The 52,338-nt window shown below is 38.8% G+C and overlaps 1 protein-coding gene across 6 annotated transcripts; it reads left to right on the forward strand.

Moving 5' to 3' along the window:
- The first annotated feature begins 12,702 nt into the window (after positions 1-12,702).
- On the forward strand, positions 12,703-51,971 carry PLEKHA1 (pleckstrin homology domain containing A1). 6 transcript variants are annotated; one of them, XM_072870374.1, is made up of 13 exons: positions 12,703-12,936; positions 28,440-28,600; positions 31,186-31,242; positions 32,732-32,777; positions 34,858-34,955; positions 37,591-37,722; positions 39,399-39,542; positions 40,551-40,619; positions 43,813-43,877; positions 44,731-44,794; positions 46,024-46,141; positions 47,237-47,311; positions 49,463-51,971. In XM_072870374.1, the coding sequence occupies exons 2-13, from the start codon at positions 28,460-28,462 to the stop codon at positions 49,690-49,692; spliced, it is 1,239 nt and encodes a 412-aa protein (XP_072726475.1). In that variant the 5' UTR covers positions 12,703-12,936; positions 28,440-28,459; the 3' UTR covers positions 49,693-51,971. The 6 variants fall into 6 exon arrangements, with proteins under 6 accessions (XP_072726475.1, XP_072726479.1, XP_072726477.1 ...); XM_072870378.1 differs by having other exon boundaries at positions 46,024-46,113; XM_072870376.1 differs by having other exon boundaries at positions 46,024-46,113; positions 47,271-47,341.
- Positions 51,972-52,338: the final 367 nt, after the last annotated feature.

Below are 52,338 nucleotides of genomic sequence, written 5' to 3' on the forward strand. Positions count from 1 at the left end.
CTACAAATCCCAAAGGTAATGACATCCCTGCCCATATAACAAAAATTGGCAGGGGGTAGGGAGGAGAGACGTGTGTCGGGATGCTAGCAGAGAGGATGCATGGTCTTTGGCTGCGGTCCCACGTGCTCGGCAGCTGCCCACAGCCCCGGCCCACCCCAGGGGACGGCCAGGAGGACATGGGAAGGAGCTCAGAGCCTTGCAGCATGGGGATAAGGGCCAGACACAAATCTGTAAGGTTATTACTTGGCTGTGCAGAGAACAGCTTGTTTCTTCACAAAATTTCCGCTCCAGGCTTTGACCTTGTGGTTTCTGTGTATTTCCCAAATTTTTTTCCTGCCGTGGCACCAGGTAACCCCAGAGCTGCCCCAGGAGATGAGCTGCAGGTTGAACCTGCTGCAGGATGCACATGGGGATGAGCCAGGAGCCGCACCAAGCGCTCAAGGGACTCGTTAATACGCAGCCCCAGCCCCAGCTTGTGGCCATTTCACAGATTTCTGCTCTAGCTGCGGTAAAGCCAAGCGACCGCATCACTTCTCCGACTGGTGTTGGACTAATTTTGGCCTGACGATGGAGGTGAAAAATGAGTTGCCTCTTCTCTGCACAGCTGCACTCTGAACTCGTTATGATTTCATCTGTATTTCTAGAAACCTAGACGTTTCCAGAAATATCTGACTATGTAATCTCTTCATGGCTCTTCAGCATCCCCACCAGTTCCTACCACTCAACCTGTTTGTTAAAATTAGCAAAACATTACATAAAGGCTAAGACAGTTTTCATCCGTTGCAATTTTGTCATTTTGTTGTTGTGTTAAGTGAGTTCAGCTAAAGGGTGTTTTAACGAACACAAACTAAACTAACCTTCCAAGAAAGGTCCGTGGGCAAGGGTGGGAAGTTGCAAGAACCATGAGGTAGCTGCTAGGAGAATGCAGACAGATGTCGGAGACATTTCTCTATTTGTAAACAAACAGCCCGACACCCAAATAGGGCCAGTCTGGTGGAAAATATCAAAGTCATGACCTCCATCAAATGAAAGAAAACAGATTACACAGCAGCGGTACTTGCTGTTTTCTGTATCTTTGGGTACGTCATGCTGGTTTTACAAGGCTATCCAGGGGAGCTGAACTGAAGTGACCACTTTAGATTCCAATGTGATTTTTTTATTTCATCATCACCATCTGAAAGAGGACAACCCAGTCTCCATTTGTTTTTGTTTTCTTCCTGGTAATCTCCTCTGGTTTTATGTCTGCTCCACAATTTCCTTTTTTTTTTTACTTCTCCCTGTTCGCTTCCTTTCCTCTCCTATTTTTCCATTTCCATTTACTTTTCCTCTGTTCAGTTCTCCAACTCCCTTAGAGTTCTACATTTTCACTCCTTAAAACTAAGTCCTTAATCCACCAATGTTATTTGCACACACATTTGTTCAAGCAGTTGAACTTAATATGCCGCTTCTCATTCACCAAATCATATTCCCCAGCTGCAAACAGGGCCATAACCTGTTGCAAACATTAAAAAAAATAGATATTTTAAGCTAGCTTTTCATGTGGCTGAATTAACTTATTAGACATGATAACTCAACCAGTTTCGATTGCCAAGCCTTACCTTTAGTTCTGCTGAGGAACAGTCCCATTACGCTACAGCCCCACTTATATCAGTCAGGCGTAGACTATAAGTGGGTTTGGCCACAGCATTGAGGAAATAAACATTTGTGATAACATATTTCTAATTTTTATTTTGGATGCCTCGTTCCCTTCCAAGTGATGGCATTCGGAGGTGAACTTCAGGAGTGGGATATTTTCAAATTTTGCAAATAGAAATCCTTTTTGCACATCTGGCCTTCTGTGCATCTGGATTTATCGTGGCGATTTAACAAAGTCGGTATATTTGTGAACAAGTGTGCAGCCAGGGCATCTCTATTTACCTACTCTACACACCTAAAAGCGGTGACTTGGAATTGTATCATAGCTCTTTCACAGAGTCTCACCGTGGGTCCTTCCCATGGCGACCTTCCTGGGTCCCTGACTGCTGCACCGCTGCTCAGACAGCAGTGGAGAGATGCTCCAGTGGGAAAGTCTTCATCGCCAGCACCTGGGGACATTCAATCCCCTTTCTCCAGCTGCCCCCAGACACCTACCTCTGGGATAACACCACCGACTTGTACCCAGAGGCCTCAGAGCCTTCCCTGCTGGCAATCCATCCCCTACCCTCCTTGTAGTGACTCATTGCTGTCCATAGGGAAAAACTGAATCACCACCTCAGCAACTTCTGCTGACCCCATTTATGGCCTGCAGCACAAACACAGGCGGCAGACCAAAGCGGAGGTGGAAAGCCAAGCTTTTCGTTAAGCAAGCGCATCGTAGGACCCTGGAAAGGAAGATCTGCTTGCATGCTGCTCGCTCCAGCATGCCTGTGCATGCTTGTGCTGCATTCCCGAGGGAAGCTGGGTTTCTGCGGTGACGGGAGCCAGAGCCGGGACAGGAGCCGTGTGGGAAGCCGGCCGCTACGTTCCTTTCTTTGATAAAGTGGTGGTTGAGTCCACCTATGAAAGAACCGCTTTTGCGGTCTTTGTTTTAGCAAGGCTGCTCTGGAAGCATAAATTCAGTTCCTTGCTTTGTAATCTGGGATGATTTTAAATCTCTCTCCTTTTTGAAGTTAGTCAGAATAATTGAAGTTGTGCTGGCAAACAGGGGAGGTGATAAGCAGCAAAAGCCAAATTTCAGGCTACAGGCAGTCTGCATGTGCCTGGTATCTGCCTGATGAATAAAATGAAGCCAAAGGAGGACAAGCTAGTGGGGTTATAACAGCTAAGGAGAGGTAAACCCAAATTATTCCTTTGTAGGAAAAAAAAGAGGGGAAAAAAGGAAAAAAAGCCCATTTTGCCTCTTTGGGCTAGAAACCATGCAGATAAGGTGGCCTTGCTTTGCAGAGGAACAGAGCCTCTGACACCCTGCTGCATCTATAGGGATGGTATGGGAGCTATACGCACAGCGTACTCGGCACCCCAAGCTGAGGCCAGCCTGGCCAGAGACACCCCCGTTACAGACAGACACCCCTGTTACAGACACCCCCATTACAGACACCCCTGTTACAGACACCCCCGTTACAGACAGACAACCCTGTTACAGACACCCCTGTTGCAGACAGACACCCCCATTACAGACACCCCTGTTGCAGACAGACACCCCTGTTACAGACACCCCTGTTGCAGACAGACACCCCCATTACAGACACCCCCGTTACAGACAGACACCCCTGTTACAGACACCCCCATTACAGACAGACACCCCTGTTGCAGACAGACACCCCCGTTACAGACAGCACCTCCCGGGCGGAGGGGAGCTCGGCAGAGGATGCGGCTGCGCTTGTCCCTCAAGCTCAGACCTTGCTACGAAGACAAAGCCTTGGGGGAATTCAGAGGGTGGTTTTTTTTGTTTACTTAGCTCATGGGAGTTTAATGTTTAATCGTTGCAGGGGAGTGAGTAGGTTAGTCATATAATTGTTTGCCATGATTTCTGCCTTTCTTCCTTTTGTCCTTTGTTCTTCCTTATCATGGCTTTTGCATTTTGTGGACTAAATTGGCTTCCTATCACAGCCCGCTGGTCCTTGATTTCTCAGTAAAATGTGGTTTTATAGCATTCACAAGAGTCTCTTCATTTAAACAACTCGAATTAAGGGCGTAGGAGCCAGGGGTGGTTGGAGCCTAGACAGCTCCCTAACCTCAAAGGAGGAGGATGCTTCCCCAGGTCCAGGCTGGTGCCGATCGCTGTGAGTACCGCCGCTCCTGCAGATCAAAGACCCAGCTCCGCACCGTGCTCCCAGCCTTCACTCAGGAGAAGCAACGCTGAAATTCCTCAGTCTCCAGCGGCGACGGTTGTTGATTTCTCAAATGAAAGAGGCGCAAAAGGAATAAATGACAGCATAACTCCAAACAAGGGAACTGTTTGCCGTTAGGCGAATAGGACACTTTTTTATCCAGTAGCCTTGAACTGTAAAACAATTTAAGGACTCGGAGGTTGGTAGATAAGCGTGCCATTGCTTGCACCTACCTAAGGCAACCCCGCGGGGCTGTGCCCTAAGGGGCAGGTTTGTGCCCCAGTGCAGCTCGGGGCTGCCTCCCAGCATGGGTGCACCTCTGCCCTCTCCCAGCATGTGCCTCAAAAACCAGCTGCTCTATTTTGCCCATCCTTTTTTCCTTTAGAAATGTCAGATCTGGCCATGGTCTGCCACTGCGAACCACACTGCTATGCTTTTAACGGCCAGAGCCAAATGTATTTAATGATTTTGGTTACGCTTGCTGGTTAACAATTAATTCAAAACAGGACCATAAGATAATTCTGTTGGGTTCTTATTGCTTTTAACAAAACTGAAAGATGCTTTTAACAAAACTATAACTGAATTAATATATGTAAATAGAAAGATATGCATCTTAATTGCCACCAAATATTTATCTTTTTTTCCTCTGCATCAGCTCTACCTTACTCCTTCCTAACCTTAATTTATCCTTGTGTTAGTAGTTCATAAGACGTTATTTAACATCTACAGAGGTATTTTCATAGTACTGAGGTCATTCCCAGTCAGACACAGGGCCCATGCCATTACAGTTGCTTTTAAATGTTTCTAAGGTGTGATGAGCCTACCAAATGATCCAAAGAATGTCCGTTCTCTTTTCCCCAAGACAAAACAAGATTGACAGAACCAGCCATCGTTTCATCATTAATATCAGAATTCCACTCAGTCATAAAGAAAAGATTGACATATTTCATAGCCCAGCTGTCTACAGAATAATAATAAAAAATCCTAAACTGTCACAGAGCAGCTCAATACACCTTCTGAAAATGTTGCCTTTCCAGATACCAGGGGAAACAAAAATCCAATCCACTTACCACAGAAATAGGTTCTCTACCTTTGAAATATAAAGCCACCTGGCTAACTTAGATAAATTACGACTGGATGAGTGCAGTAGCTTGACAGCAAAGGTAGCATTCGGCATGAGAACTGCTGTCAACATCTGTCTACTTTAGGATCACAGATTGCAGGGAAGGGAGACGCCAGCGTTGTCACCGGCTGAGCAGAGGCGCGGATGACCTGGCAATGCTGCTGTTTACACAACCCCTTGAAGCTATTGCCACAACCTGTGGAGCTGGTTTTAGCAAGAGTGGAAAATCTGTGGAGAGAAAGGAAATGCTGAAAAGCCAGACAAGCTAGAGCAATACCTGGAGCAGTGCTAGGTGCATTGCCAGTTAACTAATTTTCAGCAGCGGTTCAATTTCACCCATGTTCAGCCCTGGGTGTACTCATTGATGGCAACAGGGCTTAGAAAAAGGGCTCCAGACAAAAACTGCTATCTCCTAAAGCATCCTTGGGGCCCAAGAAGGAGAGGCCGTGATTGCCTCAGTCCCCCGTGGCGGGTACTCGCTGTGCCCCAGGCACAGGGGCTGCTATCTCCGTGCAAAACCCCGTCCTCCTCCTCAGCTTGGCTGGAGCTGGCTCTGGCTCCGGCTCTCTCCCCCATCAGCAGTTATCAGTTCAGGGTGGCTTCTGCATAGGTACTGTTGGCAACAGGGGATTTTATAGACGATGTCATAACTGCATCCATTACCATAAGAACACACTAAAAAAGCCTTACTCTTGCACTGACTTCAACAAAAGTGTAAATCCTAGAGAGAATGGAATAAGGAGGCAAGCATTTTAAGTTGGTAAGAGCTGAGTTGGGCAGCTTTTGATGACAAGATATTCACAATCAGCTTATATCAGTAATCCATTGCGCAATGTGCACAATGTGCAAAGACTTTGGCTTCCTATATTAAAAATTAGAGCAGTTGGAAGTTACAAACACTGAAATTTGGTCAAGTTTGGGACCAAATTTCTAGCTGCTTTAATCCCAATGCTCAGTTTTAATCTTTCCTCCAACGTAAATAAAAAGTGACGTTACTGAAGGCAGCAGAGTTTGCAGGATGACACAAAGGGAGGTATAAAAAGCAAATCATACTGGGAGATACTGGGAGCTCCTCAGAAGCAATGAGGTAGGAAAAATGCAGATTGTCCTAGAATGATGACAGGCATCTTCTGCTCAGAAACCAACCTGAGACATTACAAAAGAATTTTCCTGAAGGAGATGTAAAAGAGCACTCAAGGAACAACCTAGGAAGGGGACACCAATGGGCTAAAAAGCTGGAATTTGGAAATGTCACCAGAACCTCAGGATTTCACACATTTTCTAAACCTGAACATTCAAAGATTTTTGCGTTCTTTCTAGATACTCTGAAATGGTAATCAATGTTTCTATTTTCCTTTTTAAATGTAGGCACAGAGTTGTAATTTTTGTTATCTATTTGAAGTTGTGTAATGTAATACGGTAGATTTTATAGAGATATCCTTATCTTTTAATAAATCTTTAATAATTGCTTCTTGCATTTTATTTTATGAGCTTAAAAGTTACAACGTTAGTTGTTAACCAGGGTCCCCATACACTTCAATTCTTGTACATTTTTTAATGCCCACCAGTATCAGTTGCTTCCCAGCCCTGCAAATTGTTCCCTGCCTATACAGAAATCAAGACAGCTCTTTGCTTTTACAAAGTAAAACAAGTTTCAAGCATATATCCTTAAGGCTTACAAAACTGGCCCGTCGGTCTTGGGCCAGAAAGGGCTGTTTCCTCTGCGCTGAAGGCAATGCTGAATTTTGCTCCTGCAGTGCCTTGACCTGCCTTGGCACAAGAAGCCAGACCAGCCTTTCTCTTGACACTCGCTGCTTCCTGAGCAGGGATAACGTTTATTTGGGTGCGTGCAGAGATGACCCATGTGCCCAGTCCAGCCCCAGGGATGTCAGAGTGTGTTTCACAGAATCACAGAATCGTATAGGTTGGAAAAGACCTTTAAGATCATCGAGTCCAACCGTAAACCTAACACTACCAAGTCCACCACTACACCATGTCCCTAAGCACCTCGTCCAAACGTCTTTTAAATACCTCCAGGGATGGTGACTCCACCACTTCACTGGGCAGCCTGTTCCAATGCTTGATAACATTTTCCCTCCTGTCTCTCCTTTCCCTCCTGCCTGTCTCTCCATTTCCCTCCTGCCTGTTTCCCCTCTAGCTGCCCCGAGAGCGGGACCAAGCCCTGCTGGAGAGGTGCTCCTTGGGCTGCAGCTGCCTGGAGTGGCACAGCTCCATGTTCCCCACTGGCACAGACTGGGTCAGGATTAGGCTGTGTGGGCGCACAACTGCATTGCAGCTGAATGAGCCACAGCGTGTTCTCTGGAGCTCACGCCAGCTTTCAGCTTTAACACCGCCTCCGTGCCAGCTGCAGAGTGCCAGGTGATACCTGATCTGGCACGACATCTGCCAGGGCAAAAGTAAGCTGGCAAAAATGTTGACCCCATCTGAAATTATCAAATGAGCTTGTGCTGGTGCTGGGCTCTGTGTCATGGGGCTGAGGAACTTCTGACCTTGTACCGGGGGCTCCTGTAGTTACTCCTCTGATGTTAAATAGTACGTTTTTAGATGCTGCTGCTTAGATCTCCACCTGCAGAGCTGTTCTTCCTACTAAAAACCTTGGTCTAAGGCTCTGCCACTTATGTGGGCATCCCAGTGGGGGCTGCTCCATGCTGGAGGACCGACGAGAGGGGATGAGGGCTGGTGGCACCAGCAGTGGGACTCTCGCCGCCTGGCACACCGCCTCAACCTGCTGCCTGGCACAACCGCATGGAGAAACCCAGAGTGCCATCACTAAGGGATTCCCCAGCACGGGAGATATTAGCTACAGCTAAGTCAGAAAGGTGTGCCAGGGGCAGGGCATCGCAAAGGACTTTGGGATGCTGCTATAACTGAATGAAAGCTTTCATACTTCCACCCATCATGGACTGCGACTTAGACTGTCACTCCGAGACTCTGAGTTGTTACAGCGAAGTATAATGTTATGGTTCCAGGCAAAAATACAAATGGGAGCAGCTTCAACCATCTGTTTTGCTCCGCACTTTACTACCTAATATAAATGTAAATGATCTCTGGAATATAGTGCATAGTGAAAAATTAAATAAATAAAGTAGCTTATCTCATTACCTCCATCTCACATTCTGCGTGCTCCAACTTTTTCTAGTACTAAATCACGTTTACACTATTGTATACCTTCATATGTAGACCTTAAACCCTTCACAAGAGAAGGTGTACATTGCCAACCAGCATCTGCTGAAAGATATCTGCTGAAAGAAAGGCACAGGGAGGCTGCGAGCAGCCCAGCATCACATCTGTGACACTGCCAGAAAGCAAACTCTTGAGTCTTAACCTTCTATTGTCATCCCAAGACCATTAGAGGATTGTGTGCTGGCTTTCTCTAGGGTATGCCACTGCTGAGCCCAACGCCAGTAAGAAGCAAAGCACCGTCCTGAGCTGAGCAAGTGACTGCAACAACCATGCAAGCTGAAAGCCCTCCAGGCAGTTTGCACGTATTTCAGTGCAGAATACGCCCTTGTCTGAAGAAGATTACACTCTTGTCTTTCAAGCTTTGGAATGAAAGAGATAGTCCCCAACTGAAAAAAACATTTCAAACTTTTTATTACAGAGACACTATATTTTAAAGATAATTCACTTTTTTTTTCTTTTTAAGTGGAAGGGCTCTGGGCTAAAATAGAATAAGGAGGGAAAAAGGGCTTTTTGTTTTTCAGTAATAAACTTTGTATCTAAAAATGATGGAAGAAAATTAGAAATGCACTGTTTGATAGAAACTGAAGAATCATCATCTACATTTTAGTATAATACTATGCACATAGGAATGAGGAAAACAACTGCAACATAAGAATATTAAACTCCTAGTGCTAATGAGCTCAGAGTGTTTAAATATGACTTTCAGGGAAATAGAGTACTTAACTCAAAAGGCTGAGAAATTACTTCATCACTGTGTATCAGTACTTAAACACAGCAGTTACATCAGGGTGCTTTTCTACCTCAGTATCAAATTAATAACAAGATGCAACGACTGGAAGCTGAAGCTGAAAGAATTCAACCTCCATGTGAGATTAAATTTCCAAGCTCTGTCAACATAATTTTACCAGAAGAGATGAAGTTTGGCTCTCACTTAGAGGCTTTAAAATGCATATTGTAAATACGCTTTAAAGCAGCTTCTGAATTAAACTCTCTGCTTATACGTGCAGGGATTTTAATGCTTCTGCTCCTTTCCTCCCCCTGGGAGGCATGGAGGGATGAGGCTTGTCTGTGTTGCCCTCAGGGTGCCCGTCACACACACAGTTTTGCTGTAAGGCAATGACCGTAGGGCAACCTCCTTCTTCAGTGCTTTAGCTAATTGCCTGCAACGATCCAGGGGACATTTTTCCTTCTCTACCTGTTAGCTAGTGATAGCTCGGGGATCAGTGTTGTTATCTTCTCAAGCTTCAGAAACTGTCCATAACTGGAGGTGAACAAGGGTGTACTCCCAAGGTGGAGAAGACAACCTTGCTTCTTAAGAGTCCATCTTGCTCATGTGTTTCAAGTCACAGCGACTGGCAACCCTGAGGTATGAATGGGGGTTCTTCCCCAGGTCATACCGACAGGAACCTTGGAGAACTTTTGTCTCTCTCTGCATTATGGTAAATAATTTAAGTAGGTAATAAATATTACCTAGTCAATCCCATGTCATTGCAGAAAACTCAGACATTCATCCTCTGGGATAAAGTTTAATGATGGAAAATCTTTCCTTGGTTGCCAACACCGAAGGTGTCAGCAGAGTAACAACCTTGCCTGATCATAGCCTCTAAGAAAAGTAGTCCCACTGAGTTCAGTAACATGCCTCTTAAAACCGTGCACAGGAGGCATACTGCATGTGGATGTAATTCACAATATTGAACCCATAAAAAAGAATATAGTGAAAGCATTTTGCTCTACACTTAGTAATTCACTGGCCAGGCTCTTTCCCGTTTTTCACTGTAACATAACTGTTAGTTTTAACAAAACCATTTTGTCTAAGGCAGAATTAATTTCTTTAGAGCCATGAAGTGAGGTTTTGTTCATAGTGCTTTATTTCTGTGCATGTATAAAGTTGCTGAACTTCCTCTGCTGGATAAAATTATCCATCATGAAAATACAATTAGAAAAGTTAAGAATTGGGATATTTTTGAATCGTTGAATATTTCTGCTTCATTGCGAGGACATGCAAGATGTGTATTTATATATATGGGGTATATATGTGATATGCATATTTATACCTGTATATACATAAATATATAGATACATAGTACTCCTTTTGGTATTAGTGTTATACACATATGTTCTACTGGGAGTTTCCATACCTTGTGAAATAAACACATGTTCGAAAAGGTGCATACTGCCGCAGGTCACCCACCAAATATTATTTATTACAGACTGTATTTTGAGTAACTGGAATCCCAGCAGGAAGTGATGTCCAAACTCTCTTACCCGTTTCAGTGATGAGAATCACAAGCAGCTCCTGAGTGAAGGATAGGAAAAGAAGAGGCCTGCCAATATTTTTTCCCAGGCATGAAGACGGTTGTGAGGCTACCTGCCACCTTTTGAGAACTATGAATAGAGACAACTGGAGAGGAAATAAGTGCCTGTCTCATAATTCTGCTGGAATATACTGGGCTCCGAGCCAATTTCTAAATTGAAGTCAGTGGCATTGCATGGGGCAGAAGCCAGTGCAGACTTTATTATTGAAATTTTTTAGCCATTGCAGGGTAGGTAAAAAATAGATTCTGTCCTTCGTAATCTCTGTACACTTACTTTGTATTGCAGAAGAATGGGAAAGTATCCGCGCGACCTAATCACTTCAGATCTGAAGTTTACCTCTTTGTCATGACAATTTCTTTCAGTTGTTACCTTTGCACACTCCACAGAAAGGAATACTGAAAATATTGAATTGCTTCAAAGTCAGTGAGCTCAGCTGAGCTTTAAGTAAGCCTGTGTATCAGTACAATATCATAACACTAGAACTATGACAGCTTCCTACTGAAAGTAACTTTTGCTTTAAATTGAGGCATTAGAGATGACTATATTTATGTTTCTATACACATAAGGTTGCCTTGGATGTCAAAGACTGATACCTAAATTGTTTAGCATGGAGATATACCCAGTTGGGCTCACCTGCGCCGCCTGTGTAATTCATGGGGGAAAAGCTGCATCGGTGGCAGATGACTTTTCCGTCTCACACTGATCAATAGCTAAACTCTTCATCTTTTGGTTCCCCACATGCATATTTCGTGAACATACTTTTGTGAATAGTGCAACCTGCAGAATTTGGCTATTTTAAAAAGTTTGTATCTCAGCTTAAGCAAAGTAAGTTCTTTATATACCTTATTATCTCCTCACTAAATTGCAAACATGGGAAGAATTAGACCATCTCAAAAGGAAGGTTGCAGTAGTCTTCCGTGATGGAAACTACGGTAATCTACAATATGAGGTTTGCTACCTGATTCCAATAAAATATATTCCCCCTTTCAAATGTAGCAATCTTTTTTTCCTTTCCTGAGTCCTGTTATCACACGCAAACCTTGTTTGGGAGGTTGGAGAAAGTGTTTGAAAGTTAAGGTGTATCAGACTGTAGACTGCCATGGTTTTCATACAGCCACCTTCTGCACATGCGTTATGAAACGGCTTTTGATTGCACGGCTTTTTGATTGCAAAAAAGGGCATATCGTTTTTGCAAAGGGCTCTTCCACACACAGTGCAATGGCAGGCCACATCCTGCAGTCGTTTAATGAGCTGCCACAGTCATGATAGTTCTGTCAGCACGAGAAATGTCAAATCAGGACCTAAGCGGGGGAGGGACACGGTGCTGGCTACTGTTAATTGTCTTACAATAACTCCAGTAAAACACTGTTAAGTGAAAATCATAAAAAAAAAAGTATGAATAATTGTGAATGGAGTCCAGATTGAAAAGCTTCTGGCTCGTGCAGCTGCAGAGTGTGTGACCTAGCCCGGGTTTGATAGGAAAAAGTTGCCATGGGAATGGTACGGCATTGTTTGCGGCTGACTTCAGCCTTATTGTTGTGCTCTGATTACAGCTTTTGTTTCACTGTGAAGTACGGTTGTTAAATGCCAGCTTGAAACAAAGATGTATTTCATGCAACTTCTGAGTTCAAATGATTTCTATTTTTAGAGATATCACAGCTTTAAGCTAGGGAAAAAAAAAATCTCTATTACTATTTCAGAAAACACTAAGCATTTTAGTATAAATATAGTATATGCTTAGAAGATAATTCCCATTAAAATCGGTTAAATATCATTACTGGTAGTGTTATTCACCACTAGAACCATAGGGACTTAAGGCTTCAAAAAGCTTTGAGGTAGCACCTGAACCAACAAGGCTTCTGTGAGAGCAGACGTGTAGGGGAAGAGTCTCCACACGTCCAAACTCTTAATTTCTGCGGGTCCCTCTCCATTAAATTTAATATTAAAATCAAAGCAATTGCACGTTCAAAAAACAAAGCTGCAGAAAATAAGCAGTGTCACGTGTATTCGTGTAATGGCTGATGGCTGATGCTTTCCCTTCTGCGTGGCGGTACGTTCATCTCCGGCTCCGCCTCAGCAGCAGGCCCTGCCGCCAGGGAACTACAACTCCCGTCAGGCGTTGCGCCGCAGGGGCGCGCCTCGCCGGAGCCACCCGCGCCGCACTACATATCCCAGAAGGCTCCGCGGCGCCGGGCCGCCCGGTGCCGCCCGGGAGGCGGGGCTGCGGCGCATGCGCGGGGCGGGGCGGGGGCCTCGGCGGTGTCGCCGCGGTCGGTGGCGGCGGGAGGCGGTGAAGTTTCTTCGGAGGGAGAAGGGGGCGGGAAGAGAAAGGGCCGCCCGCCGCGCTGAGCTGAGCTGAGCTGAGCCGAGCCGAGCCGAACCGAGCCGGCCGGGCCGGGCCGGGAGGGGAGCGCGGCAGGAGGCGGCGGGTCCCCGCGCGGCCCGGCTCTCCTCGCGGGGGCTCCCGGACTGCCCTGGACTCCAGTAAGTGCCTCGGCCCGGGGCGGGGGCGCTGAGGCGGGGCTGGGGGGCTGAGGCGGCTGAGGCTGAGGCGGCGGGGCTGCCTGGCCCGGCCCGGCGCTGGTGGGGAGCCGCCTGGTTGATGCTGTTCCTTCCGTGCTTGCCCGGTGTTTAACCGGGCAGGGCACTGTCCTGTTCCCTCGACGCCTCTGCCTTTGTGTAGCTCCTCGATCGTAAGCGCTTCGTGCCTGTCCCTTCCCTCCTCCTTCGCCTTTTTCTTCCTTTTCGTTTTCCCTCGAAGCCGCTGCCTTGGCGCGGGGGCTCTCCCCGTGTTTCACCTCGGGGGCAGTGTAGAGGAGGCCGTGGCATAATTGCCCTGGTAAAGCAGTCAAGGCTCTGTCACGTCCCCAGAGGTAAGAGGATGATCTCATTACCCGTAATATTTTTTTTCTTCTTCTCTCTTCTTCTCAACTTCGGTCTTTGAGCATGATGGGAAGGAGCGATCTTATCTGGGCAGAGCCCTGCAGTGATGGTGCCTGGGAGGGTGTGGGCTCCCGGAGCACCCTGCCTGCTCGGCTGCCAAGCCGGGCCTCTCTCGGTTGTGCTCGCCTTTGGTATTGAAATCTCAAGCTGCAGCTTCAAGGAGAGCTGAGTGCGAGTGGGACAGCTAACATTTAGTAGCTAGTTTGCTTTTAGCTTTCGAAGGCGCTAGTTCTGAAGAGGGCTGTTTTGGAAAGCTGTTGCCTGTGCTAGCAATGCAAGTCCGCGCCTCTGAGTTGTGTTCTAGCTTAGTTGTAACCTGGGCTGGTTATTTACTGAAGCAAAGTGTCTTTAAATGGATAACTTGACTGTAAATGAATGTTAAACTGTAACCAATATTGTCATACTTGCAGTTTTTAGCACATGTAAAATTCTAGATGTGTATTTTGACTGCTACTAGCTTAACACAGACTTAAATACTGTATGTGTTGTGCAGTTCCCTTAGGTGTAACTAATGCATAACCGTCATAAAAGGCATTATATTATTGCATAAAATGTTTGCAAATTAACATCAAGAGGACAACAGTTTCTCTTTGGGGAACAGGCTCCTGTTTTGAGGCCTTTTTTTTTAAAAAAGTCAAATTTTCACTAATCAAGGTACTATGTTGGTTTATAAACAAGCAAAAATAACAGTTTATCTTCAAGTGGGGAAACAGCTATTAATTTGTTAGGCTGAGCATTATGAATTAGGCATGAACAAAGTGGTGTTGCTTGTCTGACTAAAGCTGAGAGGGAGAAAACTTTTTAGATTCTTAAGAGCTAGATCTCTCCATGCTTCACCTTCTTACAAAAGCATAGTACTTCTAAAGAGACTACTAGACATCCCTGCACATAGTAAGCTGAATGGCATCAGCTTTTTTGTTGCCTTCTGACAAATTGCTTATTTTACTAAAAGAGGCCATAATGTCTGTAAAGATACATTGTCTGTTCTCTTCCCATTACCCAATCCCATGCATGACACTGGAAGACAGAGCCATATTTGATCATACAGTTTGGGCCTATGAGGTGCCAGGAATAGCTTCTCACTGTTGAATCCAGCAGGGTTTGGGTTGGTTTTTTTTTCTTTGATTTGTCCACTTCCTTTTTATACTTGGGCTGTGTTCATTATGATGCAGCACAAACACAGTCTTTACTGAGATGGAGCTGTGCGTGGCAACTTTGGCGGGTTACTCTATGGTGAGTTACTCTGTCTTAACAAATTTGCTGTACTGCACTTTTAAGGATGGGGGTTTTGATCTGAAAGTAAGTTATGAAGTATGATGAAGTCTTGTGTCAGTTTATTTCACAACTGAGTTACAGGTGCAACTTTAAAGCAAATTCGGTGGTCCTTGAGAAGGTCTGTACATCCAGTTACATATAGGAAGACTTCTTTAAGTTTTATAACTTGTTCTCTTGAGGCTCCACATTGGATAAATTCACAGGACACTCGCTGCATTCTAGTAAGTCTTAAACAGTGGGTTTGGAAGAGCAGACTTGCCTTTTAGGTCCCTGCAGTCTTGTCTCCTACTTCTGGTTGTTATTTTTACTTGAGAGAGTCACACAAGTAACAATACATAAAATGGTTAGGTATGTAAAGCAGAGAAGTGTAGAAGTGCTGTTTTCCTGTTTGTCACATGAGTAAGTGTTAAAAGTGGGCTGAAATCTGTCATGGTAGAGAGAGATTCTTAGCCTGGTTGATATTTGGAGGAGAGCCTTTTAATTCAGAGATAAATAAGCACTGATGCTGCAGAAAGTGATAATTCAAGAGATAATACATGGGGGTTTTGTGTATCCTAGATATCACTGAATACTAGACTGCTGGAAACGGCTTTGCATAAAAAGTAAAACTTCATGTGACTCTCTTGTGTTCTTTTTGCAGTTATTAAACATTGCGATTTCATTTTGTTAGTGTGGAAAATTTAATTTCGAGTTAGTAAATTGTAAAGATGAAATTTATTTTCTTAAGCTATTTCTGTGTTTTATAACTACAGTTGGCCTTATGCTCCATTGTATAGCTATGCATTTCGAGGGTGGAAATAAAGAAAAAGATGCACAGTGGGTCACTGACAGGTATATTGCAGTGTTTAAATGTTTCAGAGGAGCAGATGCTTTCATATAAATTAGCAAATAGACAGAAGAAGAACCAGTGTATGAATAAAGTAGGAAGCATCTTAATGCTTTTCTTCCTCCTCTTCTCCTCCTGTACTTACTCTTCCTCAGGAGTAGTAACTGAGTGACAGAGAGAAGACACACACACACGAGGAATAAGGAGGGCACGTATGTGAGGAAAAGACCTGAATGCAGGAAAAGGCCTTGGTTTTTTCCAGGTAGCTGTGGCTTATTTCATAAGGCAAGGAAGCTGTATCAGCAGGAATAATAAAGGCTGACTGTATGTCAGAGTGTTAGTGTAGAAGAGAGGAAGTGTGAAAGTCAGTTTTTATTGACTGTAACAGATTAGAAAGGACTTGAGGACATTACTGAAATATGAACAGATCTCTACTTGTAATACAGTCTCCAGTGTGGTGTTGGACATAGCCCAAACTGCCAGGCCTTCAAAATTCTTAATCTATTTTGGTAGATTTAGAATTCCGTCGATGTCTTTATCACTAAATGTTCCTGGTTATTTAAGCTGACAGCTATCATAGTGAATGTATTTCCTTCAAAATGCAGCAAACCAGCAGCATTGGGAAGTGAGTGCATGTTATATGTGAGAAATTTCCTTGCGTGCCGTGGTGTGCGCTTTCTTGTATCCAACTGTAGGTCGGTGTTTGTCTAAACAATAGCTTGTGATACAAGAGCCTGTATCTTTCTTGCAAGATGATTCCCCCCCCCCCCCCCCCCCATAATTATGAACAATAGAAACATTCTTAGAAAATACTTAATGAGGTTTGGAGCCAAATAAACCTTTGTACAGGTGTATAATTGCATGAATATACAGGATAGTAACTTACCTCAGTGCCAAAATACGGGAATTTAGGTAAGTGGCTTTAGCATAAAACATTTTTACAAAGTGGAGCAAGTGCTGTAGATGTCACCAGGAAACGAACGATAACAAGAAATACAACAGTCATACTATGTGTGTTCTTCTGTTTTTGAGCCTAAATGCAACAAGACATGGCTAGAAGTGTTGCTCTCAATGCTTATAAAATTACATAAGAAATATGAATATCAAAACTCTAGTAAGCTTATCTGACATAGAAATAATGTAGCAGCTTTTAAAAAATTACCTGCTGAAGAGGTCAGAGTAACAAGTATGGCTCAAGTTCAGGTTCTGAAGTTACACTTTAATGCAGAGAATGACTGAAATGAATTGGAATGGGAGATATGGCTGAGCTGTTTCAATTTTTTTTCTACTCTTGCACTGCTCTCTGTAATTAGGACTTTGAAAATTTGTAAGTCTAAGGTCATCTTGATACATGCTATAGACTAACTTCGAGAAACATTTAGATACATATTTGTATATGGCTCAATTTTATAAATAACACTTTCCTGTTAGTGCTAGGTAAAGCAGCAGGGTTTTGTTACTGTTGAGGAAGGAAGCTTGGTTCATTGTCTCAGCACTAAACAGCATTTTCTCCCTCCAGGGACTTGCAGAAGCATCTAGAATGTGTAGGTGTTTCTTTAATCTTGGAGAAGGAACTTATTAAGCTTTCTGTTGCAGAACTGTATAAGCCACTTATTTTTAACAGATGTTATCTGCACGAGTAGGGAGTTGCAGGTCTGGTAGACATTTGTGGCATTCAACAGTTTAAACAGTTTTCAGGTTTGAACATATGCCTTTGCCTTGAAAATCTGAATAGTTTCAGGTATTTTATGTAGAAGAAAGGTGGTTCAATGGTGAGGTTGCTGCTCTGGGACTTGGGAAACAGGTTCAGCTCTCTGTGTTGCCAAAAGCTTCCTGTGTGGCCTGGGACAAGCTGCTTCTCTGTCCCTCTGTTCTCATACTGAAAGTGCAGAGCAGTAGCAGGTCTCTGCATCGCAGGAGTGTTATAAGGGTAAGTCAGCCAGGTTTTGATGTGTTCAGGTGCGGTAGTAACATGGGGCATATAGCTCCCTTATGCTAGGGGGGAGAGGTCTAAGAGACTGCCCAAGTTTAAAGCTAGGGGTAAGCTCCAGGCAGAAGGAGTAAAATCAGAAAAACTGGGGGGGGGAAGTTTTGACTGGAAATCTCTTGGATCAGTTAGAGAGAAGGCAAGTCCTTAGAACTTTAAGGAGCACTGCATTGCTTTGTTTATTTGAGAAAGTATAAAAACAATGCTTGAAAAACTTCAATGAACGAGGCAAAGTTTTTTCTATTATGATTCTGCCACACAAGGAACAATAGCAAAGCTGTCTCTGTTTCTCTATCGACTGTTCTCTTCTTTGGAAAACGCTTTTAATTCTAGCTAATCATTACATCCAAATGTTTTAGCTATCAATTTTGTTCATTTGTTCTGCTGGCATGGTAGGCAGAATCTCTTAAATTAGCCTGATTTATTGTCTTTTCATGTGAAAGAGGATGAGAAAAGATGAGCTTCTCTACCTCCCCACTCCCCTGAGGGGGAAAAGAATTTGCAGCCACCTCTAAACAGCAGTGTCTTTACTAACTGTATAGAACTAAAAGTATTTTGGATTTAAAATCCTTCTGGTGGGAAATATAAGATGGTATTGTCATTGCTATAAACTATAGACTAGACAGCAGTTATCAAGCTTTGCAAACGTGTTTTCATTGTTGAGAGTCAACACTCCCAGGAACAGACTCTCTATACAAACAGGTGATAAATTCATTAGTTTAATATGTAATTATTTTGATGTGTATGCTCTCTGTGAGTGCTTTAGTACCCACCACATTTACATCCCATGTCCAGGAAAATATGTTTGAACTTGTTCAGACTAGTTGCTTAATTAAGTGTTCTTCTGTTAAGAGCTAAAACAGTTACATGTTGGGTTTGTTGTAAGAGTGAGCAGTCCTCTTAAAACTGCACTTCAAAAGATGTTGTTAAATATATTGGTTAACTCTTTAGGGAGGTTTATAATAACAAATGGAAATTTCGGCTGTACTAACAATTCATCTGGCAAGTTATTTCTGTAGCTAGTAGACTCAGTGCCTGTACATGCACTAGTGCTGGAAAGTTAGGTAGCAGTGCTTAAAGGATGTTGCTTCAGAAGTGTTCCTGCTTATTCAGGACTTGAGGCTTTGGTTGTATTTTTTTTCTCATTAACCTTTTTTTTTCCTTAAATCAAGTTCACTGTAGGTGGTGTCATTTATTTATACTGTCATCCTAATTTGTGCTGGTGCCCTGATTTTTTGGGTGGAGAAGCAGGATTTCTTTGGGAGGTCCATTTGTTCCCTTCTTGGGGGAAGGCTGCAGTACAGTGTTGAAAACCAGTCTGTTGCATACTCATGGTAAGTTCAGGATTTCCAGGCATGTTGTTGCACATACACAGGACTTGTGATTCTTCTGGAGTATTTCCGTCTCACTGCGTATAGGTCAGACAGCAATACTGCAAAGTGCCAGGAGCCTGATGACTTCCTGGTAGTATTGGGATTACTCTGTAGGTGGAGCATTGTTATTTTCCGTATGCATCGTAATTTATGCTTTGAGAAAGACCAGTGTCAGTGCAGAACAACAGCTGTGCAGTAAACTGGTATTTGTGTCATTGCACAAATGAGAAAAAAGGTAAAGAAGAAGGTCAGCAACCAGGCATGGGCTGCGCCCGATGTGAGGACAATCCTTGGGCTCGCGGCTTGCTTCCAAGGAGGAAGGCTGCTGGAAATTAATTGTGTGAGATAAGTTTTATAGGGAAGTATGTGCTTCAAATGAAGTGTTAGTGTGCTGTTACTATGCTCCAAAACCTATCATAGAGGATAAACCTTTGTCTAATAGAAAATATTAGATATTTTCTCTCTGTGTCAGGTGAGACTTCTGTTAAATATACCAGAATGGGATTTCATGTTCTTAATTTAAGAAGTGTAAAAAAGCGGGGGGGGGAGGGGGGAAGTAATGACCTCAAAACCGTGCCATTTGATGGGGTCTTAATTTTTTCCTCCCACCATGGTAAACAGGAGCTGGCATGTGTTCTGTAAATGAGTATTGGCTTACTTACATGAGATAGACAAAGCCTTATGCTTCCTAAAGAACTTTCACTAAACTTGCGCTTATGGAAGAGCTCTGAGATTAGTCCTAATCGCTGTGAATCCTTGTGTAGTACTAACATGACTGATAAGTGAGCTAGATTCTGGAGGAGACATCTAGTCCTTGCTGTAGTGGGAATTTTGGCCTGCATAGTGGCTTGTGCAATGAACTGAACATAGTCTGTACTGTGAAGTCCCACGGTATTAAAATAAGTGAGGTGAAATCTTAATGGCAACAATTTTTCCTTCCCAAAGTATTAATGTAGATGAACCATTGCATTTTTTTATTCTGCATTGAATTTGCTAAATCAGTTCTATAAAATCAAATTTGATAATCAGTGACTTGCTTTGTGTGCTTTGGTTTCATTAAATCTTTTTACATTTTTAAAAAAGGTCAAGCCAAATATTAATCTGATAGTCTTCATTATTTGATATTTTAAATGAACTGAAAAATCAGTTGTTTACAGTCCTTGTTAGACTCCACAGTTGGATACGAGCATTAAAAAATATGCTTGCTTGCTTTGTTCTGAGCTCACTGTAGACAGAATTGTTAAATGTTGTGTTCAGATCGCCTGTAATATGCTGTGCTACTAGTAGACATGTAATGTGAAGTCACAGTTTGCAGGTATTCAGCTATTCAGAGCTGGCTTTAGAGTCTCTTAAATGTACAGTTTAATGGAATTAGTCTGAATGTGATATTCTTGCATTTAAATTTGGAACTTGCCTTTGGATCTGTATGTAAAAGGTAATCTTTTACTACTGCAGCGCTCTTTAAGTTTCCCTCTGTTTGGCTTCTACCCAATGTTTTCAGCACAATATTTTGGTGCTACTAAGGCAGATAATTTTTTTTTTTTCAAGTAGTACTTTCAAAATTAATTTAACACCCTCTCATGTATATGCTGCTCTTTCTTTAACAATGTAAGAGTACTCTGTGAAAACTGAAGAAGATATTTTCAACTTGTTAATTTCCTAACCAGCTGGCCTTTTGACTTTTTGCATACTTCACAGGAAGAAGGTGTGTGTGTGTTTGTGCTGGTGAGTTTGTACCCAGGATTCAGGGTGAAAATCAGCAACACTGGCTCAAAAATGGCAAACTTTTTTTAAACCAGCCTCACCTTTTCGTATTGAACTTCCTCAGGTCAAATGAGCATCCTCAGGATTTGTAGTTTGGTGGACATAGTCTTAGTGCTTCAAAGTCATTGGGATGCTTTTGAGACTCTTGCCCTTTCATATTTGAAGTCAAGTCTGGGTTGAATTTGAAATAGCTGGCAGTGTGTTGAATCCAAGTTCTTGGAGTGGTTGGCGTAGATAAAATAGTTACTAGTAATTGAAATGAAACATTTTTTTTTTACTAATGAGTAACCAGTAATAATAAGTAATCCTGATAGGTAATGTGCTTATTCCCTGCTTAATTTTTAATTTGGTTTAGTTGTCATGAATGGAATAATTTCTATAGCCTAATGCATGTAAGCATTTTCAAGAACAAGGACCTAATTTGTAATATTTGGAGTTTTACATATAGCACTTAAAATTTTGAAAAGGCTCATAATAACATTAAAAATAATTGTAAATAATAATCAACTCTGAACCTGCATTATTAAGCATTCTAACTAGTCTGTAACTGAAATTAATAAGCTTTTTAAAATTTGTTTTAAAAACAAATTAGGAGTGTATGAGAAGTCAAAGTGAATTAGTGTAACTATATTTTGTTTTCCTCTGTACTCATCACTCTGGTTATATCTCATTTTGAGTAACTTTGTATTAGCTAGACTTAATATGAAGTGATGAAAACTACTTCTGACTGTTGTAAAAACTTTGCATTATTGAACATATTCTTTCACTGTCTTTTAAATTTCTTATTTTACTTTATGTCTTTCTAGGCTAGTCACCACTCATAAGTTAATAGATAAATTTCAAGAGTGTCTTTTATAATGGCCTCATTGCACAGGATGCTTCCTTTTATTTGCGTTATCTCAGAGGGGCAATTAAAATACTTGTTTGAGCTAGGCAAAAACCATTAATAGGTGAGGTTTTTTGTTTTGGCTGTCTTAAGAGATCACTGATAGAGAGGAATTTTGCGTCCTGTGCGGTGCATTTCCTCATTTCATCATATCCCAAAGCCTTTGGCTGCTATTGCAAATACCTTAAAATGGAGGAAAGGGGTTACATTAAGAGCATGAAACACCACTTGCAGAAATTCCTGTGAAAGTTTTTGAGGACGTACCAGTCTCTTCCATCGTGGAACTTGTAGATCAGTATTTGAAATAAGTCAGCGGATGATGGATTCGGGTAACTTCAGAACATTGTCCGTAGAACTCTAATCTTCCCCTAAAACATGCTGAAATTTTTACCTAGACAAAGGTAACATTACTGCAGCTTAGCCTAAAGATGGAAAGCTTGTGCATGGATTGATGTTGTTGTCCATGCTGAATGATTGCGGCTTTCTGGCGAGCAGTGTGTCTGGAGCTGGGAGGCAGACCGAAATGGCTGTGAAGAACCTTAACTGCCAGTGTAGTAGGGAGGGAGGCGATGGTCTGTGTTAATTGCACGCATCTTTTGTGGTTAACTTCATCTCAGTTGTTTCTTGCTTCAGTTTGAGCCAACTGTTTCTCATTGGCATATTATTATACCAAGGCTCTTGGAGTGCTGCAGGTTTTACTGGATTCAGTCTGTACTGAAAGAAGGTACATTATATGCTTTGATGGATTTCTGTTGTAAAATGTGTATTTTAATAAATGTTGGTTATACATGGATGTTGAAAGCACCCAGGATTAATGCTGTAGCATTTACGTAGTAGATAGTATAGAATAAAATTGTAGTCATTTGACTTAAAATCATAGAATAGTTTGGACTTGCTGAGGTACACTGCAAAAGAAGGGAATAGTTGGCTTACCCTATTTAACAAGTCTTCCTGGAAAACAGCAGATCAGATGCGTTTTGAAGACAGAGTGATGACTGAGTAAGACTTAAGTGTAAGATAAGATTGCTGTTTTTGTTAGATGATTCATCAGTGCAAATGATGATTCTTCTATATTGTGGCCTGGTTGGAAGTTGGATTAGGTATTGAGGGAGGGATATATTGTTTGATATGCCTCATAGTTTGATCAGGGGTAGAGAGGTCAATGCTACTGGTACTTATTTCAGGTTTTTAATTTTGAAGATTAACTTCTCTGCTTAGGAATTCTCTTCCAGGTGAATACTGGCCTTTTGCAACTGTTTTTTTCCTTCTTCTTGACCACTTTAGAGAAGGAATCTACATTTAGGGGTCAGCATATCCTGGAGACTTCCAGTTCTTATTTGTAGATGTTAGAATGTTGCTAATAGTTTCATACTTCTAGCAAATCAAAGTTGTGTCTTCTCTGTTTAACAGAAGCATACAATGTCTGTTGTGCCCTCCAGAACAAAAATGAATCAGTGAAGGATCTTTGGAAACAGAAAAGCTCAGCATGTCATTTTAAAACAGTCAATCCTAAATTATCTTTGGTTGTTGTCAGTTGTACCCAAGTCACCTCTCTAGCTCCTGGATTAGAGTTTTTCTGTTATGTTTTGGGTGCTTAGAAAATTGTGGCTTTAAGGGATTTGTCAAAAATGAGCAGAGACATTTTTGTCTCTCGGCTTAAATTATCTGTATGGTGTTCTGCCTCTACTGGAAGGTTTTCAAGGGGTTGAAAATAAAGAAATTTGAACAACTGTCCTGGAAGATTTATGTGACTTGTTTTCAGAGAGTGTTCTGAGCTGGTTGTCTCAGCATTGGGTTTTTTTTTTTTTTTCCCTACTCCTCTTTGTTGTCCTGGATGTATGCAAGAAGGAAAGCTTTCATTGCTGTGTTCTTGAAGGTATAAGCAGGACAGTCTGAACTCATCCCTTACCCTTGGGAGTCAGTAAATGGAGTAAATGGCCAGTAAAAGAGATGACCAACTGGAGAATAGCTGATTTACAGCAAGAAGCTAATAGTAATTGCCTAGGCAAAAGCCAAGAGCACTCAATAATTAAGCTGTCCCTGGAACTGCAGGAAAGACTGGAGATTGCTGGGGATACTGCTAAACTTCCATTTGCAGCGATGGAGCTAGTTTAAATAGTAGAGCTTAAAAAGGGGGGTGAGAAGGAGGGATGGGCATGATTCATGGCATCATTTTATATTTATCAAGTGTAGTTTTATGAATGTTGGTGGTCATTTCATCGAGATGAGTAAGTAGTAATGTATGTTTCTTAATCTTCTTAGCTAATAGAAAAAGAACCCTGAAGTCATCTGCTGTGGTAAGTTAAATGCGAAGTTCAAAATGCCCATATGCTAATAGAGCAGGAAGTAGAAGTGTTACTCTAAATTAAAGAAATAAAAATAATAATAAAATTATACACAAAGCTTGGGGAAAACACAACTAAAATAAAGCTAAAAGGTATTAAGGAGCAGTGCTCATCTTGCTGTATTTCTTAAGCTTTCATGTGGATAGTGCAGAGCCTATTGCATGGACATTTATTCATACAAAGTTCCACTTTCTCTAGTAAGCCAGCGGTCAGTGGTCTATGCCTGCTTGTGGAAATCAGTTAGCTGTCAAAGGAGAGATTGGGCCATAGAAATGTTACCTTGCATGTAGTCTTGTATAGACTTTGTACTTGAAGATATGGAGGCTGCAACCAAATTGTAAAGGAGGTGAACTCAAGAGCAGGTGCTACTAAAAATAGAAATTAATGTAGGAGAGCTTAAGCAGTCTGTTATAAATGGTGAAAACGAGATGGTTGTGTGCCTCTGCAGGTTCTAGTCGTGCAGTCATGCATTTAGAGTTACGGACTGGGAGAAGGTGATCTGTGATTTTTATTTATAGCGGTGCCCAGAAGGCCAGGCAGCCTTCAGTTTGTGATATAAATGTTGAGGAATGTTGGTATATGGTATACCCCAGAGGAAAAGAGCGGTGAGAAGGGAAATCTGAGAGAAGCTGGGCTGATGAGGTATGTACCTACTTAAATTAGTACACTGCCACTGGAAAGAGGGATGTAAGACTTCAAAAATAAGTGAGACGTCCTGTTTGGATTATGACAGAACCCTCCAAGAAGGAATTTTAAGGAGCTGAGAATTTTCTGAATTCTTACATATGAGTGTCAATATACACCCCAAAAAGGGTTTTCAAAAATATTTTAGATTATGGTGAGAACCAAGAGGAAATGGGCCACAGGGATATTTTTTCTGAAGTAGCACTATGTCATTGACCCATGTCTCCTCCCTCCCCTGCCCAACCCCACTCCGGGGAGGGAAGGCAAAATAAAATTAAGTTGTATGTAATCTGTTACAGGTTTGCCTTCAGCTTTTCTCTCTAAGGACTCATAATCTTTTTATAATGTTTGATTCTAAAAGTGGGCAGAAGAGTTGTTACGCTGTTCTGTGCTGCAGATTCTGCTGCAGAAACTAACTAAGTTTGCATGTAATAAGAGCTGTAAAATGTACACAGACTTGGAGATTTGTTTTATAATCTCCTGAAATAATAATTTAATGAAAAATAAATCATATCTATGTAAGACAGGATCCGTATTCTGAAGACACTTTTAAGTTGAATTTCTGGTGAATTGTTAGGCTGGTGGTCTTCCAGATTTCCTACAATGAAAGATTAATGTTGGAGTTCTGCAATACCTTTTATGAATCTTTAGAAGTAATGTGGTAATTTCATCTTTGTTGCTTTTTTGGTCAGTCTAGAGTTGCCAGGAAGGGTGTTGTAGTGGTGGTTTTGTCATGTGTGTTCAGTTGCTTTAGTAACTGGAAGAAAGGCACAAATTGATTTTTTTTTTCTTATGTGTGCTACAAATTGTGGTTCGTTAATGAATGCTGAATAGAATCGGTATTAATTTACAGTGGAATCTTGCCAAGGTGTAATATGAAGGAAGCAGGCTTTTAAAACTGGAAAACAATTGCATGATTTCATGTTTGATTTTGATTTTGTAATAAAGTTAGAGGGGTTTTTTTAATCTCATATTCTTTAAGAGCATCAGTCTGGTAGATGCCAGTCATCCCGTGAGGAATTTTGAACTAATCTGAAGAAAACAGCAGTTACACAACGTACGTTTTTGAATGAATGATAGTTATGTATTTTCATCAGAGGACAAAGGAACTGCAAATAGTATTTTGTCAGCTAGAAATTAGCTAGTAGTGATTTGAAATAGAAAATCTGTATGACTTCACATTTTTTTTCCTGTGAAAACTGGTTTATTGAAAAATAAGAGAAAGCTTCTGAATTGTGTCTTTTGCCCTGGAAAAAAAAATTAAAGTATTGGAGTAGTTCAACTTTAGCTAATTGTATGCTCATAATGGAGCATTACGAGTATCTTCCTTTCATTTTTCATAAAGGTTTTTTGAAAGATAGATGCTTTAACATTCGGTTGGTTTAATTTCAAGGATTCTTAATCAATTTGTATCTTGTTTCAAAAACAAGTTTTCCTTGTTTCATTTTCTTCACATCTGCGGAGAACGCAGCTTAAGCCTGCTCAAACAGGAAACCAGCCACCAATATTTGCTTTTTTTAGGCACAAGGCTTTTCTGGGCTTCATAAACTGTTGATATTAGGCCGAAATTGTGTCCCGGAAGTGCTGTATATTTTGTTGAGGGACCACCTGGCACAATTGAGGACAATACTAGTAAATGACAAATTTTTAAACTCATTTAAATGAAAACAATGTGTGATGCCAAGTTCTGCCTGCTTAGAGGTATAATTTAGAGGATAGCTGCCCTTAAGCTTGCCCCTAGCTACAGATGTGTTTATAGTGAGATGTTACTTCAGTGTGAAGTGATCCCAAGAGCCAGCATGTGAATTGCTGATTAATATTTGTTACGATTATGACATTGTCTTAAGAGAGCTCAATGTTTGTTTTTGCTCTTAGTTATAGTTATAACTCAGTTACAGAACTTGTCTTAGATCTGTGATATTTAAATTGAGGAACATACCAATAAAATTCAGATTACCTTCGTAAATTTTGTTACTTTATTGAAGAACAAACCTATGCCTTCGAAGATTTAAATCATCATTGCATACCTTAAATATGGAGACTCTTTTACCTTTTGGAGGTGGAAAGAAAAACAAACCAGTCAAGTGCTTAATGGGAGGTGTATACACATTTAACGTCCTTGTAGCTATATAGAAAAATCTTGCATCTCAAATGAAAATGTGTTAACTTTGTTATACACAAAAATGCATTTAACTTTAGAATTAATAGCTTGTATTAAAAAAACCAAACTACTAACATTTTTAGTAGTTCATCATCACTATGACATTGCAGTCTCTTCAACTTCTGCAAATGCTGCTGAATTGAGATTATTAGATCTGGTCCCTGATGCCAAACTTAATGTATCAGAGTTGAGTTCACACCAAAGGATTAGTTTCATGTTGGGCACAAAAAAGGTTAGTTATTTTACAGATTCAGTTAAATGACTTAAAACTTTACTAGAAATTCTTCTAGTATGGTATCAAAATTATGATAATAGATTTTTAAAAAATTGTTTCTTGAAGTGGTTGAAGCAAAATTTGACTAGTATTCCAATTAGCCATATAAAAGGACAGCTGTAAATACAAGCATATATCTACGTGTTTGTATATCTGATCCCCAAAAATAAATATATGCTTTTCTGTATATTCAATTCCCCAAAACACTTTAAAATGTGTTTAACTGTATATCATGTTTTACTGTGGTGTATCAATAGCTAGCTACAGGTAGTTATCAGGTGTCTGCCTCTGTGTGTATAAAACTATATTTAAATCAAATAACTTTAAGCAAGGAAATAGTAAAGGAAGACAATTTCAAGAAATATTAAAAAGAAACTTCCATTTTACACAGTGAAAGCTGGAAGATGTTATGAAAAGTGTGAAGTGCTTAAACCTTGTATGTCTCATGCTAACAAATATTTTTGGATATGTACTATTTCTGAGTTCTGTAACAAAATGTAAAGAAGACTGAATTGTTTCTTTCCTGCTTTGGGAAAGATTGGCATCGACCTGATTTTTATCATATTTAAACGTCAGTTTATTGCCATTTTTAGATGAGTATGCAAATTTATCTTTGGTCTTACAAGGCTGGCTTTTAAGGTGAAATGACTATCCTGTAAAATAAAAGGAAGCAAAAAAAAAAAAGATGTAATAGCCTGCAGTAAGACAGAGTCATAAAAGGTGAAGCAGGCAAAATAGGAATAGGTCATCAGCAGTACAGATTTTTTTTTAATTGATTTAGTTAAAGCAAAACAAAAAAGGCAAAAAACCCCCAAACCCAAAATGAAAAAAAGCCTACCGCCCTCAAACTGAGTACCATGTGGATATTGAGGATTTCAGTTTTGGACTAGGAAGTGTGTTCGCATCTCTGCACGTACAACTTCATTTTGACTATTTAATGTATAAAGATGAAAAGATGTCCCTTCTTAGACATTGTTAAACATGAAGTTCTTTTTGTAGGAGAAAAGAAAAATGTGAACAATGTTTCTAAAAGCTTTTTTGTTGAATTTGCTTAAGCAAAATATGAAAAATCACATTGGACAGTAGAGCTGCTGACAAAGATCCTTTCTTGACCATGAAAGACAATGTCAAAGAAGGAAGTGTAAACCTAGTTGTGAAGGAGAATCTTTAATTATTCTTTAGTGATCTTGTAAAAGCTAGTCTTGATGCTCATCTACTATTTACCACTTGTATCTTTGACTTAGGGTATTAGATATCCTAAGTATATGCTTCAAAGAAGTAAGAAAGACCTATCTAAAAATTCAGTGGTGGTAGCAGGGGGAGGAAACAGCTACGCTTCACTTATTCTTCTGTAGAAACTTCTTTAAGCTACTAGTTGAAACTGCTCAAAATGTCATGGGTAGGCACAGAACAATCTTAAAATTAGTAACGAGGAACTTCGCTTAACTTCTATGCTTTTTGTTCTGCAGTGTGATGTACAGGGTCAGAAATGCCTTATGTGGATCGTCAGAATCGCATTTGTGGTTTCCTAGATATTGAAGAAAATGAGAATAGTGGGAAATTCCTGCGGCGGTACTTCATTCTGGACACACGAGAAGACAGTCTGGTGTGGTACATGGATAACCCACAGGTGAGATGTTCTTGGCAATAGTTATCTGGCTTCTATCAATTTAAACTTTTTCAGATTTTTAACAAATTTACTTAAGAAAAATTGGGTTTAATACTAGTTTATGGACCTGGAAGCGGGGGGTGAGGGGGGACTTACATAAGTGAAATAATTGTAAATCAGTGTCTCTTCTTTGCTAATATGTGCTATATTTTAAAGAAAAAAATATAATTCGTATTTCTGTTGAAAACATTACCAATTGCAGCTAGTAGTAAAACATTAAAAACAACTCACATCAGTGTATTGCTGACAGGAGAACTGGGGATCAGATAGGAATCTGAATTTGATACCACAGTAAATCAGTTGTTTGTTTTGAATCAGGATGTGCTATATTTATTTTGTTTTCTATCAAGTGTCTTGAATGTGCATTGCAGGTTCTCACAGGCAGTAGGTAGTGCTATATAATAGAACCAGATGAGCCAAATCACATACTAGTTTCATTATTTCAGATCTTTTAATTCACCTTTACCCTATGTGGAAGTATGTAGTTTTCCTTGCATTGCATGGATCAGCAGTTTTATGTTACTTTACTTCAACTGGATCAGTCATTCAAAAGCAGTCTCTAATGATGCTTGCAGTTTCAATACAGCATGAATGGTATGTGAACGCAAAAAGCTTGTATCCATCATGATGGAGCATCCTTTATATAAAAGCTACTTTTACAGTGCACGCGCATCAATGTGTTTTCTAGTATAGGGGAGAACAGGTAATTGCTTAGGGTTTGGGTACAGAGACAGTGAAAGCATCTAGGTCAGCTGACAACTGTCTGCCAGAAGAATATTCATGTACCATTCTGCCAGGAAGACCACAGTTAAAATGCAGTAGAAGTCTACTGTTCAAAGGAACCAACAAAAAAAAAATTAAACTATGTGTAGCATTCAGAAGTTCTTACTGAGGAGGAAAAAGAAATAATTTCTGGAAATAAGAGACTTCAAACGTTTGATGTCAACAAGTAATATGAAGCAGTTCTTTTCTTCCGTTTTCTCCTGTGATATAACCAGGGCGTGTGGGCAAAAACTTGAAATGCCGTAGAAATTGCAGTTCATGGGAAGTTTTAAGACTAATGATATTTGCAGTGCGCGTTTCTTAAAGTTTTTAGTTTAGGCTTTCTTATCTTTTTTTTTTAATGTTGGAGTTCATGCACAAATGAAAGGGTGCATTGCAAAGGGCAAGTTGAAGCTTCTTGATTTTCTTCCACTGCTGCTTTAGTTTTGAAGAACTGCAGAGCTTTTATAGAGCCACTGTGTGGAGAGCATTCTTAATCCTTGAAGTGATGAAACTCTTCATATAGGATGAGTCTACGGTGTGTGCAGAACTTCACTGGTCCCTTTGTTGCTGATAGAAGTGCTCTATTTGTATCTGTGAGAATCAGTTCAGCTGTTCAAAGAAATAATGTTTTTAAGTCCACCATTAACCGCACATTACTATCCTAATATAAAGATTATAAAACTGGTGTATGCTGGGATCCAAATCAATCTGATAAAGTAAAACTTAAATTTATTTATTTGGGCAGAATGGGAAGACTTTTTTTTAAATTTCGGTGTTACCAGTCTATAGTAAACCTATCCTACTTTTTACCTTTGAAATATGAATGGAGTATAAACCAATTATTTGTCAGTCTTTCTGACTCTGTGGGTAGCATTAGGCTCCTCTTTGTGATGTAGAAGTTCATAAGGTACTACGGAATAATGGAGAACACTTCAGCTGGGGAAAGGATCAGTGAGCAGATGCAGTACCATTCTTATGGGAAGAATGATACTGTAACATAAAGGGCCATTTTGAAAGTAAAAATTGTAGGGGGAAAAAAGTATATGGAAAACAATGCTCTACTTAAAGGAATAAAATTAGAAAGACTGTTTAATCAGAAACAGTTAATAAAAGTTAGCCATGGTTTGTGATGCTCCGTTCTTTAACTGTTGTATTTCTAGGCTACTAGCTGATTGTGAATAGTAATGTAAATGTTAAGACTAGCGTGCTAAGCGAGGATGTAAAAACAACGGACAGCTCCTTTTTGGATTGTAAATATACTTAGGCTTAACTGCAACTTTAGGAAGTATCATGGTCTTTCCCTGCAATAACTTTAATATTAAATGATAAGACTATGATTTTTCAATCTGTTTTGGAAAATACGTGGTATGGCCTTTGAAGTATCTGACATAATAGATGAATGTCACTTCTTGTCCCTTCCGCCTGCCCTGGTCAAAATACATAAGACGCCAACATCTGTTAAGGAAAAAGTATTCTTTCCGGATTTCCTGGATGCAGACCTGCAAGAATCCTTTTTCCTCTAGAAACATACATAAACCTCTGAAACAATTACTACTTGTATTGTTTCTAGCAGTCTTTCTGTTTTTAGTTGATTAACAGATGTGTGTATAATAAGCAAGTAGTTTAGGTCCTGTTTCAAGTATACATTGTGTATTGTCTATAAAAACACATAGGATTTTCTTTTTGTTTGTGGAATTGAGTTATTTGCTTTTTTATGTGTAAACACTGACTGTGATGTGAGAATAAACTAGTTTCACTTTGTAACATGTGATTTGTTTCAGAATCTTCCTTCTGGATCTCCGCCTGTTGGAGTCATTAAACTTACCTATATTTCAAAGGTAAGATAATATGTAAGACACTTGTTGCTAAATTTTGGTGATAACTACCAAGGGCTGCTTCTGAAGGCCTCAACTTTAGACAATTTTAAAAGCTTCTTATGTAGCGCATGGGAAGCTTTTTGCTTGTGTGCTACTACTGAATTTTAGGGAAGTGTTACAAACACTTCAATAGTATCAGGTTAAAATAAGAATAGACTAATTACCATATTCTCTAGTTTTGTTTTGTGATTTCAAATGGCAGCTCTTTGTGCTGCATAGAATTAATGTTTCTGGACTGTATGCTTCAGTTCTTTGAGTATTTGAATTCCAATTAGTCTTGGAGGAAAGACAGGCCATTTATGAAGTGAAAGATAAGTCTTTGGGTGTGATAGCCTGCAAGTAATAATGATCTTTAATAGATAGGACAGAAGAACTTGTAGAAAATACTTAGTTCATTACACTCTGTATACACTCACTTCCAAATATGTCTGAAAGAAAACTGTGAACTAAGAAAGTCTCCATGGTTAAATTTGTAGCAGATACTGCATTAACAAATAAGTGGAGAAAAATAGTTGACCTTCCTTTGTCTTTCTGTTCATTTCTCATCCTTCCTTTGCTTTTCTTCTCGTCATACTGCATCTTCCCACCTTCCTTGTTTTGTTTTTTTTATTCTTGTAAAAGGTATCATTGATGCTGGTTATATCACAAGTACAGAAATGTCTGTGGAGACCTGCTTAAGTCCTTCCTGGTTTCCTTCTTCTATACTTACTTTGCCCTGAACCTCACAGTTGTCATCTTAAGAAATCTGAAATCTTGTATCCCACTTTTAGTGGGAGCAGGGGTGGTCACCTGTGCCTTTGCACCTGTGTGCACCTTTGAAGGCAGCTCAAGTGTGCTTCCTGTGCGGATGCTCTGTCTAACTTTCCGTAGTTGTTCTAGTTACGTAGTTCATGTTTTTTGTTTCTGGCCAAGAAAAAGGTTTTGATGTGAAAGACTGCTTTGCCTTCTCCCCCACCCTTGATAGAAGCGCTCTGTAATGTAAAAATGGCAATACCTCTCTCAAAACAGGACACCCGCTTCTCTCCTCCCCCAACACTGCAACATTTTAGACTCCTGAAGAAAAGTGGCTGCTATTCTCTCTGTTAATGAACCAAAATACAACTAATGTTCTTGACAGTATGAAATGTCCTTGAATTTTTAGTTCAGTCGAGACATAGAAGTTCAAAATGCAAGTAGAAGTGTTTATGTTTTCAGATTTCAACATTTGTCTGGTAGTGAATCCTTAAACTTAAGGAATAGGAACATGTGGCTTAAGCTGTCTTCTTACTATAGGTTGCATATCTTGAACTGAATTTTATATGGTATTTGTTGTTATATCTGTATATCTTTAACAAGCTCGCTATGCTGCTAATCTTCAAATTCAGCCACTTGAAAGAGGGAAAAAAAATTGTGATATCTGCTGTATATTTTGTATGCACAGTGATATTTATGATCTTAATTTTCCTACTAGGTTAGCGATGCAACTAAGCTAAGGCCAAAGGCAGAATTCTGTTTTGGTAAGTTCCTGCATGCGGCATGTGCATGAAGTACAGAAATTTGAAACAAAGATAATGTTCTGCAATTTTGTTACTAGTGACAGCTGGCAGTGTATTTTTTAAAAAGAGTTTGTATTCACTGTTTCTTCTTTAGTATGAGGGAAATGTTGGCTTCTTCATAAGGTGTTTTTGTGGCTTTTCGTATTGCAGCTTAATGAGGAGTAGGTGAGAGCTGTTCTTCAGGTGTTTGAAATTTTTGAGGCATTAATAAGCTAATCAAAAATGATGGGTGTTTTCAGAAACATGGCATACCTGTCAGCTATGAAGACAAGTAATTTAACTATTTCAATCTGTATTACTGATAAGAGTTGATTTAATTGATCTAAAAATACTGTCCGCCAATGCTCTTACATTAAATTTCAGCCTCTATTGCTGCGCTGAAGAAAAAGTATTTGCTTGGGGTACCTTCTAGGTTTATTGATACTTAAACTTGTTTAGACTTGAGTAAAGTTTTAGATAATCATAAAAGCCCTTATGGTCTTTTTAAAATTTTTCTTATAAGTAATTTGTCCAGAATACCGTAATTCCAAATTTTTTTGACAAGCAATTGTAATTCATGAAAGTATATGTAGAGACTGGAATCAGCCCCTGCTCTGTTTATGAATACCCATTCTTTATGGCTGCATTCATGTAACAGTTTTAGCTCAGATGAAGGTACTGAAAATGCCTGAAAGGTCTACGACAATTAGTTAAGGTGTCCTTTGCCATGTGCAGTGTTGTACAGGCCCAGAGAAGGCAGTTCCACCGGACTTGTGCAGTCTCTGTGTTGAAGCTCATGAAACACTTGGTAAATCACCCCTGTGTGTAAGGCTTCAGGGATTCTAGACTAGTACCTAGCGTGTCAGTTCAGTGCCATCTACAGATTCCTCTGCACATGCACGTGTAGAGGTGTTTGTCTTCATCAGTTGTGAAGTTGCTCTTAGTGGGCCAGCTCTAAAAAGCCTTAATGATCCAAGATGCTGGCTGAAAGCATTTAATATTTCATAAGTGGTTTTGACACATTTTAGAGGAAAAATTTACATTTATTGTCTTTTTATTTAAATACTGGGAGTTGTTGTTTCAGTCGACTCATTATACAGTTCTGTATTTTGAATTTATATTTGCATCTAATAATGTTTGCTTCAAACCATGCACTCTGGGGAGAAAGATGATAGAAGAGTAAAAAGTATCTGTTTGTGGCATGTGTTTGCTGTTAGCGATGACCTGAAGAACTGTTACGTTACAGGTAGAGCAGCAAAATCTGTTCAGACTTTAGCTGCAATGCTTCAAAGTTCTGGGAAGGTTTTAGTCACTGTTCAGCTTAAAGCTAATTTCAAGATTTCAAGAACTCAAGTTCTTAGAGTTTGTGAGAAAACTAGCCGTGATTTTTTTACTGTTACACAGAAATATGTTTGTCCTTTTTGGATAAAAGTATGCTAGGAATTGCCAGGTAGATACATAAACTTACTAAAAATATGCTTGCTTTGCCAAGTCACTAAAGTAAAATAGCCAGAACATAAAACTTTATTTTAAAGTTGTTTGATCCTGAGCATCATATATTTAGTAATCAATACTGCCTTTTCCACAAATTAAAAAAAAAAATAAAAAATCGGTGAGCGTAGTCATGTTAATGAGTTTGTTGCAAAGGGTAACAGATACTGGTCAGAGGATTAAAAGGAGAAATTGTAGAAGTCCCCAAGTATAAAACTTTGTTGCTTAGGGAAATTGAGAAAAGGGAAATGGAGCTATAGAAAATTCTGATAAAATTCAAGGCTTTATTTCTATGTAATAAAAATCATTTAACAAATTCTGTATGATGCCGTTTAAGTGGAGAGCTTAAAAAAACAAAAATAAAAATAGGGTTTGGGTTTGGTTTTTTTCAGATTAAAGCAAGCCTGCCAAGTGGATGTATGTAGCTTAAGATGACTTTCTAAAAAGAAATGCAGCAGGGACCTTAAATAATTCAACTGGATTTTCCATCTGAAATCAGATCTTTTTATGATGGTGTTAAGTTTACTCTTAAATTTCAGTGTTGTTAACTTTTCATAATGTTTTTTAACAGTTATGAATGCAGGGATGAGAAAATACTTTCTACAAGCCAATGATCAGCAGGACCTAGTTGAATGGGTAAATGTTCTGAACAAAGCTACCAAAATCACAGTAAGTGGTTTAGTTGATATCTAGCAATGCTTTCAAATGGTGACTGTCTCAAGGTGCTTAAATGTAACCTTTGCCTCCAGTTTTTATGCTAGAGTAGTCTTTTTATTTCTACAATTAAGTCTTGGCTTGGCTTTCCAAGACCTGGAGAAACTGCACAGAAGTCCCCCTAAACTTGAGTTTATTTTACTTTTTGCTTTGGATATTGGACAAAAATGTGATTAACTTTTTCATTACAGCATATGATGGTTTCTAATAATTTAAAATTAACCATACACATTTAATATGAATTGAAATATCCAGAAGACATTTGCAAGCAAAGAAAACGTACACATACATTTGCCTGGTGTCAAAAGTTTGTATTTCTTAAAGTATCACTAAAATAATGAGCAAACACATCATGCCATGCTCCAAAGGCGCTCTCCTGTTTTCAAGGAACATCCATTCAAAGAAACATTAATGCATTCTCTAAGTGTTAAATTACTTTTCTGGTTTGTACCAGGATGGCTTGTTATCACATGATAGAAAAACCCACCCTCAGTCTTTTCAGGAGGCAGAAGTTATGGTTTTGTTTTCTTTCCAGTTTTGGGGAAGTGATGACATGAACTGTTTTGAGAGCATACCCTTACAAAGAAGGGGTTCTGAGCATGGGTGCACACATTCATATTTGTTGTCAGTAACTTTCTAATTTTTAGGTTATCTAAGGATGTTTCCATGAGTTGTTTGCATTATTTTTGATGTAGCCCTTTCTTTGGAGTTATAAAAACGTTACTACTAATAATAAATTAAACAGAAACACAAAGCCTTATCACTTGGGTTTTTCATAAGGAGGACACACCACAACCAGACTTGAATTGTTTCCAGTTCAAGAAATAATAGAGTGAAATAAATAATTAATTGCATCAAATTAGAATTTAGTCTGAAAGCTGTTTATCATGTGTTTAACTTGCATTCTACATGGCTGGTGAAATCATTAGCACTTTTTTGTCTTTGAAGAAACAAGCCTTTGAACTGTTAATCTGTTCAGAGGTTATTTAGTATGGCCAGTGATTTAATCAAATAATTAAGATCATTCAATTATTAATTTTCATATGAGCATTACTTGCTGTAGATTGTAATCCTCCAAGATTCGTTGCATTTTTAGTACTCTGAGCGCTGATAATTTCAAAGTAACTAGGAACCTTTGCAGGTTAATAGGTGCACGTTGTGTACCTATTAATGAGTACTGATTGAAAATGCCTTCATATGAGAAGGTGGTTGTAGGTTTGGTCTGTAACATTTTAAGTAGGCGTTTGTGACGGCTGAAGCACTTACCCATAAAGCTGTAGCTACAAGCCCCTCCTCTTGAAAGGCTGAGGCTCATGATCTGTGTGCGCTAGGAGAATGCCTTATCCTTCAGTGTCAGACTGGCTGTGAATGGAGTCACCTTTTACCTGTGCTAGCAAAGCTGGGCGTTGTGCAGGGCTAAGGGGATGGTGGAAGTGAATGAGCCTGACGCCACAGCTGAGCAAGCAGCTGAGTGCCACCTTCACTTGGCCAGGAGGAAGCTGTCCGAAGCTGACATTTGTACTCTCGGGACTGTTTGTACATCTTTGCAGGCTGTTTTTTTGTAAAATAAGCAGTCCTGCGCATAGGAACTAGAATCACAGTAGACTGTAAAGTAGCTTTGTTTTTGTCTAGATCAGTTCAATTTCAAGTTTTGAATGTGCCACGGTCCTGCATGGTAATTCACTGTGTAAAGGCAATTTGCGTGTCCCTTCTTTTTGAAGGAATTTGGATGTCCTATGTAAACACCCAGTAGGCTGCTGGCCAAGATATTTTGGTGTGAGACCCTTGATCTCTTCTTCTTGAAGTCACTTGAAATTTACTATATTAATATTAGGGGTGAAAGGAGATTATAAATTAAAATGGCTTAGGTAGCCAGTTAGTGCATTTCTTAGGTTACAGATGTTTAGTTCTTGCACAAACTCAGAAATTTGAGTAAACATTTTAGATCAAAACACTTATTGGGGGAATTAAATTCCTGTGATGTTTTGATTGCTTTCATTCCACATTTGAGAGAATATTTTAATAGTTAATGATAGTTAAAAATAGGTAGAGTCATTTTGGACAGAATTTAGCAATATATGTAGGATTAATGGAGGCAGTACACACAGTCTTCATGCCAAGTATTGGAATATGGGCGCAAATATCATACTGGTCGGGCATCCTATTTGACAGAATTCTCAATACTGTAGCCCTGTGTTTATGGCCTTACTGTGCTAGCTCTACAGGCACTGGGGTGTCTCCAGTCTAAAGCACTTATTACTAAAACTGAAAGCAAGTGAAAAATACAGAACCAGTTCTTCTACAAGTTAGCAGTACTTCTTGAAAATGAAGTACAGTGCTTATGGCAAACCTGGGAATTGATTTTTAGAATTCAAGACACCTGGTGAAATGTCTTCATTGGCACCAGTTTTCTTCTGAGAACTAAAGCGTAGCCTTTGCAACAAATTTTCATGTAAGCTATTTCTAGCCTTTTACAACTAGAGAACGTTTGTTAAATCCTGCTGAAGACAAATTAAAAATTCTTGAGTAATGATTAGGGCTTTTTTAGGTCTTCATAAAACTTATGTTAATTATCATACTCTACTTTCAGGTACCAAAGCAGTCTGATCCTCTCTGTCAAATGGATAATGCAAATCGTCAAGCTGAAAGCCCAGGTGGAAAGAAGCAAGTCTCTTACAGGACAGAAATTGTTGGTGGTGTTCCTATCATTACACCTACCCAGGTAATACCCTTAAAACAAGTGGGCTATTATTCGATAGAGGATGCTTTGTTGTTTGACAGGTGAGAGCAGGTTATGTATCACAATATAGCTGTCAGCTTCTCACCTTGCTCAGAGGACTTATGCTTTGATATGCACCTTTTATTGATACTGACTGGGTTTCTTGAGGATTTTATTCCCTTTATACAACGTTAGAGAGAATTATTCAAGACTATAAAGAATTGCATGAGTATTGATTTTTGCTCACAGATACCGGTTAGCATGCTGAAAATGTCTTTTTGTGTATGTGAAATGAATTGTTGGTGTTAACAATGCCAAAGTTCTGTCTCTTTAACTGCCAGGAAAAGTGGGCAAAAAAGGAGGTGATTAAGTCACCTGATTATATATACACTGTGTTATTAGAGGTAGTAAGGATGACAGCAGATTAAACTATTGCAGAAGGGCCTTATGAAATGGCATGTGTGGACAAATAAGACAGCAAGTGAATTTCAGTGAAAATAAATGTGGTGTAAGGGATTCTGGGAAAAACAATCCTCGTTTTTACAGAAAATACTAGATTGTGAAATAACCATTTCCACTTGAGTGAGAGGTAAGAGTTAGTCACACTATGAAAACATCATCTTGGTGTTCAGTAATAGTGGAGGAAAAACCCCCCTGTTAGGGTTTTTCCTAGGAGTTTACTAGAAAAAGAATAAGGAGCAAAACAGAAAACATCTTTGTTGCTGTATAACTCCTGTCTTCGACCAGACCTTGATTACTGTGTCCGGTTTTGTTCACATCTTAAAAACTAGAACTGGAAAGGTTCAGAGAAAGGTTTCAAGGATGATTAGTCCATGTGGAATGATCTCCATATGAGGAACAATTTGGTAGGCTAGTACTGTTCTGTGTGCAAAAGAAATAACTAAAGGAGGATGTAAGATCTCTACAAAACTGTGATTGGCAGGGGTGGATGGTGTAAACTGTCTTTTCCAGTATGAGAGCTATGGGCTTTTAAACAAAGCTAATGGTGTAACCAGATGAAACAAAGGGAAGGAGTTCTTGTTCAGTGAGTAATAAAACATAAGCTACTCCTTGCCAAAAGATGGCATGGATGCAAGAAACTTTCCTGAGTTTGAGAGACTGGACAAGCTCATGGAAGAAGAATCTATGCAGTGTTAAAGATACAGACCTGTATCCGTTTCTGGAAGTTCCCTGAGCTAAAAATAGTTATAGATTGGATTAATATCATGTAAATGACATGTATACACCTGAACTGCCTTTAAAAAGTTGGTGAATTCTGATGTCTTATGGTCCTAGAAACAGCTTTTTCTTTGCTGTAGCCACCTCTAGTGTTTTGCCCTTAAAGTCATGTTATAAGTTTGCACTAAATACATGCACATATCTTGGTTTTAGGTCTGTAACATTCTTCATTGAGTGTCTGTCAATATTGTTTGAGAATACTCAGCACTTTCTTAGTTTAGTTTCTAAATGGAGCTTGCAAGTACTCAACCAGAGCTGTTGGAGAAGTCTCATTAGTTGTCTCTAGAAATCATTTGAAAAATTTTATCCTTTCAAACAAATTGGAAATGTGATTTGTGAGTATGGGATGATACAACTATTTCCTATTATAACTAGTATAGTTATTCTTTGACCTTTAGAAAAAACCTGAGACTATTCTGAACTTTCCTGCTTTTTTCTAGAAAGAAGAAATCAGTGAGTGCAGTGAAGGGGGTGACAGGAGTTATTTGAAACGGTCACAAAGTCACGTTCCTTATTTTACTGCTAAGCATCCCCCAGATAATGCTATTATCAAAGCTGGCTACTGTGTAAAACAAGGAGCAGTGGTAAGTATTTGAGATCAGTGTGTTTCATTAATCAAGAGCAAAGGTCCTAAGGTGGTAGTTGTACTTATCAAGTAGATGGTTTAAAAAAAAAAGACATAATTACCAGTAACTTTAGCACTACTGACAGTACTAAGGATGGCTGAAGGTACAACTTACCCTCCCAGTAGCATGTAATTTATGTCTGTATTACTTCTTTTCATGACTTTCTTCAGTGTTTTCAACTTTCTTCAGTTTTGGAGAGGAAAAATTGTGTGCGCAGACTTTCACGTTATGCTTAGTGCACGCAACTAGGAATTCTTCTGTTCTGCAGTTATGTAGAGATCCTTATTTCGCTTACAAGAACCATCTAAATTCAGGCAGAAGTTCAATGTCTGCATGCTTTTAAAATCACTAAAATGTTTAGAAAAAGCTAATTTTTCAGTTCAGAGGAAGAATTGTACAACTTGTCAGACTGATTAACACAAGTGGAACTATTCACATGATGCCTTGTTAAAAGAAGGAACAGTTCAGACTAAGCAAGATATGCGTGCTTCATGAGTTCTCAGCCTCGTTTTATCTTGTATTATGAAGCTTCTTTTTGTAACACTCCTTTTTTAGTTAAAAATAAACCAGAAACCTTTAATGCACTGTCTATTAACATTTCTTACAGGGTATTTGTGCTGCTGAGTTGCTACAGTTTCAGTGGAGATTGTTGTTGAAAAATTCTTACAATAGAAAATAGTAGCTTCCAGAATTTTTAATTTTTGCAGTTTAAAAAAAAAAAATAAATTGGACAGTCTTGCAGAATTATTTTGGGGGAACTATACACGCGTATAAATAAATATATGTAATACATAAAATTATAAATATTATAAATGAATAATAAATAAATATGAGTTATATCATACATTATAAATATAAACTAGAATTATAAATATAATTACATATAAAAATATGAATAATATATAACATGTAAGTATATTTGTATTTTATATATAAAATATATAAATATGTGTTTTCCTTTAACAGATGAAGAACTGGAAGAGAAGATACTTTCAGTTAGATGAAAACACAATAGGATATTTCAAGTCTGAACTGGTAAGTTTCCAAATGTGTGTTATTTTCCAGCGATAGTTGCAAGAAAATCTAAGAAAATATGCTTGTATTTGAAAACTGTGCTGTGCTGCTCCTGCAACTCTTACTGTACTGTAATAACTTTTCATGATTGGAAAGAACAAAAAATTAATAGCGTGGCTGTTAACTCAGACTTCAGTCTTCTCTTTGGAAGCCTGTCTGCAGGGTACTGAAGAACAGTAATAAGATATATTCTAGAATCACTGTGATTTTTGTATTAGTATCTTATGTCACTTTGTAATCACTTATAATTAATTGTGTTCTTGAAAGAGCTGACCATTATGTGGAGAGACAAAACTGTAATCTTGCAATTCTTAATTTAAAGTTAGAATTATGGGGTGTTCTATCATAAAAATGATGGGATCTTTTCCCACACGCTTGTTTTACCCAGGGCAGCCAAGACAGGCAAAGAACTCTGCTGTTCAGAAGCAACGCTTAGAGTTTGTTTCGGTTTCATGATCTTTCTTCCCCACTCATCACTCTTCAGCCTTTTGACCAAATGTTAAGTGCCTTCAGGCTTCATTTAAAAATGAAGTGGCTGGGACTGGAGACAGTCTTTTTTCCCCAAAAAGGAACCCCACACTTACTGAACATGAGAAAATCTGTACCTAAGGTATGAAGTCTGAGTTGTAGAGTATTATAAATTAAGGAAAATTGAGTTTACAGGCCAACTGTAAGATGTAAAATGTCAAGAACCCAAATTTCAGGCTATTTCTGAAGAGAACTTTTGCTTTACTTTTAATGAGGAAGCACACAACAGTAGCATGAGTTTGATCTTGCATCATTATCTTTGTTAAACTGTCAGCATAACACAGTTCTGACTCATTGCCTATAATAAACTCTCTATTTTTATTTTTTAAAAAATCTGAGTGCAGATTGCTTACAAGCAAATTCTAACTCTGTGAAGAATTGTACTGTGTGAGAGTATACTAGGAAGATCGTAGAAATGCATACACTTTTAGTGTTTCATCATACGCCTTTCCACTTTAACTATTTTGAGCAATATAAAATCTTGTCGTGTCCTCTATTCTTCAGGCTAATGTCCCCTTGCTGCAGTTTGAGGAAGGTGCTGGACTGACCAGCTGTCAGACAACAGGGAATTAGATCCTGCTTCACAATTTTTACTGGGATTAGCTTTTTTCCCATTTTAAGAGAGTTATCCCTCTCCTTTTCAGGGAAGTAAGTACTGAATAGATAGAGAATATAGTGTCCTTTTATCGGACTATGGTGGTTAATCAAAGAATTCCATGGTTAGGAAACCTGATCATGATAATCATGTTTCATATAGTTTTTTAAACAATTAGAATCTGCTTTGTCTGAAACATACATGTTGGAGAGACATTTGCTCTCTACTGGAAAGAGCAAAACTTTCACAGGGCAGCCCAGCAAGAAGAAAACACCTGCAATAACTTAACCGTATGTACATCAGACTTTTATTTATCTCCTACAAACACAAAAACGGTAAAGTGCTGTCTTCTGAAGGTTTCAGATGGTGAATGATTTCTTTCAGCAATGAGTGGTATCTCCGTTTCCCTAATAATCTCCTGTTCCTAACGAGAGTAATACAAAGATAGGAAAAAAGTTCAATAGTGATTATTTATCCTGCCTTTGTGGCTAAGACTGCTATGGCATGGAGGTCGTATTCAGCTAGCGTAGCATCAGACTTCTAATTCTGGAAAGCTTCTTTCTATTGGACTTCAGTTCCCAATAGCTGCAGTCTTCAGTCAAGTCTGGCTCTTTCTTGAAGTTAGTTTGCCTTGACAGCCAGCCTGCTCGCCAGTACTTCAGATTACTCTTACTGGATATCTTGAGGTGCTGTTGTTTTGCATCTGTAGAAATATATCTGAGTTCTCTGCTCTCAAAAAATGTAAAAAATGTTACTGTGTTTTTAAAATTGAAAAATGTGTAGGTTTGGGGGATTTTTTTTGTTGTGGTGGTTTGGTGTGTTGTGTTCCCCCCTGCCCCATGGTCTCCTCTTTTCAGTTGGAGGAAGAGCTCATATCAGTCTTCCGGTGGAGCATAGTGGAATACAGGCAGTATCAGACTCAGAAAATTATAATTTCTGAGATGAAGTCTTCCCTGCAACAGGTGCCTGTATTCCAGGGACAATCTTGCAGTTCACATTTGATGTATTACTGTGAAAAACTCAGTTGTAATGGATGAGTGAACCTCAGAAGAGCAGGGAAGGGAGAGGGGGGAAGAGAGGCAAAATAACTGAAAACATTGAGTTTTAAAATCTGTACATTTGATCTGCTATAGAGACAAGTGATCTAATGAAAACTGACATTTGAGGATGGTTATATTTGGGTGACATTCACTGTTTGCTATAACAACATAAATCGCTTAAGTATATGTAATAGAAATTGTAGAGAAAGTAGTCGTTCCAGAGCTGACAGCTTTTGTTGTGTCTATAAGCTGAAGCCAACTGAAGTAGTCTATTGTAACATTGCTTAACAAAAACACATTAGGAGGTAAAGTAAGTTGTTGTTTGTTTTTTTACTGCAACAACCACAGGAAAATAATAGTAGGTATGACATTACATTGTCATGGCAAAAGTGAAAGTATTTATTTTTGAATGTTCTTACTTTTTTTCCTGTTGTGTGAAACTTGGACAGAATTGTAACATTTATTTTTGTTATGGTAACAGAATTTTCATATGCTTTAAGAATACGCGCTCTCTTGGTATGATTGATTTCTTTGTATTCTTTTTAATTGTATTGAGTATAGGATACAATCTTATTTAAAGCCATGTCATGCAGTACAATTAACAAAGCATCTTGTATCGTAGCATTTCACAGCAAAAGAATATAATTGCGGTTTTACTGAAATAAGCTGCTTGAGACAGATTCAATTTTCTGATCTGGTTAGGGAAAGGGGACAGGGGTAGTTGTCTCCATTATGGTAAGGTGAATTAATGTTTTGGGCTTTTTGACTTCTTGATTTTGCCTCCTCTTTGTTGCAAGTGTCATGGTTGGTTTAATACTTACAAAAGCAAATTAAATTTTGGTTGACATCACCTTTTGCATAAGTGACTGTCTTGAAAGTCTCATTTATATAAGTCTGCTGCTGTCAACTGTCCTGACCTCTGGCTTTCTGACTATATTCTAGTTGTTAGGTATACTCTACTGAAATATTTTTGCCCTTTTTTTCTCCCCAGGAAAAGGAACCTCTCAGGGTTATACCACTTAAGGAGGTCCATAAAGTTCAGGAATGCAAGCAAAGGTGAGGAGAGAAGCACTGATGTGATTACATGGGATGTGGTACACTGCTTTGTCATGGCTAGGCTGCTCATGGGAAACAATGGAGAACTTTTTAACAACTTTGGTTGATGTATGCATGTGTGATACTCTTTACTTATAGGACAGTAAGTAGTTTTGTGCCTAAAACTGGTTTTGAGAGTTCTGCATTAGTGTGTGTTTCAAACTTGTAACATTCAGTAGAATGTAAATGCATTGGACAAGGGTGGAACAAAGGAATATCATGCAATCATGAATTAGAGATGCATGGGTGCTGTCTGATTTGAGGCAGCAATTTTAGGAGTCTCTATTCTGCTTATATAATCTCTAAACCTTTAGAGGACATTACCTTATGTTAAATGTCTGAATTTAGATGAGAACACTCTTCCTCCTGCTTTCTCTCCCACCAAATGGCAATATACTAAGGAATGAGTTGCCTTTGTAGTAGTTTGGGGTTTTTTTGGTTTTTTTTAGCAGGCTACTGCTTAGGACAAATACTTTGCAAAGACATAACAAAATATAAATGTGAAATCTTACAGAAATTTGACTAGAACAATAAATATTTTTAACTTAACAGGATATGGTTTAGAATGTTCCAGTTAAAAATATATATAGTAGCAGGCATGCCACTGAAACTGAAGAGTCTCAGGACTAAAATGAGTAAGAGATGCTGGTTTTCTTTTTCTACTTGGTATTTACCGAAAAAACAACAGTAGAGTGATAAAGAAATGCAAAGGTCTTCAGACAACAAATGCTCGGGTTCTCTGCATGTCCTAGAGTCTTTTTAAAATAGAAAGTTGTACTTGCTGTTGAAGTATTTTTGTGTGTTTCATTTACAGTGATATAATGATGAGAGACAATCTCTTTGAAATTGTAACAACTTCTCGAACCTTTTATGTACAGGTAATTTCTTTTTTAAGTTTGGGCAAAACCAGGAGACCGCCATACTCAAAGCAAAGAAGCGCTGCTGTTTTGGGTTTTTTTAAGTTGTATTTAAGTGTGCCGTGATTCTCAGAGGAAATGTGATCTTCATTATGTTTCAGAAAGACGCATATAAGAAATATTCCACATAACAGCAACTGTTATGTTGGTAGTGTATGAAAGCAATAAGCAATAAATCCTAATGTGAGTTTGTTGGCATTTGGGTCTTCAAATTCTGTAGGATCAACTCAATATTTGAAATCTTTTACTTTGAAGTACTGAATTTTTATGTATTGAGTTCCGGGATTCAAGTTAGCTGCCACATTAAAATATCTACTAAAGCACAGCAACATTTAGATTTCAGTACCTATTTGGTAATATGTATCCATATGCACTTTATTCACTGCATCCTTACCTTGTCACCTTCTAAATGTTTGGATCACAAAGACTTGCTTTTCCTAGCTCTGTGGGAATGTGATGCTTATAGTACTAGAAATAATTTTTGAGTTTCCCTCGTCAGATCAGAAAGGCCTGTATAGTCTAATACAGGCAGTGGTGCCAGATGCTGAGCTGTGAGCTGTCCTATAGCTGAACATAATTAAGTGACATGTTGCAGATGTTTCTTGCTGGGTGGATGTGCTGGTTTAATAGAGTCTCAACCTAATTAGGAGATAGCTTTAGCTTTTTATCTGTCTTTGTCCCAGATATGTACACCCTTGGTATTCACTGTTAATCTATTGCATCTTTGGATTGTTGTTCTAAGTAAATGTACAGCTAACCCCCAACAGAGACTGATTTTTATTTTACTGTAACTCTTCAGTAAAAACCTCATAGAAGTAAAGTGCAACAGTGACTGAAAAGTACAGAAGTTACATCATTGGCCAAAGTCTGCTAAGAGGGGTCAGCAGATCTCCTGTAAGAATTTCTATGGGCACTTTAATTTTTTTTGTGTGCTGAAAGTAAAAATTTGGGTCTAGAATATGCAAATAGTATAAAAATACTTATTTCTTATTATTTTATATAACGATATACATATAGTAAATTCAGGGTAATATTTTAAGAAATGTCTGGGTTAAGAAATGGAAGTCCCTATGGCTTTAAATAACAGACTGATAAAGTAGGGTAAGGCTGTTATTTTAATGCAGATGGTCAGGACACTAGGAAATTTGAGAGTTGATTATGTTAAATATAATGCATATTGTTTGATCCAGGCGGACAGTCCAGAAGACATGCACAGTTGGATAAAAGCAATTTCTGGGGCCATTGTAGCACAGCGGGGACCTGGAAGATCAGCAGCTTCCGTATGTTATTCTGAACCTCAGAGAAAATGTGATTAGTTGATGTTCACTTGTGCACATGAAGTTCTAGTTGTTTTTTTCCTTTCGCCTGTCCTCTATCCTGTCCTGTAGTAATGTGGCATCTTTGCATGAACTTTCATACAGACTGGCATAAAATATTTTGCATTTTTAATTGAGCACTTACCTTAGTCTTACATGTATGTAACTTTATGTGCATTGTATTGTCTTGTCTTGAACACGTAGATAATGCAAGTGCTAACCTAGAAAAACTCTTCTGAGTTCAGTATGATCTTTGTCACTATGCTGCTACTAGTTTGGAAGTAAAATTGAAACTTTCTAATTCCTGCGAGGTGTTTCTGCTAATTGCTGAATTTTTGCAATCAAATGACAATATCCTGATCTGTTTTTAACCACTCTCACTACTAAATTGTCATTCTCTATTGTTGATAGTTTATTGTATATGCAGATACAGATTCAAATTTAAAGTAACTTCTCCAAGAGATCTCTGCTCGCATGAATTAGTTTTTGCTGTTGGAAACGTAGTGTGAACACCATCTAGCATTACTGAACTGAGGCACTGTGACTATTCTTAATATTTGTGAAGCCACATGGATGCCAACATTTCATTCATATTTGCATTTAAACGGTATTAGATGTTCAGTACAAAGTATGTTAACTTGTGAATAGTGAAGGTCACTGTAGTGTCACAGTGTCTCCAAGTATGTCCAGATTTAACGAGTGGAATACTTTACTGTTCAGTTGTTGTAAGCTATGGTTTTCACTTTCTGGCTATGGGATGTTTTGTAATAAGCTGAATATATCATTACCCCCATAATGTGAAATCTAATAATTTAAATCTGGCTTTTGACTACACATTTGCATTGATATTGTGTTTCTGTTAACTCAATCTAAGCTCCCAATTATTTTTTGCAGCTGGGAGCTGCTTCATGCTTTAAAATAAAACTTCCTATCATAAATTTTGTTTCTTTTGGGGGGAATGAAAATATGCAGATAACTTTTCTTTGTGTGTGCTTTTTTTTTTGTGGGGCTAACTGAGCAATCTAGCTATTACTGTCTGCATCACTTCTTTCTTTTTCCCTCTCTTCTCTTCTTTCCCCAAGTATAGGTTACTCTAATCTTAGCTTTGCACTGTGTTCCAGATGCGGCAGGCCAGAAGGCTGTCGAATCCTTGTATACAGAGGTATACATCAAGAACTGGTGAATGCAGCACGTATGTGGGCTCTCATGTAAACTTGCCTTCTTAACAGAGGGCTAGGACTAGAGACTAATTTGCACTGTAAAAAACTAAAAATAATGCTACCTGTTGTCATTACCATTACTGAAAACTAACTCATAAATTATATCATTCACTTACAGGTTTGCACTGTTTTTTCTTACTTTTAAAATAATTGGAAATTAAAAATGGCAAAAACATGTATTTATACTTCAAAGCATACTATATATTTAAACCTAAGTTATGTGATGTCATTTTAATAGGAAAGTATTAAAACTAATTTGCATGAGAGTTCATATTTCCATTTTACTTTACATTTTTTTTGAAACTGCGCAAAAGCAAAATTAAATTTAAGCTACCCACAAACTAATACAGATGCGTGCACACAAAAAATGCACGTCATAACGCTAGTAATTGGAAGGATAATACTGTAGCCTGATTTGCATGGCTTAAGTCTCTGCATGAAATTATTAGTTCAAACGTAGAAGCATTATAATGTATAATCAGTACGCTGTTCAAAGCAGTACACCTTAGGAGTAATACAGCAGCGTAGTGTCTTACCTGTGAAATTAGTCAGTGTGGGTAGTAAAACCTGAGTACCTTCAGTTCAATTTAGCAAAAAGTTTATTATAGAGATCTTGTCCTAATGTCCCTTTTGTCCTATTTGTTGAACTAGAATGATTAAGAACAACAACAGTAGGTAAATCACTGAATCGTATGTTCTCCTAAAGCAAATGTTTTTCGTAAAGTGGAGTATCAAGTCAGATATGAAATGAGGCAATGTAAATAATGTGAAATACTTCACTGAAATTGAACACAAAACTGAAGTCCAAAAAAAGTGGCACAGCTACTTCACCCAATAATATTAGTTAATATATAAAAAGAAATACAGTAGTACTTGGCAGAATCCATTATGATTAAATTTATGAATTCATGTCATAGCATTCTAAAAGAAATTTGGGAAAACTGCTGTAAAAAAATAAGTATTTCATGTAGGATGTATATTTGCATCTTGGACGCACATCTGTGATGGTTTTTTTGCTGATAAATGTGCTTGAAAAGTGACTTGATTTGTGTACACACATGGGTTCACAGATTTCTTTAGTTCATGTACTAACATTGGTGATGGCAGAAGTGGCAGCAGCTGCAGCTCCTGATGCATGCAGAGTGAAGTATTCACTGCATCACTGCACATCATTTTGATCATATCATTTAACACTGTATCCAGCACTGTTTTAGATATCCCTAGGTATTTGAGACATCCTTACAGAACTGGTAGATATGATGCAGAACCAGAGGAATTTTTTGTTCTGGAGAGACAGCTGTAGGTCAGGCAGGATATCCTAGGACATCTAAAATGGCACTCTGTGCCTATGCTTTAGACATCTAAATCATTCCTAGGTAGTCTGGGAACTTGTTTCTATCAGTAAGTAAATGGTGGAAGATTATTTTCACAATATCAATCTAAGAGTTATGTAAAGGTCAACAGAATGGCAGTTAACAATAATAATCACAAGACAAAAATTTAACAATTAGAAGGAATAGCTTAAAGATCAGTTTCTTTTCTAGGTCCATTAACTTTGGAAATTGTTATACAGTCTTGATAGCATAAAAAAGTTACTGTTTTTGTTTGGTCCCTGGAACAACTTGGGGAGACTGGTACCCCAAGAAGAGAGAACAGTAAAATGCACATTACTTCAGGATTTAGGATTTGAGTGCCTCACGTATACGAATATGTTTGAATACAGTTTTCTCTTGGAAAGGTGTCACTTTCAATGGCCTTTGAAGTGTGTATCTTCAAAAGGTTACTGAACATCTTAGTAAAATGAGAAGCTTCATTTTGCTGGACTGTATTATAAAGTCTAAAGAGCTGCTGAGCTTGATTTGAGAAATTTAATTTCCTCACATGAAGAAACTGATGTTGCTGTCACATACTGCTGTAAGCTCACATTTAATAACACACTGCCTTGAGAAAGCACCTGCCTCCTGCTGCTGTGGCTGATGCTTCGCTTTGTGTATTTTCTGTCTTGATTTTTTTTTTCTGAGAGTGAAATCTGAAACTGCATCTTTCCAATGTGACGCCAATGACTTCATCTGACGCATGCTTTTCTTTTCCAGGAGCATACCGAGTCTTCTTCCGAACCCAACCATGCTCTCCGTTCTGCCATCCCAGCCCCAGCCACCTCACATTCCACAGCCACTCACGGCAGCCCTCTGGTCCCAAACCCTCACGCCAAATACCCTGCCTTGGAGAAGCGAGGATTTCACGAATCTTTTACCAAGGCCAAGCCAGGGAGCTACAAGATCCAGGTTGTCGCTCCAAGAGAATCAGCTTCCCAAGTGACTGAACGGGGCCTCTTGGAACCCCAAAGTAAAAATGGCACTCAGGAACAGGATCCTGGCCTTGTGGATCTGGATGATGCAAGCCTTCCAGTTAGTGATGTGTAGTGATGGAAGTGTTTGGAGAATGATCCATTTGTTCGGTCCTCTAATTTCCTTGCTCGGACTTTTAACCAAAGAAAATTATAGGAAATGAGAATAAAAAAACGGAACACTGATTTTATATGTATGTGTGTGTTTCTGTGCACACATGTGTATGTATGTGTTTGTATATTGCCTTTCAGCTGAGGGTCAGAAATGGACCTTATGCATTTTCTCAAAGCCTGATAGTAAATCACTTGCTAGGGAGGGGCCAAACTGCACATTAGAAGAAAAGAACCCCAAAAGACAAAAATAAAAAAGTACACCTGCAAGTAAGCAAGGTACCAGCAACTTTTCATTCCTAATCTGGCAAATTTACTAAATTTACAACTAATGCTATGTTGTGGAGAACTTACTGCCAACAAATGTGATTATTTAATTTAATTTTGAGCTACAGTAAGATTTTAGCATAGATGAGAATTGTTTCTCTCCATGACTTTCAGATACCAGGAAATGCACAAAATGTTTCTTCTGTTCTTTAGGATCAACATGTTCTTTAGGATCAACAGTGTCAACTGATTTGTTATCAGAACAAGAATTCTGAAGACCCTTGAAATTCTAATTATGGTGCTGTAAAACTTCCACTAAATTCTGAATAGTCAGCCTATTTTTGATGCACTTCTAAAGGTGGTTTATAACTTTTTGCACATTTGGATTTTAATGGACTGCATGTAATGGTATTTTGGAGGCGGAAGAAGAGAAATTGGACTTTTGAATTTGAACCCTTTAGATCTTTTGAACTAAGTAGGGTTTATACTGTGTTACATTAGGCTCTGCAGCAATTATTTTTCTTAAATGTCTAAATGTATTGTTTGATTACTGTTTTGAGAGTGGTTTTCTTATCAGTGCTTTGTGAACAGTTCTTGTTTCTATATTGATCAGTGGAAGACGTCCTCGTTTAGTTTTGTCATTATTGGTACTGAACCGTTCATAGTCATGCAATTGTGGCCTATAACTTTTGGTGCACTAACAATCTTAAGTGCCTGCATTTTTTCTCATGTTGAAACACTTTTGGATTAGTTATGTACACAAACCATTCTTAATGGTTTTGAATGTTGGCTTGGAGTTGCTCTGAATAGCATAGTTCGAAACAGCTATTTAAAATGCTAGGGATAAAACATGCTAGGGATACCAGTGTCCTGGTATTGCACCTACTAGCTGTGCAATATGTGTTTTTAAAAAACAAATGAGTATTTGTTGTTTGTGTACACTGTGTTACGGGGCTTCAGTGATGCAAATGAAAAGAACCTTTACATTTCAAGTATTGGATTAGATTGAGTGTGTACTTTTCATCGTTTTTGAAAAATGTTTGCTTTAATCAAAACCCCACAAATATCTCATGCTGCTGCTTACTGTGATTCAGATTGTCCAGCTTTGTGATACCTTTTTTGTCTACTGTAACCTAAGATACATATCGTACAACTCCATCTTCTCTCCAACTTCCAAACTGACTTCCTGCTTGAGAGATGTGGATGGCTTTACCACAGTAATTTGTTGATCCAAGGATAGAATAATTGGTGTCATATAAGAATGAAATACAATCTAATGTCAAAACCTTAAATTATATCAGCACCTTCTTTTTTTTATCCATAAGCTAACTAACCACTGTCTTAAGGCAGTGGTGTTTGTAAATTACTGGTTTTGTTTGACTCTCTAGATATATGTGAAAACTAGCACAGAATTGGAAGTTACTGTAAATGTCTGAACTAGTATTGTAGGTTTTAACTTCTATAAAGATAAAACAATAGCTCTTTAAAAGCTTATTTTTTCACAAGTACATTCTGTGTGGAAGACACTCTGCATTTAAATATTTTTATTGTAGTCTAACATCTGAAATCACTTCTCTGGTACAGCTTTCACACTGCATGTTCATTTTATTATATTTTGGTATTGGCAATTTTACATATTGGGTGGAGGTAAAGCAGCTCCCTTACAGGACTTACAAAAAGAGCGGGGGGGGGAGGGGGGGAGAAAAGAACTACCATTGTAGTTCAGTAGCATAGGGGAATATTTGTGGTTGGTAATTGTCAGGGTCTCCTATTTATCCGTACTTTTATAAATCTATGAAAATTGTTAAATTATTTTAGAAACAGTGCTGTACATATGTCACATTTAAATTGTCAATAAACCAGTTTGGGGAACTTTAAAATAACATCTGACTGAGTTTCCTTGCACCATGTTAAATACTTCATCAGAACAATATATTCCTTTTTAGCATATAAGAGGTCAGATTGTCTCTTATCCAGCTATAATGTCTTTTTAATTCTTCAAATCTGATCAGGTTGTGTAGCCTAAGAAAAATCAAACAGAATGAGCTGTTTTCCTTTTACTGTTCTTGGTTTCTTCTGTGGAATTTTTACATGTTATGCAAAGGAAGTCGATCAGGTTTCTTCTTAATCAATGGAAGGGAAGAGATGATGCATAGTACTGTCAAGTTAACCATTTGGAAACACTCAGGCACTGTCTGAAAGGGGAAAAAAACCGCACAACAAAATGTAACATGCGTTTTTCTG

Source organism: Ciconia boyciana, chromosome 8, assembly GCF_034638445.1.
Source record: "Ciconia boyciana chromosome 8, ASM3463844v1, whole genome shotgun sequence".
In the NCBI taxonomy this organism is placed as follows: domain Eukaryota; kingdom Metazoa; phylum Chordata; class Aves; order Ciconiiformes; family Ciconiidae; genus Ciconia; species Ciconia boyciana.

Coding starts and splice junctions, on each gene's coding strand:
- PLEKHA1 (XM_072870378.1), top strand. CDS start 28,460: ATGCCTTATGTGGATCGTCAGAATCGCATTTGTGGTTTCCTAGATATT. Junction 40,620..43,812: donor GATATTTCAAGTCTGAACTG/GTAAGTTTCCAA, acceptor TTTTCTCCCCAG/GAAAAGGAACCTCTCAGGGT. Junction 44,795..46,023: donor CTCGAACCTTTTATGTACAG/GTAATTTCTTTT, acceptor TGTTTGATCCAG/GCGGACAGTCCAGAAGACAT.